Source organism: Cygnus atratus, chromosome 1 (genome assembly GCF_013377495.2).
Source record: "Cygnus atratus isolate AKBS03 ecotype Queensland, Australia chromosome 1, CAtr_DNAZoo_HiC_assembly, whole genome shotgun sequence".
NCBI lineage: Eukaryota > Metazoa > Chordata > Aves > Anseriformes > Anatidae > Cygnus > Cygnus atratus.
In genome coordinates, this window is record NC_066362.1 from 196,737,543 (window position 1) to 196,809,631 (window position 72,089).

Below are 72,089 nucleotides of genomic sequence, written 5' to 3' on the forward strand. Positions count from 1 at the left end.
GCAGCTAGGAAAGCAGAGCTTGGAGATAAAGAATAATTGCTTCTATTGCCTTGGAATTATTTTTGATGAATCCATTTTCCCTATACTCCATTGCTCAGAGCAAAGACTGATAGTCATGCAAATCTATTGCACCTCTGAAGAGGACTAAGAAAAGCTTTAGGACCTTCCATGTAGCATACACTTTGTAAGTGATCTTTTAACTGTATGCCTATCCCTTTGCAGGTGATGTGCACTCACAGAAAAATGAGAAATGAATTATCCTGACACTTGAAAAATGCAGTAATTGGGAGTAGATTTGACCACTGGACACAAAGAAAGAAGGTATATTTTCCCTTCTTATTTTGTACATGCACCCAGCAGACAGACACCAGCAAATTCACGGTCCCACTGAATCTCTAAGTATTTCTTCAGTCTGACTATGAGCTGTAATTCTGATCAAATTCAGTACAGAGTGGAACTGATTCACAATCAACCAGACCTACTATCCATATGCTTAAGCTCCAATTTCATGAAAGAGAAAGGCAAATGGATGCCTCACTTTTGTGCTAACAGAATAGAGTGAAACCAATTGAATGTATTGCCTTGTACTTCCATTTAAAATCCCTTTTCTATTAGACTCATACGAGCAGCAAAAATTCTTAACAGGTCTGAATCCATACATAAACACCATCCAGAATGACCAATTTCAGCACTTTACAAACCAACAAAATGGAAATGTGACCTTGACTCATGATTTTTTTTCTTCTTAGAAATTTCCAAGGCAATTGTAACACTTGTAATGACAAAATATAAAGTCTCTCAAGCAGATGTTGAAAATAAACCTCCTCTATTGCTTTTGTGTGCTTCATTCTAGTTTTTGACAGTGAAAGATAGGAAAGTGCAGTCAACTTCCTTTAGTGTTACAATGATTTAAACATTAAGCATATTCGTCTGAATAAAACAACTGACAATGACCTCAAACGATCTGATTCATTGGTTTACATAATAAGGCATTCTAAATATCTTTGACTTTGAAAGCAAAAAAAGAACATATTTTGCTCTGTAAAATTATTTTAATGCTCCATTAACTTGCAATCTTATATTTTCTGCTACTACTATTACTAAAAAAAAATGAAAAAACAAAAAGAGAGTACAATCCATAGGTATCAGTACCACAAGATTCCACTCTGTTTTGTGCTATATTAAGAGTTGTACATATGGTCCTACAGGACTTGGATGCCTCTGCCCATGTAGTTCACTGTGATACAGCGGGAAGCTTAAGCATGCTTACACATCCTTATCACTGATTTAAAAAAGAGATTAGGGACCTGCAGAGAAAGCTATCAGACAGAGTCAGAACATAGAAACAGCGGTACATAGCATATAAACCTTAAAATGCCCTCTTCCCTAGGGTTTGCAAAAGGGGTATTATTCTTGTTCGCATATTCTTGCACTGCCAGAGGATAAAACTTATGCAGGACCTGGGATGCTCCTCTGGGATAATCAAGGTCTTCAGTGTCCATCCAAAACCCTGCAAGACTCTGATTATTCCCTAATCCTCCCCAGGGTGAAATAAGACAAAAATCACAGGTACTAGAAAGTACCTGGCCTATGAGGTTTGCTAATATGTGCTGACAGCCTTTAGCACAGGGTTTAGCAAAATTTTTCACACAGTCTTTTTTCCCCTATTCTTTCTTAAGAAAAAAAAAAAAAAAAGTCTGATTTTGTTGTAGAGTAGAAAAAAGCCAACTTTGAATATTTTAATGGTGAGGGACAAAGGAAAATATGGGAGCAGTGTTCTTTTCTCAATTTTTAAAAATTTGAAGCAGTTTTTCTCTCATTTCCAAATGAACTAATATCATAACTATCCCAAACTGAAGTCCTCTGGTATTTAAGCATATATCAGTAGAATGTGGCATCACTGAGAAAAGGTTTTGCTCAGTTTCATGCCAGTAAAAATGTTTCATTTACGGAACACCTATCTTTCCTATAAACTACTGTAAATATTGTTAACTTTCCAAGTTCCAGTTGTGGAAATTAATGTAATGGGGATGCCTTAACATGAAATCTTGTAATGAATGTATGCTAACACAGTCAGTGTCACTGAGGACAATTTTTTTGATTAGTCATGAATATTTAATGAAAATAACTTATTTCTGTCCACAAGTTGCAGTATGTACACACCGAGTGTACGCTTTTTCATGGGCTAGTGAACAAAATCAAATTTAATGATAAAAGACAGGGTATTCATTATTGTTCAAAACAGCTAATCCTGTATCAGCACTAGATGATACCCACAGCTAAGCTTCAGGACCTTTTGAATCGAAGTTGAGGAAGCATAATTTCTAATTCATCTCTGCTCCGTGGGCTGCAAATAGAAGGAATAAAAAATATTCTTTTTTTCACTACAATATATTAAAAAAAAAATCTGAAGACTTCTTTTGCCACAGAAAATAAAACACTAGGTCATTTTTATTGTTTCCTGCTTCAAAAATAGCAGGTGGCTGATAGAAAACTACAAGGAGTTCCGATTCTGCTCATCCATCTGCAGCTCAGTCTATTGTACAGCTCTTATTTATTGGCATTGTATGTCAATGTCAAATATGTTTGCAGGCTATTTAAGCTTTTATTATACTATGCTTCTATAGGATTAAAAAACAATCTTTGTTTTAACAATGTCTGTATGATTAGTTGATGTGCCAGCAGTAACACTGAGCAGCTTCACTGTATGTCCCTAGGCTGTAACAGATGTTTTTGTCTTCTGGTTTCTTTTAGTGTTTATCTAGCAAAAATTGAATATTACAAATATTGAAGTGTCACTGTTCATGTCTGCATTGTAACAATAAGCGTCTCAGCATTTCAACATCAGACCTTCAGTTGTTCTTAAAAAAAATGTTAAATTTAGATTGTTTTGCATTTAGATAATAAACTGAAAAGAAAAGCTAGATTACGAAAATATGTATATTCTTTAAATCCACTTTCTCCATTGTATATACACACACAGCTACTACTGTACAGACTTCTAACTGCAAACAATATATATAGGTAGTGGGTTAAAGCTTTCAGAGAAAAAAAGGTTTAGCTCTGTCTATCCATTTCATTTAAGGACCAAGTCAGTGAAGCACCTGTTTACGTCCAAAGCAACAGCAAAAGGAAAGTTTCTAAGGAATGCGCAAACTTTGTTTAGTATTGTTTTGGACACAGAAGAGAGAAAATGAAGTTCTGTCCCACGTAGTTTCTCTCTGTATTGTCTTTATGCTTAGATTCAGTTCTTGAGGTCAGCTGTATTTAATGAGTTCAAGTCCACAAAATACACATTCACATGCCTGTGAATAAATACCACACATACAAGCATGATTATCTGCCTTGAGTTTAAAGACACAAATACATATTTCAACATCCAAATGAATTCTGCAAAACAGCATCAGTTATTATTCAAGATATTGATTTTAATGAGAGCCAAAAGTCTCAGAATCTCTGAAAATCAGGACACTTATTTAGGTCATATGGATATTAGCCAACATTTTCAAAAATGGCTTTCTAAATATAGGAACATAAGTTCATATTTAAACATCAGCCTCAGCAGTTCATTTTTTTCAGAAGTATTAACCACTTACAACTGTTAGCAATTTTTTCTCTGTATCTTTAGGCCATTTTTTTTTTCAGAAAGGAAACTGAAATAGCCTGATTTGATTTTTGATGTCCATCTTCTAAAACATTTTCAAGAGCCAGATTTCCAAAGAACAAAACACAGCCATTGCTAATCAGGCATATCTCAGTTTTACTAGACTGGGCATGTAAAATCTTTCATCTTTTCTTAAAATCTTGTAACTTTGGGGGAAAAAAAAAAAAGGATTAACAGTTTTTTAAACATTGTGATATTACAGTTGTGATGTCGGGGATTGCTTGACAAGCCCTGAGACCAGACATAGAGTTGGATAGGTCCAACTGATACTGGGGATGGATGGGGTGGGGTTGGGACATGGCCAGGCACAGGCATGGCTGTGACATGGTGCAGGCAAGGGCAATGACTGGACCCCAGTATATTACCGTGCCAGGGCAGGCCTTGAGCACAGCCACCAACCCCTGGGGAGGGGAGAGAGGCTGTGGGACCCATCAGTGCCCTTGGACATCTGAGAGCAAATTCATCTCATTCGACTTCAGAAGCCTGCCTGGTAGGTATTTAAAATGAGAGATTTGGCCCAGATTTTGCACAGTCAATGGGAAGAAAAGGCAAACATGCAGCAATCTTGGTCCATTTTAGATGCTTGTCTTCAGAAAAGAGGAGTCATTTGATTTCTCTAGCCAGACAAATGATAATTTAGTATTGGTGTAACTTTTAGTATAACCTAACTCATGAGACATTAATCCCTTCCATACTGAATATATTTGCTTGGGAAGATCATAGAACAAAGACTCCTGGAAGAAATGTCAAAGCACATGCAAGACAAGGAGGTGATGTGACACAGCCAGCACAGCTTCACCAATGACAAATCGTGCCTGACCAATCTGCCAGCCTTCTGTGATGGAGTGACTGCATCAGTGGACAGGGGAAAACAATTGATGTCATCTACCTGGACTTCTGTAAGGCCTTTGACATGGTCCCACATGACATCCTTGCCTCTAAATTGGAGATATATGGATTTGAAGGCTGGAATATTCAGTGGTGTGGAGGTTTTACCCTTCTACACAGCTTAACTCCACCACAACCACTCTCTCACTCCCCCTCTTCAAAGGAAAAGGGGAGGAAATTGGACAGAAAGGACTCGAGGGTTGACATAAGTCCCTTTTGATTGGTCTCTTTTGGAGCTGACTGAAATTGCCTCTGACCTGACATGGGGCAGCTGCTGGACTCTTCTCACAAAGGCCACCTCTGCAGCCTCCCTGCTACCAGTTCCTTGACATGTAAACCCAGTACAGATGGATAAGGAATTGACTGAATGGCTGCAGCCGGACAGTTGCAGTCAACATCTCTTATGTCCAGGTGGAGGCCAGTGATGAGTGGTGTCCCTCAGGAGTCTGTCTCAGGGCCGGTTCTATCTTTATCAGTGACATAGACAGAGGGATCAAGTGCACCCTCAGCAAGTTTGTAGAAGGCACCAAGCTGAGTGGTGCAGTCGATCCAACAGAGGGAAGGGATGCCATCCAGAAGACCTGGACAAGCTTGAGAAGTGGGCCCACGTGAACCTCAGGAAGTTCAACAAGGCCAAGTGCAAGGTGCTGCACCTGGGTCAGGGCAATCCCAAACATCAGTACAGAGCAGGGGATGAATGGATTGAGAGCAGCCCTGTGGAGAAGGACTTGGGGGTACTGGTGGGTGAAAAGTTGGACATGAGCCAACAGTGAGTACTTTTAGCCCAGAAAGCCAACCATATCCTGGGCTGCATCAAAAGAAGCATGGCCAGTAGGTGGAGGGAGGTGATTGTGCTTGTGAGGCTCCACTTGGAGTCCTGCATCCAGGTCTAGGGCCCCCAGCACAAGAAAGATGTAAACCTGTTTGAGTAGATCCAGTGGAGGTCCACGAAGATGGTGCTGTGTCCTGGTTTTGGCTCGGACAGAGTTAATTTTACTTATAGTAGCAGATATGGTGCTGTTTTTTAGATTTAGGGTGAGAATAATGTTGATAATACACTGATGTTTTAATTGTTGCAGAGCAGTGCTTACACTAAGCCAAGGACTTTTGAGCTTATCACACTGCCTTGCCAGCGAGGAGGCTGGGGGTGCACAAGGAGCTGGGAGGGGACAGAACCAGGACAGCTGACCCAGACTGGCCAAAGGGGTATTCCATACAATGTGATGTCATGCTCAGCAATTAATAAGGGGTGGCTGGCTGGGGTGGGGTGGAAGGGGCTGCTGCTTGGGGACAGGCTGGGCATCGGTCAGCAGATGGTGAGCAATTGCATTGTGCACCACTTGCTTTGTATATATTATTAGTATTACTATTATCATTATTATTATTTACCTTCCTTTTCTGTCCAATTAAACTGTTTTTATCTCAACCCACAAACCCACATGCTTTTTTCTTTTTTTTTTTTTTTCTCCTGATTCTCCCTTCCATCCCACTGGAGGGGGCACACTGAGCAAATGGCTGTGTGGTGCTGAGCTGCCTGCCAGGTTAAACCACAACGTGCTAGAGCACATCTCCTACAGTGAAAGGCTGAGAGAGATGGGGATGTTCAGCCTGGAGAAGAGAAGGTTGTGGGGATATGTCATTGCAGCTTTTCAGTACGTAAAGGGGGCTTATAAAAAAGATGGAGAGTAACTTTTTATATGGGCAGATAATTAAAGGAAAATGGGTAATGGTTTTAAACTAAGAGAGGACAAAATTAGTTTAGATATAAGGAAGAAATTCTTTACTCAGAGGGTGGTGAGGCACTGGAACAGGTTGTCCAGAGAAGCTGTGGATGCCCCATCCCTGGAGGAGCTCAAGGCCAGGCTGGATGGGGCTTTGAGCAGCTTGATATAGTGAGAGGTATCCCTGCCCATGGTAGGCGGGTGGGAACTGGATAATCTTTAAGGTCCCTTCCAACTTAAACCATTCTTTGATTCTATGAAAAACCCATTGCATTCCCTCTGTCACTTAGCCACTGTCTTTTAAACTTGCCTTTCTCTGGGCCAGGGTTGCCTCCTCATCAAGATCAAAACCAATATCATCCAAGTCCCATTACACTCCCCTAAGCTTCCTTTGAATAGCAGAAGCACAACAAACCCTCAAAGCAACCTCACCTGTGCCAGCCTGTGCTTGCTAACATGCCCAAAAGTCTGGGCCACCACTTAAAGAGCAGCCCTAATCATACAACCAAAAACTCCCTATACACTTCTTGCTCCCCAGGAGTCAGTCCTCAACTGTTCTTCGTCCTCCAGCCTCTCCCAGGAAAAACTGCTGTCCAGAGTTTCCTACTAAGTCTCCTTTCTTTTCTGCGCTTAACCATCTATTCTGCTATTACAAGTGTGACAGGGTCAGGGCTCTGGCACTCATTGTATGGTTCTCAATATTTACATTGAAATTTCTTACATGTGTCCTAGAAAACAAAAGCTTTCTGATCATAAGAAACATTAAATCTTCATAATTCTTAATAATTTACATTATGTTCACAGATACTCAATATTTTAAAGCTCAGGCTGTTATAAATACCTTTCTTTGATTCAGAATTGTTGCTTAACATACTGACACAAGGTTCTTGTCTTTGAAACACATACATCTCCTGATAGTGCCATTCAGTTTGACTACCATGACAGTAGAGAGCTCTGAATGCCACTCTAACCCCGTACAGGTAAACTTGAACTCCTGAAACAATACAAGAAATGAAGAATCAGTTTGCATTAAATATTCCTATTACATATGAATGAATCTAGGCAGCAACTGACTAGATAATCTGTGTTAATGTACATCTGAAATAAGTTATCAAGGAGATAAACATGAAAAGCTGAGGTCTGCAATGACCCTTTGCAGTCTCTTCTTCTCCCTGCCCTTTAAAATCCATCACTGTTTCTTTTCACTGCCTTCATTAAATTAGTTCTTCATTAATTGTGAAGTTTCCTTCCTTATTGTTTGTTTTGGCCTTGTGGCTGCATTACCCATAGTACTTCTAGTTCTGACACAATTATCTAATAATAGAAATGCTGATCACTGTAATCACAGGTGTGCTGAAAAAGTCCCACAGGTCAAATTCACCTTTGGTGTAATGCTAGAGTAAGTTTCCCGGGGACGAGTTTGACACCTTGCACAGTAGTTCATCTAGTTATCAGCCCTGCACACTGAAAGGGAAATTTGATTGTTGATATCATAAATTACACAGAATAGTTACTTTAAGTTGCCTCTTCATGGAATCACAGAGTCACAGAGTAGTTGAGGCTGGAAGGGATCTCTGAAGATCATCTAGTCCAACCCTCCTCCCAAGGAGGGTCACCAAGAGCACGTTGTGCAGGATGGCATCCAGGCGGGTTTGGGATATCTCCGGAGAAGGAGACCCCACAACCTCTCTGGGCACCCTGTCCCAGTGCTCTGTCACCCTCACAGTAAAGAAGTGCCCCCTCATAATGAGCCAGAACCTCCTGTGCTTCAGTTTGTGCCCATTGCCTCTTGTCCAGTCACTGGGCACAACTAAATAGAGTCTGGCTCCATCCTCTTGACACCTTCCCTTCAGATATTTATACACATTGATAAGCTTCCCTCTCAGTCTTTTTCTCCAAGCTAAACAGGCCCAGGTCTCTCAGCCTGTCCTCATATGACAGATGCTGTCGTCCCCTAATCATCGCATTAGCCCTCTGCTGGACTCACTCCAGTAGTTCCATGTCTTCCTTGTACTGGGGAGCCCAGAACTGGACACAGTGCACCAGGTGTGGCCTCACCAGGGCTGAGTAGAGGGGCAGGATCACCTCCCTCGACCTGCTAGCAGCAGTCTTCCAAATGCAGCTCAGGATACCATTAGCCTTCTTGGCCACAAGGGCACATTGCTGTCCACCAGGACTGCCGGGTCCCTCTCTGCAGGGCTGCTTTCCAGCAGGTCACCCCCCAACCCATACTGGTGCATGAGGCTATTCCTCCCTAGGTGCAGGACCCTGCACTTGCCTTTGTTGAACTTCATGAGGTTCCTCTCCACCCAGCTCTCCAGCCTGTCATGGTCCCTCTGAATGGCAGCACAGCCCTCTGGGGTATCAGCCACTCCTCCCAGCTTTGTGTCATCAGCAAACTTGCTGAGGTTGCACTTTATTCCATCATCCAGGTCACCGAGTAAATTGAACAAGATGGACCCAGTACTGACCCCTGAGGGACACTGCTAGCTACAGGTCTTCAACTAGACTGCATCACTAACTCTTTGTTCTTGAGCTCCATGTTCACTGTCTCCCAACCAGTATGGCTGCTCTTCCCTTAAAATAAAAATAAAAATGAAAAATAATAAAAAAGGCAGCAGTAAGCAGTTTTTTACCATTCGTGCTGATACTGTTTTTACAAGCTGTATTTATCTGTCTTGGTGTCTCTCTGGGGCTTAGTTAGTGGACATGCCTGATAGTTTCAGGGTGAACCTTTGAGTGTCTAAGAGCTCATATCTGAAAAGGTTTACACAACCAAAATGGAACAGGAATTTTTTCATCTCTTTTCAAATTCTGACATAAAAAATTATCAAGTTTCAACTATATGCTGAATTATAACACTTCTTTCTCACACTGTATTTAGAAACTATATTTGATCTGAATTGTAGCTTGTCATTTTTGCCTATATTCACATAGTACCAATTTTTACTGTACTTTCATATGTTTTGCTAAAAGAAATTGTATGGATTAATAATCCAAATTTGGAGGCTAGGCACACCTTCTTCATAATGGACAAAAATATAATCTAAGTCAGTTTTGATAGAGAAATAACTGTCTTAAAAGATTTAAGAGAAGGTGTTGTTGCTATTATATATGGGTAATACTAAGAAAAATTCAATTAGCATATAGGTCTGATTAACCCCTTCTTCCACTAAATATCATAGAATCATAGAAAGGTTTGAGATGGAAAGGACCTTTAAAGGTTATCCAGTTCCCACCCTCCTGCCACAAGCAGGTATATCTCTCACTATATCATGTTGCCCAAAGCCCCATCCAACCTGGCCTTCAACACCTCCAGGGATGGGGCATCCACAGCTTCTCTGGGTAACCTGTTCCAGTGCCTCACCACCCTCTGAGTAAAGAATTTCCTCCTTATACCTAATCTAAATATACCTTTTTTTTTTTTTTTTTAGTTTAAAGCCACTACCCATTTTCCTATTCCTACATGCTCCTGTAAAAAGTCTATCTCCATCTTCTTTATAAGCCCCCTTGAAAGGCTGCAATAAGGTCTCCCCAGATGCTTCTCTTCTCATTCAGACTAAATAACCTAAGCTTTCTCAGCATTTCTTCATAGGAGAGGTGCTCCAGCCCTCTGATCATCTTCATGGACCTCCACTGCACCTGCTTGAACAGGTTTACATCTTTCTTGTGCTGGGGGCCCTAGACCTGGATGCAGGACTCCAAGTGGAGCCTCACAAGCACAATCACCTCCCTCCACCTACTGGCCATGCTTCTTTTGATGCAGCCCAGGGTATGATTTGCTTTCTGGGCTAAAAGCACTCACTGCTGGCTCATGTCCAATTTTTCACCCGCCGGTATCCCCAAGTCCTTCTCCACAGGGCTGCTCTCAATCCATTCATCCCCTGCTCTGTACTGATGTTTGGGATTGCCCTGACCCAGGTGCAGCACCTTGCACTTGGCCTTGTTGAACTTCCTGAGGTTCACGTGGGTCCACTTCTCAAGCTTGTCCAGGTCCCTTTGGATGGCATCCCTTCCCTCTGTTGTATCAGCTGCAACACTCAGCTTGGTGTCACCTGCAAAATTGCTGAGGGTGCACTCAATCCCTCTGTCCATGTCACTAATAAAGATATTAAGAAGCACTGGTCCCAGGACAGACTCCTGAGGGACACCACTCATCACTGACCTCCAGCTGAACATGAGACGTTGGCTGCAACTCTGGCTGTGGCCATCCAGTCAATCCTTATCCACCAAATGGTCTATCCTTTAAATCCATATATCTCCAATTTAGAGGCAAGAATGTCATGTGGGATTGTGTCAAAGGCCTTACAGAAATCCAGGTAGCTTGCATCAATTGCTTTTCCCTTCTCTATTGATGCAGTTACTCCATCACAGAAGGCTACCAGATTGGTCAGGGCCTTGGTGAAGCTTTGCTGGCTGTCTCAGGTCACCTCCTTAGGACACATGTCATCAGGCCCCATGGACTTATACTTGTTCAGTTTCATCTCAAAGAGCTGGTCTTGAACCTGCTCTTCACTTACAGTGGGAAGGACTTTGTTCCCCCTGCCCCTGCCCAGAGGCACTTAAGAGACATGGGAAGCCTGACTGGCAGTGAAGACTGAGGCAAAGAACTCAATGAGAACCTCAGCCTTCTGCATGTCTGTCATTACCAGTTCTCCTTTCTCTTTTATCAGAGGGGGCACACTCTTCTTGGCCTTTCTTTTCTGACCAATGTACTCATAAAATCTCTTCCATCTTCTCTTCCATTCTTTGCATCCCTTGCCAAGCTCAGTTCCATCTGTGCCTTGGCTTTCCCAATCCCATCCCTGCACATCCAGATGACACCCCTGTAATCTTCCCAGGCCAGATGTCCCTGCTTCCACTGCCTGTGCATTTCCTTCTTGCATCTCAGTTTGACCAACAGGTACTTGCTTAGCCATCCTGGTTTCCTGCCTTCCCTGGGTGATTTATTACACATAGGGATGGAGAGTTCTTGCACTCTAAGAAAAGTGTCCTTAAAGAGTTGCCAGCTCTGATCTGTTCCTCTGTCCCTAAGGACACCTCCAGGGAAAAGCTTTAGTTGTTTACTTTCACGTTCTTGTGTATTTGTTACCTACTGCTAACTAGTTTCATTAAAATAAGAGGAAGAGCAATATTAATCACTCCCTCATTGAAGAAGCTAGACTAATATAAGCTTCAAAAATAAACACTTCCTGTTCAAAGCACAGGTGAACAAGGATTACCTACCTAAATGTTATTCATACAGTGTCAGCAGTAACTTGTCCTGACAGGTTCTCTTGAGGTAAGGAGGGCTGAACTGGAGCAACATAGAGAACGAAGGTCCCTCTATGGAGTCTATGGGGTCATCAGACCATATCCACCTTGGCTGTGCCACCTCTTGTGCTGACACAGTACTTGCAAATGTTCCTACCACAGAGCTGCAAACCTGAAAGCAAAAAGGTGGGAGAACTAAAATGCTTGGATCAAATGAAAAGCCTGATATAACTGGCCTCTTAGACACACTGGATGAGGAAAACCAGAGGCATACCATGTTATCAGGTAACCAACCATATGGGAAGAATATGGTAGGAGCTAGGGGAGTGGCACAGTGTTTGATGGATAAGTATTGAGACAAAAAATAATAAATAACAAAGTCCTATAGACTCTGCTGAGGTGCAGCTCACTAACAGTAGCATGTACTGCCTGAACTGTATGACCAGCAGCCCAAACAGGATTACAGCAATGATCAGGAAATGTTAAGTGAGATCAGAGAAAGCGTAAATTTAGGAGAGGTAGTTATAGAAGATACCTATGAACTGTAGCCATACCTCACTGTGATGTAGAGGGAACTCTTTTGCATGCAACAAATGACTGCTTGTAGAACAGCTGGTCTTATAAAAGACAAGAAAAGATGCACTTCCTCTGGACTTGATCTTGAGTTGTGCCCAGTACCTAGCCAAAGGGGAGAAGTCACTCTGTTTAACACTGTAGCCAGAGAGGGCAGAAGAATAATGTGCTGCACATGGATATTAAGCTTTAAGAGACAAAACTATATAAAATAGGTCAAACCAGATAAGGGGTGAAGGACATAGCAGGGACAAAAAGCAGTCTAAAAAAGCAGAAAGACTATGAGAGTCCTGGAATGTATCAAACAGTACTGCATTAGAAATTGAGGTAAAATATGTGTTGTAATTCAAAAAGAAAAGCAGTCCAAGAAAATAACTTGCATAGCTCAATACGACAGCTAAGGAGACAATCAAATTTGTTGGTATTTAAGAAATAAGAAGTTGGTTAAATAAGGAGAACAGAAAAGACCATAAAACATGGCAGGTCAAATGTAAAGAGGAAATACTGAGAACTAAAAAAGAACTTGAACAGTGCTTTATTCTTCTTAAACTGCTGTACTCCTTCAAGTACATTAGAATTCAGAGTCAGGCCGGGGAACTGCTACAGCCGACTGATGGCAAAGGTCTAAAAGGGGCATGTGAGGACAATAAGAACAAAATAGAGAAGTGCTGCAATTTCTTTGCATTGTTTTTCACTGCTGCAGATGATGGGGAGCTTTTGAGACCTGAGACCTTCTTTGCGGCAGACTGGTCAGAAGAGTGAGATGAATTTGAAATGAATATACAGGAAGTCTCAGACCAAGCAGACGGATTAAATTTCAGCAAGTCATCGGGACCAGATGGTGTTCACCCACGAGTCTTGAAGGAGCTCAAACGCGAAATTGCAGAAGTGCTGGCCAAGAAGTGTAATGTGCCATCGCAAACAGCCACGTGCCAGAGGACTGGCAGCGCACCAGCTGCCATTGAGCCTTCTGGCTGGAGAGCGACTCTAGAGGGAGAAGGAACTACCGACCAGTGACTCACCTCCACACCGCGCAACGTGGTCGAGACCATCATGAGGAATAAGATCACTGAGCACACAAACAAGCACTATTTTGGGGAAAAGAGGGAAAGCCTGACATCACTGTTGGAGGCAGACACACAAGGGCAGTTCTCATGTCTACTATACTGATGCCCAAAGCATTTCCATCCTCTGCAGTGCCTTATATTTTACATGCTCCTAGGTCCATAGCCCTGCTATTCTTTTGCTTTTGGATCACAAACGTATCCACACAAAGCATCTCTGCTAAGATCTGTCCAATGCTCAGACAAAACTTTAGTTCTGTCCGCATTTACACTAACATGTCCTCTGTGGATGTGTCCTTGAATTTGCTTTGGCTAATAAAAGGGTTCTGTGGAGTACTCCATTCATAAGTATAACTGAGTAATGTAGCCCATAGCATTTAGATGTATATAGGCTGTCACCCTTTCCCTTGTCAACTTAGTTTTGTGCAAGGTCCTCTGGGATGTTGCTTTCTCCAGATAAGCTTGTAGGAATTAGAAAAAAACTGCCTCTGTAGATATACAGCAAATTCTCCCTTGCCCAAACCACTTACATGCAAGATCCAGCTTCCCAAGAGCCAGCCATTCTGTTTTACCTTGAACTTCACAGGAACTCATTAAACTCAAAAAAAAAATAATCCATTATGCTACCATGTCTCTTGGCTCTAAATGGAAAATAGACATTGACTAGCAATGCCCTATCACATTATTTCTTCATGATTGTTATGAGTGTTATGTACAGCTATGAATGTGCAAAAATATACTTAATGTCACTATAATATATTAAGGAAGTCATAATAATATATTACATAAAGTAATTGGATAGCACATATATAATGTTGACAAATTTATTTAAGCATATTAAGAATACTGCAGAAGAGTTATTTTCCAGCTATCTTGGGTTGAAATGATCACCGTTGGAAGTCTAATTTAAATTTTTATGATTAGATTATGATAACCATTGTGAACTCAGTATTAAAAGGATATAGTCTTAAAAGTTCATACAAGCACCAATTATTCTACCCTGAGATTCTCTGAGCAAGAAAGTATGTTTACCATGGAATATTTTATTAGTGTTTTATATTAAAAAAAAAAAAAAGTACTTCCCCAGAGGGCAGAGTTTTCCTTGCACTGGACTCTGAAGAATGCTGATGATGACACAGTCTCCTTACTAATTGGATTCACATGCTACAAAGAAACGAATCTTGGTTATTATCTGTCACTTAGTTATGGAGACCCACAAGTTCCAACCTGAAGAAGCTGTGGTCGTAGATCTGCCCCCTCTGTCTCCATCCAAATGACTAATTACCAGTAACTTCCTATTGAGAAGGGAAAAAATGCTGTTCTACTTTTATTTGCTAGCAATGCACCATATATTTAAGTAAATATTGATTTTCTAATCTCTAAGATAAAGTACCACAGAGTGGCAATTTTGAAACTGTGGTAGTATATATAGCACCACACGCTCCATCAAACTGTACCTACTCTCCTGCACCAAGGCTTCTCGTCAGCCTGGGTAGCCCAGCTCCTGAATATTTTACTTTTTATTTTTGTCTCCTTGAACTCCAATTCCCAAATACCTTTTCAAAGAATGCCTACCTACCTCTTTTCATTCTTTGATGCTGTATCAACCTTTCACCTCCTCTTCATATTGCCTTTTCTGAAATTAAATAGTAAACATGTTGGGCAGGAACAACATCTTGTCGTCATCCATATCAGCCTTGCTGTGCCAGTATAAGATACATTTGTGTTTTTTATTATGTGGATAGATTTATTTACAGATACACATACAACCTTTTAGGCAAGTTGTGCTGACAGAAATAAATAAATAAATAGCCTCTTGAAATATCAGAAATTCCCTTGAAAGCTAGCAAAAATGTTATAGCTTGAACATCCACTCAGAAATCAGTGAGTATCTAACATTTCCTCAGATTGGGATTTTACAGCAATAACTTCACTTCTGGATCACATCTGAGACAGGCCTATAGCTACCAATATCTGACAGAAAACAAAGAATAAAAAATAAAAATAAATAAATAAATAAATAAAAATATATTTGCATGTGTGTATATATATATATGAAGGCCATGAAAGAAAAACTGGACCACCCAATTCAGGGAGTGACCAGTGCACTCCATGGCCTCGGGACTCAGGTCACTTATTTAAGGGTGTACCTTTCAACTTAGCTGCCTGCTTATCACCAAATTATGTTATAAAAGGATGGGAACAGGTTACACATAGCAATGAGCTTTGTTTATGGGCAATTAAGTAGGACAGAAAACATCCATGGCTGGATAACACGGAAAGGAGGATACCTGAGATGGTTATTACCTCCTCTGAGACAAGTGGAGATGTGAATATAATGAGATGCAATTCCAACCACTAGGGAAATGAAGAAAAGGTGGGCATCCAAAGCTTGAAGTCAATCTGAAAGAGTATACATTTTTTTCACAAAATTAGTAGTGGTTATACACTGAACTAGTTATTGTTCAAATGAACACATTCACTAAATGCTTCTGCTCTGAATATCATCTGTCTTTTGCCAACAATGTCTACTTAGCCAACAGTGCTGTTATTTGATGTAGCTTTTGTACTTCACTATTTGGAATCCAGTAAGGTAAAGAAGGTAGTTCAAGTTCACACACTCATAGATAACTCCAGTAACCTATCCTGACTTCTGAACAAGTGCAAACTCGCTTCACCAGGGAAATTCATACAAGCAGTTGAGAATCAAGGTTCATATTATCATTCAGCCAGCACTAACAAGGACATGTAAGTATGATATTACTATGGCTTAATGCAGCTATGTATCAGCCAGGTGTCAGCTGCACTAAAACACACAAGAGGCTTATGCTTTAATGATGCCATTGATTTTTTTGTAGTAGCACAAGTAGTAGCAGTTGTAAAGGGACAGAAGGTCTTAGTTTTGATCAAGGTCAGGCCATGCCAGATATAAAACAATACAGGGAAGTCAAATCCTTGCCTGAAAGTGTTTTTAACTTAATTATAGAAGGAGAGAAAGAAAGAGGAATGCAACATGAATGCAAGCAAGCTGAGTCAGTGCAAGTTCTCTGTGCAGCAGGGCAGAAGCAGGAGGTGACAAGGACCAGCTAAGGCTTGCTGACATGATGGGTCCTCCACAGCTGCTGAATGCTACTGGCCATCTCCATTGTCCACGTGCAAGTCCAGCTCAGTCCCTCTGCAATAGGTACAGGCTATTGCACATTACTACACACTACTATGCATTACTACCTTTCAGCAAGAGTTAGGGAAGTGGCATGAGCTCTACAGGGTCTCATATAAGCACATATCTAAGCAAAACAGAGAACCCCTAGCTCCCACAATAAGCAATGTCAGCCAAACAGGAAAAGCATTATTGCACTAGTTTGCACAGACAAGGAAAAGATTGTAACTTTTATAGCACTAACGATTTTTAGATTAAAAATGAAATGATACAGCAAGCAGGAAAAAAATCCATGTGGAGACCATCTATTCAGAGGGCAGATAGACACCCGAATTCCTGGGAGTTTCAGTGATAAAGTTTGAATCTTGCAGGTACCATTGATCTCACTGTCACCGTGTTATTAAAGAGTCATAATGCAGTAATCATGTTACAGCAGCTAGGAGGTAAAGTGCCATCTCATGCGTATAAGGAGTTCCTGAATATACTTGATCATATAGAAGGCTCATAATCTGTTATATTCTCCACACCCCAGACTTACTCTTATTAAATTCTGTGGAAAAACATGGAGATGCTTGGTCAGGTGTGAGTTAGCAAAGACCTATCTAGTAACCAGGGATAGAAATAGCTAAGAAATTGTTGAGAGAAAGAATATCACGATGTGTATTGGAGGCATCTCATTTAGGTATTCAGATAGGTATGTGAAATGAAATGTCATTTCTTGTTTAGCTTGACAGCATGGGGCCCAGGGATTCATTTTTATTCTCTGCAGGAGGTCTCACACCTCTTCTGTCTTTCATGCCCAGGCCACCTAGCTGCATAATGCTGACAACAACTGGCCAGTTCTGAGCTATCCTGCAAGGAGTGTGCCCTGGGAAGCATCTTCTGGATGGTACTAGAACACAACCACTAAGCATATGCTTGGTATCATAGCAGATCATTAAGGTCACATCAGTTCAAACACTGCTATTCCTTCCCATAATGATTTTCAGATGCCTGCTAGAGGTTGTTTAATCCAAACTTCTCTATGTTGGCTCCAGTGAGTCCTGCTTCCTTATGCTCCTCCCCATCTTGAAAACCACATCACCTCTATAGAGTGCTCCCCATCACTGCCAGCTCTTTCTGCCCACATGAAGGATCTCCTCCTCTATGTCACAGAAGCTCTCCAGAGTCATGTAGGAAGCAAGGAGAAGTATTAAAAGGCCATAAGGGCACACCATGGTTTGTCATCCTAGCTCTTGACATTCTGTATTTATCTGGACCCTCAGGTAAAGACTTTCTATTATTTGGACATGGTTGCTTCTAAACAGTGAAGTGTAGAAGACCTGAAGCCAGTTGTGCTAGCTGGTTGATCACAGAGAAATGCGGGTTTCTGCACATTCAGTCAGTAAGTGCAGCATACATGCTAGCTCACATATGTATGACTTTTGCAAAGAATAGTTGTCATTAAATAGAACAAAATAGCTGCTATGTTTTAGTCTTATCCTCTGACTACTCCAGTCAACACCGCTATCTTAGCAAGCCCAAAACCTCTAGTAATCACAATTTGTGAAATTAATGTATGTTCTCATTCACTCTTATACAGATTAGCCTGAAAGTTGCAAGCTTCCTATCTGGGCTTTCTGATTAGGGATTTTTACTATAGACTGAGTGATAAATTATGTTTAATGTGTCATTAAGTACTTCTTCTAACAATGATAGATGGCAATATTTAAGAGGCAGAGGCAAAAAAGAAAAAAAATGCTTTGATACCAAGTCATTCAAATATAGAAGCTTGCATTTTCATCACAGCACAATTCTGAGAGGTCTCAGAGCTGAACTGTGGACATAGGGACTGCAGTTACCATGTATCCTAAATAAATCCATGTATCCTAAATAAATCCTATTTTTATCCTATAAACACTATTTGCTCATGGTGACACAAGCCTTTCAATGAGTGTTCCTTAACATCAGTAGTGTTTCATGCACTGAAGATGCTACAGAACTCTTTTATTACTTTGTTGCATCTGTGTATTCAGTCATTTCTCATCTGCTCACCTGTGCTTTGTCATATGTGAATTTCTCCCCCAAAGACTGAATTAACAACACTAGTTCGTGTTATCCATAGCAAAGTAATTGACTTATTCCTGGCAGATGTCAGGGAACACATTAAAGTATGCAACACGAAGGCAGATACTAATATATAAAATCACTAATAATTACTATATTATCATTACCATATCTAATACACAATACATTTATAGTATAAACTGAACAATATGAAAAGATGCAGTGAGAGAGTGTAGAGAGAAGGCAAGAAGGTCAGCCCCCCAAAACCAGCCCAAGAGGTTGCTCAGCCCACCGAATTTTCCAAGCTCCTTCATTTTATGGCAACTTACGCCCAAACTCTGCTCATGTCCCAAAATGTCAATGCAATGATAGTGAAGGTAAAAATAAATAAATAAATAAGTGAAAGCAATATTCCATGTCTCCCGAGATTGCTGGAGAATTTTTCTGCTAGAAACTTTTTCATTTTCAGTAGATCAGGCTTTTTCAGTTTAGAGAAATAATCTATACAGTTTTGCTTGACATTGACAGACTGAACTTAATTCCACTGAGACAGAGAGTTAAGTGTCAATAACTGAAAAGAGCTGCTTAGCACCATTCATTCTCTTCTAGGGGCTGTCAGCTGAGCTTAGAGTTTATGTTAGTACATCTACAATAAATGTGTCCCTGAAGAACGCAGAATAATTACAAGTAGAACACAAACCATGGAAAGGTTGAACATTTATATTTAAATAGAATTCTGATATCCACTAAGCAAATAAATAAATAAATACATAGTTCTTGAAAGATCATATGGGAACCCTAGGGAGAAAAAAAAATATGCTGGATCTAGATTAGGCACTAGTTAGCAGGGAACATGTGTTTTATTTTCCCATTAAAACACAACGCCAACAGGTGGCTTCTATCAGCGTAAGTTTAAGAAAAAATAATTTATTCGTTAGCTTACAGCAAGCATTACCTTGACCCTGTAGCAAGCAAAAAATACTATTAAATAAAGAATCCATTCCTGATACTAAAGTTCAATGTGAATGTTGCCATCCACTTCAAAGAGGAGCTCGGTCTCCTCCAGTACTCTGCTTACACAGACTCTCCCCTGACTCCCCTCACTAGACCATGTTTAAGCCAAGCTCTTGCCTGCCCACTTGTGCTGCCACTCTGGTCACAAACCCCCCTGACATAGTGCTCTGCAGTATCTTCCTTTGCACCTGCCTCTCCCTCCTGATGGCCTGATTCTCATCACCATGTTTTATGACCCCCTTCTCTACTGTGAGCCACCAGCACGATGTTTCGTGGAGGAAAACAGCAAATTCACGCCGCATCCTGGGATGACTCAGCTGGCACGTCTCTCTCTGCTACCTGCAACAGCTGGATGCTAAAAGGGCCCCCAACAAACATGCTGAAAAAGCAGATCTGCAAGTCACATTGGATGTGGGAAATAATGGAGGGTGGTGGCTTAGGGTCTCATAAATAACTCCTATACCACTGTCACCGCCACATTTTGGTGCCACAACCCAGAAACACATTAAAGATAAGTAATTATCACCACACCTCCCCAGGAAGCATTCTCCGCAAAATGGCCCTCAGATAGATTAATGCTTCCTTTTTCTGCAATAAAGTCTTGATTTTCAATTTTTGGTACAATTAAGGAGCACTGTAAAACATTTTTATTATCTTTCTGTTCAGACTGAGAGACAATTATTGCACTGTTTGTAGATGCAGGAACCTATTCAAGTATTAGTCATTTTCCTTGTTATTAGCTTCTGGTTTAAATTGCATGATAAAGAATTATGGACACATTTGCGATCCCACAGTGTTTGTTTTCATTTTTTATGGCATGGCAACACAAATGAAAGGAGACAGCTAATGGCCTGGGGAGGGGACTGCGTGGTCTCAGCGGGAAGGCTGCAGTGACAGGTATGAACACCCGTTAAAGAGGCAGGGTGAGAGGACACTGAATTTGCAAAGAAAACTACTTTTTCATCCTTCCAAAAATACCTTCCTGTAATTATCTGGTGCTGTGTTCATTCCATAAGTGTTAATTGGAACAAGTTTTCATTTGTACAAGAGGCAGCCCAGGATATCCTCTCACCCCGTAGCAGCAGCAAGCTACACAAAGAAGAGGACGTGCAGCACAGCACCTGCCCTTCCCAGGACTGAAGCTTCGGGTACCACCGGCCAGAGGCAGCTGAGCCACAGGCGAGGCTGTCACCGGGGTCCCAGTTTGCTAAGGACAGATTTGTCAACACAGCAGCCAGGGCCATGTCTGTTCTAGCAAATGAAATGGGCCAGGGACCATTCTCCAGCCTGGAGGCCAGCTGGCATAACGCAACTTTCATCCTTTTGGCTAACCTCTCTTATCTTCACAAACAGAGCTCCCATATTCAGGCGTTTTACTGGGAACTCTCCCTGGCTTGTGACATCTCCTAAGCCCTGTCTGAGTGTTTTCTTGGAAAGCACTCACTGCAGCAATCCAAAGCTCTGCTAGGACTGGGCGAGCAGCAGCGAGGCTGAGCACACACCCCTGCATGTGCCCGTGGCCTGACACTGTTTAGTTCACAGCTCTAGGCATATCCATGGAAACTACTCTGAATTTTTTGCAAAACTGGCTTGTGGATGAAGAATAAATCCAGCACTGCTTTGCAATGCGGAGTGCGCGCAGCAAGTTTTATAAGAATTTGATGGACTGTAGCTGTAAAGTGCTTCTTAACTGTGAAAATGAGTTATTTCAGTGCTATCCTATCATCAACTTAGCATCTAAGACTGCTTTTAGAAATTCTGTGTCCTTTTATATACTGGGTAAGGGCACATAATTTCTTAATGGTGCCTTTAAGAAATTAAAGCATCTCCCCAGTAATAATTAACCACAGTAGCCTTGCTTTTACCCTTTCCTTCGGTGAAAAGGACTGATAGATAGGAGGTCAACACAGTTGTCAAAATATTGTAATTGCCTTATTTCCAGTCAACCAGAACAAGCTTTCCCAAAACACCGTGCCTCCAACCTACTCAGAGCCACATCAGCTGTGTCCTCCCTTCCCTCCACTGGCACTGACAGCATGGCCAGAGGTATTACAGTGATGGCCTAACCCAAATTGGTGCATGCCAGGAGTCATAGGGCTTCCCTGCTCCAATTCCTGCAGTCCAAGCTGAACTAGGGCAAATGCCTACAAAACCAGCAGTCCTCACTGCAGCTCTCCAGTGATGGAGAACAGCTATGCACTCAGGTGCCAGCCTTGACACACTGCCTCTATTAACTAATCACAGATTGCTTAGATACTTTCTGCAGCTACTCACTAGTTTGATGTGATGTATACACAGGCATGCAATCTTTCTTAGAAAAAAAAATCTTGAGAAACTGCAAATCTAACCAGATCAGTTAGAGTACAGGTTTATTTTCTGATTTCTGTTGGTCTTTCTCTCTAACCAGGATTATCTTTGTCAGCATCTTCAGTACTTATCTTCACACACAAGATATATGTAATTAGATGCAAAATTGTCCTTGTCTATTTTAAGGATATATATAAATTTATGTACTCATTAAGATAGAGTTAAGTAAGCCCAAATAATCTTGTTACAGCATGAAGAGCCTATTATTACCAAGTTTGCTCATGTTTATATGTGTACTTGTTAATAACCAGAATTTGTGTTTCACAGTGAGGCATGTTTTTCTGGGTGTTTCTTTAATCCCCCCTTTTGAATCTTTGAATCCTCTTTTAGTTATACATTTTTATTTGAATAGTTACACCAGAACTATAATTCTAGAAGCAAGATGGCATCAAAATACCAGAGAATAGTTCAGGAGGGCTCTAGAGTAATCTGCACTAAAAGAAGGGTTTACACTGAATTCAGACTGGATTGCTCAGATCCTGCTGGGTCTTGAAAACCTCCAAAGACATCCTACAGGATATGCTAAGGACAATCTCTACAGACTGTCGACACGCTTAAAAAATAAATAAATTAATTTTAAAAAAATGGCAAGTCAGTCTCTCTCCATTCCAAATTTTTGCACATTGTTTGTCATCCTCCCACCCTTCACCACTGTGAAAAAACAAACTCCACCTCCTCAAAGACTTCCCTGTAGGCACTGGGGGATGCTGTTAGGTCCCCATTAAGCTATCTCTTAATGGCTTCTGGCTAAATCCAGCTCCTCCAGTTTCTCCTCACAGGTTAAGTGCTCCAGTCCCACCACCTCAGCAGTCTCCCCTCCAGTTTACTGATATCCTTCTGTACTGGGGATCCCCAAAATACACACAATATTCCAGATGTGATCTAGCAAATGCCAAGCAAAAGGAAATAAACGTTTCCCTGGATCTCCTGACCCTGCCCATGTTCCTATAGCCCAGGGTGATGGCCTCCTGGCAGGACACCCAGGACCTGCTTCTGCAGGAGCTTGTCCATCCCAGGGACAGGACTTGGCATTTCTTCTTGCAGAGTTTCAGGAGACTCTTGTCAGCCGTATTTCTAGCTTAAGTCCCTCTGAGCAGTGATATTGCCTGCAAACATTGACTGTTTTCCTCAGTTTGTTGTCATCCATAAAGCAGATGCAGGTGCCATTTGCCTCCTCTTCTAGCTCACTGACAAACATAATAAACTGGACAGGTCACAGGGTAGGCCCCCAAGGAAGTCCACATGTTACTGCCTCTGCGTTGAGTACAATCCATTAACTACTGAAACTCATGACCCAGACAGTTATTTTCACCAATTTCATAGTCTGCCCAGCCAGCCCCTAACATCCCAATTTGAATACATGCAATCTGTCACAGACAATGTCAAAAGCCTTGCTAAATTCAAGGTAGATATCATCATCTCTCTCTCATCAGCAGTTCTGGGCTTTTATCCTTCTAAGAATGAAAATATTCCCTTCAGCCACTGCATATTTAGCATCCCATATTCTGTTCAGAGTTCTGGCTCTGAGACTAGATTTCTCCCTTAGCTTGTAACCATGTCATTATTTGATCCTCAATATAACCTTAATAACTTAACTTTATCTTTGGCCATGCTTAAAATGTGCATTGCTGGCTGGAACCCAGCTCAACGAAATATCAAGACTGCTGTGTTTCCATGACCTACTCTCATATTATTGCTGGCATGTTATGTAGCATTCATTATGGAGCTGCCAATCAGACAAAGAAATGGACGTGTTCGCTTTTTTGTTATTGCTATCATCTGCTCTGGATAATGCATCTGTTACAAGAATCACCAGGAGCTACATTTTAATGAGGTTTTGCTTTAGTTTATCCAGAGGCACATCAGTAGCACCACCGAACCTGAAGACAACACAGACTGGAGACTTTCTACTAAACGTGTAGTTAATTCTTTGTGTTAACAGACTCTCTGCTGGCGGTAGCATCTATTCACATCTTTTTTTACCTTGTGCTCTCCCTAAAAGTTTTGATCTGTGTGATCCTGCTTCTCTCCTACTCCTACAGTTTCATCGGGTTTACAATTTCCAGTGTGAGACCAGAAAAGGAGGCACTTTCCTAGACTGCAAAAGCAGCAGAGAGACATTCTGCCTTAAAGAAATATTTAGGGGTGGGATGCTAATGCAGATTCCTCTCTTGGGTTCTTTGCCCCATTTCCAAGTTAACTCTACAATTTTATTTTATTTTTTAATGTTGTTGACATTGAGTAGTGATGGTAGTAACCTTTTTTTATTGCAAACAAAATTCCCAGTGAAACACATGAGCTGATAAAACAGAATTCATCACCCTCTAGACTTAAATCTTAGGTCAAGAAGTGTCACTTAATAATCTCTGACATCAAATCTAATGAGAAAGTCAAGGATCATGCCTTAAGGAAAAGTGTAATTTAAAGAGCAGAACCTGTACTTGTTCATCTGAATCACATTTATAATGTACAAGAAAAAAATATATCATCTGTTCCATTTCCCATGAATGTCTTTACCTTTGGCTTTATGAGACTTCTTTTCAGTGATTTCAATACTACATTCCAGTCTAGTGTTTTCTCAAAATCCCACTAAGGATGACTGTAAATGGAAAAAAATGACAATTGTTTTCTTTTCCACTATGATACTTTTGGGGCAGAGGAATGCCTCCTTTCTCTCTCACCAAAATAAAATAAAATAAAAGCAGAAAAAATGAGCACAGAACTGTTTCCAGTACAAAGATATGTCTGAACTTTCCCATTTTCAGATAAAATGACTGAGTGAATGGCTTCACTAATTTAATTCCCATTTGCTTTGCTGTAATATACCCTTTGTAAAGGTTAGAAGTCCATCTGCTTACTCTTCCATCAGAGACTCGGCACAGTCCCAGCTGCAGATGTGGCAGCTCCAGTGCAAAATGAGCAACAGCTTAAACAATCTCATTTCCAGCCTGAATGTGAAAACTGTTTCTCTTGAAAGAAAACATATATGTATATCCCAAATCAGTGATTTCTCAACAGGCCCATAAATATGAATACTACACAGGGTGGGCCCATCAGAAGTGGGCCAGAAGCGTGATTCCAGGAGCCTTGGTAGACAGATCTCCTGCTCTCGATAACTCCCAGAATCATATTTCTTCACCTCTCTTTACAGAGAATTTTTGAAGAACACAAAACAAAGGCTAAACTTCAGATGTGAAGGGTGACCCTAACATTGTGTGTCAGTAGGAGTTAGTTTTAGTTGTATTTTGTAGCACAAAGGAGCATCTCCCACCATCTCCATTCCACTGTACGAATCTAGAGTGTTGTATAAAGGCAGTCCTAGGAATATACAGGAAATATTAAGGAAATTAAGTTCACCTGAACTTAGACCTTTCCCTCCAGGCAGTATTCACAGTTCTCTGTTTCTCTCTTTGTGTTGTGTGCATTTGTTTCTGGTCTCCAACTATTAGTCCCTTTTGTGAATCTCTGCTTTCTTCCAAAACTACACTTAAAGTTGTGGTTTTTGTTGTTGTTGTTGGTTTGTTTTATTTTGTTTTTCAGACTAGCAACTAAGGCTTCTTATTGGCCTGCACTCTAGAAGAGAAAATGACAAGTAAGATATTTCCAAGGATAGTTTCTAAGATTATTCTGGTCTTTCACATCTACCCCTACTCCCTTCATTTCTCATTCATCTGGAAAGCATCAGCCCCCACTGCTAACTCTCTAGAGGTTTGGCCATGTTCTTAAAGCCAATCCTGAAGCACTATTCTTTATGCATAGCTTTCCCAGAAACCCCAATCTGCCCTTTTCTTTTCAAAATAGGCTACTTAAAAATAAAAGCTTTATACCTGTCCTCCTGAGCAGTACCTTTTTCTGTACGGAAACCACTCAGCTCCTCCACAGCAGGGACTGACCCAAAGGTCCTCTTTGCAGAGACTATCAGAGGCTTCAGCTCCATTAACTGGCTTTATTGGCCACTGAGGATTTTATATACCTTCAACACAGTATATTTTTTATGCTTTTATAGCCTGTTATAAATAAGACAATGGTCACTTTCTATTGTTTCTAGAATGAATTCCTGTCTTGGTAAAGGTCAGGGAACAAATGGGCTTGCACAACTTGTTGTGGCTTCTCAAGAAGTAAGGCATGGCAGGAATACCTGAGTGGAGACTGCCTGAGCTCTATCTTAAACAGAAAAGGGGCTTAAATTCTGGTAGAATACACAAGCATCACTTTCAAATATAAAAATCCTTCTATTAGATATTGAAAATTGAGCAAGGGCCAGCAGTGTTAAACGCAAGACAGCACTTGTTCTGCTATCAAAGAAGGGCTAATTTGGAAGAAGTGTAGTACAGTCCTGATAAATCTCCTTTAGTTCTGGAGGTGCAATGTGTCAGCAGCATAAGAGAAAGCAGGAGAAATGGGAGCTAAAAAAAGACAGTACAATATTGTGGTCAGGATCATGCAACTGAAGATCAGACATTCAATCTGAAAATGGTAATGGAGAAGAAAAGCAAGGGAGCACAGCAAGATGCTGTAGGCTATTGGAGATAAAAAAAAAAAAAGTCTTTTGGCAGAGCAGGGGGACTTATACAAACTCTAGATTAAAGCCCACCTTGCTGCACCAGAGAAATAGAGCTGGTTAACCTGATGTATGTTCCTGCTGTAACAAGCACTAGCACAACTGATAGGCTAGATGTCAAGAAGAGAATTCTATTGGGCAACAGCACTGAAATATTGCTGGAAATGGTGATCTATAATATGTATGCAGAAAAAAAAATATTTTCAGATCAGCTACACTAGTGATATTTTTCCTTGGAGACAATCCTTACCTACAAAGAAATAAACGGTTAACAACAGAAAGAGGAAAAAGGTATGCTTCTGGTTATGTATTTGATAAAAACCAAAGTTACGAGACAACAGAAAGAAAGAGAGCTCAGCAGAAATAATAATAATAATTAAAAAAAAAAAGTCACATGTTCTGTGAACTTTCTGGGGTCAAAATGAAAAAGAATAGAGGCTAGTGTAGAAAATAAATGGGCTTTGGGGGAGGTAAAGGTGCAAGGCAAGAAGTAACCTAATGTCAATGTAACATCAAGACGACCTTTGCTGCTTCAAGTTTTCAGATAGAAAAGACCAGACAGATACAGAGGCGTAGATCAACCCTGCGGATGTCAAAGCAAGAACAGCAACCTCAGTAGTAATAGAGCAGGTATGCATATGTGGCATCCACTCCAACAGCATGAAGAAACAATCTATTTCTGGGCCTTTGCAGGCACACGCTCCTGTCACATCAGGCTTTCTTAAGGCTTATGTTTTGTTTTTCCCAGAATGCAGCATCACCAGTAGATGAAGGAAGAAGGCAGAAGCAGAAGGACCCAATGGGTCCTGGTTTTCCATACATGCAGGTCCCTTCAATGAGTCCCAGGTAAGACTGCATCTTCTTTCCTTTGACTGTCATTTCACTATTTTATCATCACTTCCCTCTGTCTTCTCTCACATACAGGGCAATTTTGCAAGAGACAGAGCACGGAAACCTACTGTTTTTCTGGAGACTTTTTTCATGTTGCCTTATGTGCCAATCCACGTGTCATCATGTGTACAATTGCATCACTCCCCTTTGTACTTTATTCATCTCTTCAGAGTTTTCTAGACAGCCCTGAGAGACACTGACGGGCTGCCCTGTGCAAGGATCTTCATTTCCAGAATAAACCTCACCTTTACTGTGTCTTCTGTGACTTCAGAATACACTGTGAAACATGAAAGTTTGATAAACTCCATTTAGGAAAGTGGGAATTGGAGAGCACCAGCCTCGTTAGGCCTACAACAACCTTCAGGATTTTATGACCCACCAAAAATGCAAACAAACCCATGGTTTTGGATACGGATCTACTAGTCTTTCTCTGCTTACCTCAGAGGAAGTTTGTGCCAGAATACAAATTTGAGCTCATCTCTCCCCAAGGACAAACCCATCACAATAGATTACCCCCGTGAGTGACTTATCCTGTTCAAAACAAGGAGGAGGTTTGCATCTACATGGCTATTCCTTCCCCCAAACATTAACCCCAGATCTCTGTTCTGATAGATAAAAATGCAAAAATTAGCAGCAGACAGGGTATTAAACTAGATATGGCTGGGATTTATGCTAAAATACATCTTGTTAAACATCACTTTGAAATCCTAAATCTTTGATTGTTTGCTTGTTTTTGTGGGTGTGTTTTTTGTGGGTTTTGTAGTTGTTGTTGTTATAATTTCCAACAACTAAAAATCTGTCTTTTTTAAAATATGTAATTCATGCAACATGAATTCACTTTGGTTTAACTAAAGACCACACCCAGACTATTACATGATACACCAGGTTTTAGATAAATCCTGTTTAAAACTGTCAAGCTTAAAAATAATTCCTAACAAAAAGTGTCAGATTTGTTCATGATAATTTTTCTGTTATATTATTAAGGATACAGGTTAATAAAAACTGCATAAAAACAAAAGATGATAGGTAGGGTGATGCAACAGTTTTACATTACCTAAGTTTAGACTATTCTTAAGTGCAAATAATTTTATGGGGGAAAACTTCATTTTTAGGGCAGTTATAAATCTCTAGGTTTTCATTCAGAATGATTGTTAGGGACCATATCACAGTAAATACCTGAATAAATAAGCACAACTAGCACTGAAATATAAATATTATTCAGTCCAATTTCCTTTGATTTTGACATAACCAATTTTGAAAGTCACAAAGTAGATCACAGTGGTGCGTTACCTGATTGCATCTAATATAAATCTAGATAAAAGGTTGTATCATTTTTAATATATCAACTTACTTAGAATGCTTTTTGACTGCTGACACATCAGAGAGATAGCAGTGATCAATAAGAGAAAAAAAAATGCTGAGATATTAGAATCTTTACAATTCTCCTAGCCAGTTTTTCACACAGTACTTAGTACCCAAGTTTTATGTCTAAACTTGCCACGTTAAAAATGTAATTCGTATGATAATGAAATGTCAAATAAGTCTTGAGCTAGAGATCTGGATATTTAAAGTATCTGATTTCATTAGGAAGACACTTCTTAAAGATATGAGGAATGATCGGAGGTTCTACTTGTCTTCTGTCAACATTGGGAGCTGTCTTGGGCAGAGTGACCACGAAACGGTAGAGTTCTCTATTCTTGACGAAGTCAGGAAGGGGATCAGTAAAACCGCTGTCTTGGACTTCCGGAGGGCTGACTTTGAGCTGTTCAGGATACTGGTTGGCAGAGTCCCTTGGGAGGAGGTTCTGAAGGGCAGAGGAGTCCAGGAAGGCTGGGCACTCTCCAAAAAGGAAATCTTAATGGCTCAGGACCGGTCTGTCCCCATGTGCCCAAAGACGAGCCGGTGCGGAAGAAGACCGGCCTGGCTGAACAGAGAGTTGTGGCTCCAGCTTAGGAGAAAAAGGAGGGTTTATAATCTTTGGAAAAGAGGGCAGGCCACTCAGGAGGACTATAAGGGTGTTGCGAGGCTGTGCAGGGAGAAAATTAGAAAGGCCAAAGCTCATCTGGAGCTCAATCTAGCTACTGCCGTTAAAGATTTAAAAAATGTTTCTATAAATACATCAACACAAAAAGGAGGACTAAGGAGAATCTCCATCCTTTACTGGATGCGGGGGGAAACTTAGCTACAAGAGATGAGGAAAAGGCTGAGGTGCATAATGCCTTCTTTGCCTCAGTCTTTAGCGGCAAGACCAGTTGTTCTCTGGATACCCAGTACCCTGAGCTGGTGGAAGGGGATGGGGAGCAGAATGTGGCCCTCATAATCCATGAGGAAATGGTTGGCGACCTGCTACAGCACTTGGATGTACGCAAGTCGATGGGGCCGGATGGGATCCACCCCAGGGTACTGAGCAAACTGGCAGAGGAGCTGGCCAAGCCACTTTCCATCATTTATCGGCAGTCCTGGCTATCAGGGGAGGTCCCAGTCAACTGGCAGCTAGCAAACGTGACGCCCATCTACAAGAAGGGCCGGAGGGTAGACCCAGGGAACTATAGGCCTGTTAGTTTGACCTCAGTGCCAGGGAAGCTCATGGAGCAGATTATCCTGAGTGTCGTCACGTGGCACTTACAGGGCAACCAGGCGATCAGGCCCAGTCAGCATGGGTTTATGAAAGGCAGGTCCTGCTTGACGAACCTGATCTCCTTCTATGACAAAATGACACGCTTAGTGGATGAGGGAAAGGCTGTGGATGTGGTCTACCTTGATTTCAGTAAGGCTTTTGACACCATTTCCCAAAACATTCTCCTCAAGAAACTGGTTGCTCTTGTCTTGGACTGGCGTACGCTTCGTTGGGTTAAAAACTGGCTGGATAGCTGGGCCCAAAGAGTCATGGTGAATGGAGTTAAATCCAGGTGGAGGCCGGTCACTAGTGGCATCCCCCAGGGCTCAGTACTAGGGCCAGTCCTCTTTAATGTCTTTATCGATGATCTGGATGAGGAGATCGAGTGCACCCTCAGTAAGTTTGCAGACGACACCAAGTTAGGTGCATGTGTCGATCTACTCGAGGGTAGGAAGGCTCTGCAGGAGGATCTGGATAGGCTGGACCGATGGGCTGAGGCCAACTGGATGAAGTTCAACAAGGCCAAGTGCCGGGTCCTGCAGCTGGGGCGCAACAACCCCAAGCAGCGCTACAGGCTGGGACATGAGTGGTTGGAAAGCTGCCTGGCAGAGAAGGACCTGGGAATACTGGTTGATAGGCAGCTGAATATGAGCCAGCAATGTGCTCAGGTGGCCAAGAAGGCCAACAGCATCCTGGCTTGCATAAGAAACAGTGTGGCCAGCAGGACTAGGGAAGTGATTGTCCCCCTGTACTTGGCTCTGGTGAGGCCACACCTTGAGTACTGTGTTCAGTTTTGGGCCCCTCGCTACAAGAAGGACATGGAGGTGCTCGAAAGAGTCAAGAGAAGGGCAGCGAAGCTGGTGAGGGGTCTGGAGAACAAGTCTTACGAGGAGCGGCTGAGGGAGCTGGGATTGTTCAGCCTGGAAAAGAGGAGGCTCAGGGGCGACCTTATCGCACTCTGTAGGTACATTAAAGGAGGCTGTAGCGAGGTGGGGGTTGGTCTATTCTCCCACGTGCCTGGTGACAGGACGAGGGGGAATGGGCTAAAGTTGCGCCAGGGGAGGTTTAGGTCGGATATTAGGAAGAACTTCTTTACTGAAAGGGTTGTTAGGCATTGGAATAGGCTGCCCAGGGAAGTGGTTCAGGCACCATCCCTGGAGGTCTTTAAAAGACGTTTAGATGTTGAGCTTAGTGATATGGTTTAGTGGAGGACTTGTTAGTGTTAGGTCAGAGGTTGGACTAGGTGATCTTGGAGGTCTCTTCCAACCTAGACGATTCTGTGATTCTGTGATTCAAACAGAAGCATACTTGTTTTACTAGAATTTAGCTTCCTCCTAATAAATCACACTTCAAGAGCACTAGCATCTAATTACCAATTTACACTTATGGAGTATATTATGCTGTAATGAAGATGAAGCCTATTAGAACAGACAGTTCACTGCAAGTTCAGGTGCTGAAGGACAGCAATGCTGGGATGTCTGAAAGTAGGAAAAAGTCTTCATTTGTGGATATTAAGCTTGTTGATTTGGTGTCCTGCAAGAATGGGACCAATCTGTATCAAACAATTTCCCTAATACTCCTGTTTTCAGCCTGGAACCTGCCTGGAATGCAAACTATATTATAAATGTGACACATTGCCAGAGGGAGAAATGGGCCCTGTGTACATCAGGGTGGTAAATCAAATCAAAGACAGACAACTCTGCCTCACTGCTACAGGAAACAGTTCACAGAATTTTATTCCAACTTAGGCAGTTTAATTATATTATAATTGTTGCAGTTAATGAAAAAGAAAAAAAGAAAAAAAAAGAATGGTTCTGTTCAGAATAAAAAGGTGCTTGTACAGCAAGCAACCCCAAGATGCTTTCATTTCCAATTTCCAACAGACAATGCAGAAAAGATTTCACAACTATGCAGCAGCCATGAGAATTCAGCATTGTAGCAAATACTGCAACAAAAATGTAAATTCAGTGACAACTACAGCAAAGCAAAGAAACATTGGCATGAACATCAAATGCAGAAACTGTCTAATCAAGAAGCCAAAGGCTGATTATGAAACTGAAATAATAATTTAAAACTAAAATAACAATAAGCAAATAAAAATAATAAATAAATAAATAAATAAATAAATAAATAAATAAAACAGGCTATATAAGAACAAAACTTTCCAGGTTTGAGAACAATTGCAATAGCATGCAAAAATGACACACTTCTGGTATTAACAGTGACAATTTCCATAATAATGGGGAAAGAAAAATTGATCTCATGCAAGGAAATAAATATACTATATTAAAGAAGAAATGCCTGGAGTCACAGAAGAAGGAGATGGAATAACATAACGTGTAGCAAACATACTAGTAACCTATAGAGGTTGCATGCTTAATTCAAAGCACTTGCCTGACCAGGAGACAAGGCAGCACTGCTCCAAGCACAGCCAGTCCCCAAGCCAGTGGATAGCTGCTAGCCAATTCTCATCAAGAGCTTTTCTTTCAAAGAAATTCTTTATCTGTTTAAATGCTTTATGTAAGAGCTTTCTAGAAAGTAAACCTGAAAGGAGGTTGACTTGAAAGGAGGTTGTAGCAAGGTGGGTGTTGGTCTCTTCTCTCAGGTGACAGGACGCAAGGAAATGGGCATCAAGTTGTACCAGAGAAGGTTTATATTGGATATTAGGAAGAATTTCTTCATGGAAAGGGTGGTTCGGCATTGGAATAGGCTGCCCAGAGAAGTGGTGGAGTCTCCATCCCTGGAGATATTTAAGAAACTTGTGGATGTAGCACTTAGGGACAAGTGGTGGACTTGGTAGTGCTAGGTGGATATTTGGACTTTATGATCTTAAGGGTCTTTTCCAACATAAATGATTCACTGATTCTATGATCTTGTGATTCTATGATTCTATTCCATGGGATCTTGAGGTGCCTGATATTTTACCTCCTCCTGGTCTAAGTCTTGATTTCTGTGGAGGTTGTTTTGTCTACTGCCAGAAGAGGGACTGCTCATGAACCTGAACATCTCTTCCAGCGAACTGTAACCAGATAGTTGCAGCTTCATCTCTTCATAGTGATGATCATAACTTAATATTCTCAACCCAAGAAAACAAGGTAAGAGAAGTATGCCAGTGTGGAGAAAAATAAGACAAGAAAGCCAGTATGGGAACTTGCTTAGACTTCCATCATATTGCTGGATGGTGTAGGAATTACTGAAGTGACTTCGCATTGTTTTGCCTTCACACCTGAAGCTGAAACCAGGATAGAGCTGATGTGTCCTAAATGGAAGCACATTCAGAATATTCCTGGCAATTAAATGGACCTCTTGTAGCATCTCATCCAGTGGCTTCACCGGATGTTGTCCAATACACACTTCTTTGAATGCCTGCAAGTTGACATCAATTTCTTATAATCACAGAGTGCTTTGATGCCAAAGTCCTGAAACATTTCAGAGAAATACCTTGATGAGCAATTACAACGTCTGAGCTCAAGAGCTCTGCTGTAGGGCTATGTTTTGTCAGTCAGGTGCCGGTGCCTTCATGGGACAGTGCACTGAAAAGTTCAACACAGTGCATGAAAAAACATATGTCTTTCTACAAATCTAACTGAAACGTACACAAACCTGCCTGTGTCCTAAAGACAATTGAATTATGCATAGCATATTGCCTTTTCTTAAGCTAAACTATTTTCATTGCTATTATAGATTATAACTGCAATGCTGACCACATACAATATGTCATCTAATTTTAGCATCAAAGAACCAATGTAGGCACTATAGAATGAACTGACTACTCTTCCACTTCATTCATTATCTGTTTTTGCTGTCATGGCAGAGAAGAAGGTTCTTGCTTCTCATTTCAAAACAGGGGTTGCATTGCTGCTAGTGAGAAAAGTCATTCTTTCTCCTGTAAGGTAGTGTGACCAGATAACCACTAAAACACAAGAAATAGAAAGATCTGAAAAACTTGAAACCTAGAATAATTAGGATTTTTTCATTTAGAGAAGTCATTGTTTGCCCATAGCAAAAAAAAAAAAAAAAGGAATTATTAATCCTTAATTCACTTTTCAGCTAATCCGATATCATCATTCATCTTCTTAATAATATGATGCTCTTTCTTCTGGATTCATTGTATGTCCACCCTAAATAGCACTGGCATGGGAAAACACAGAAACAATCAACACTCCCACTAACAAATGTTCAGTGCAACTTGGTGGAAGGCAGGCATCTCCCTGTCAGGTGCAGCGAAATTTCCAGACCTCCTTCAAAGCTGCAAAATGTTTGGCATCGAGGAAACTGGCTCATGCTGTCCATCTCCTGTCGCCAATTCCCATCAGGGTTAATATCACAGAGACGAGAAAGAAAGAGAAAAAGAAAAAAAAAAAGAGCAAGTCTTGATTATTGCACCTTTTTCCAATTGTGTATGGATCAAAAGGGATAAACATGCAGGCTGTAACACCATTTGTTCACAAGCAGCATAAACACAACTGATACGGCACCGTCTGATCTGCTGCATCCCATCTGCCAGCTGCAAGAACGAAAAAGGGAGAGCAATTAAGAATATTAATCAGGGCTTGAAGTGCTGCATGATTCATGATACGTGAAGAAAGACCAAGATATATCAAAAGATAATGTGTTTACTTAAAATAAAATAGAAGCATGATTTCTTTAGTCCTTCACATTTAATCTAGTAGAATTTTTTCCCTGACTGCACTGAACTTTCTACCAAATCTCTTGCACTCACTTTGAATAGCCAAGCACTTAGCTCAGTCGATCTCAGTTTAATTCAAGCTTCTGATTAGTGATTATTTGGAAGCACTGAGTTAACATTAGAGTTTCAGCAGCTAGATTATTTCCCTTGTGATCTTCATTCTGGTATTTAATAATGCCATTTCTTCCATTCCAATTAGGCTTTTCATCTAAAAAAAGGCAAAACTTTCTTTTTGATTTCTGGGTAAACATACTGAGCTTCACATGGAATTTGATCCTTGCTATGAAATTATTTTTGCAGAATTAATAAAACTGCTCTACAGTTTCATGGGGAAAAATTCCTTTTCTGTATGGTTGAGGTATTTCTGTGGAGAATTTTTAGCTTCTCCTGAGGTGCAGTCTTCCTGTGTCTAAGTGAAAGACAATACCACAAAGACATTTAAAGGGCCTAAAGATGCAGATTTGTGCCTAGTGGGATTTCATATCTCCATAAGAGACCAGAACATGAGCAGAAATTGCAATTTAAAATCTAAAGAAACAAAACACCTATTTGGAGATCCATACCAGAAAACCTGCCTTTTGTGTGTACAAGGGTGGCACAAGCACTGGAATACCACACAGACATTCTTTTATACTGCCAGTCGCCCAGTTGTGTGGGTGTCTCATTGTGACAGGCACTGGGAACACAAAAGGAACTGCCAAAGCATGGCTTTTACACACTCATAAGCCATGTCTCCAAGATGACAAGAAATAAGTCCTGGCCACCAGCTTGTCTCCAGGCCAGCACAATCCCTTGTGCATGTCAGGAGATCAGAGGAGAAGCCTGCACTGTGGAAACCAGCCCCAGGACACCCAAACTCACCAACCAGAGCAGCGCAGGGGTCCCTTGGTTGGAAAACACCCTGTCCCCATGTGGGGACTGGTGAGCAGGATGAGGACATCAGAGGGCAGCCCTGTGCATAAACCTCAGATGTCAGCTCAGCTGTAAGGAAACCTGTGCTGTTATTTACTGCACCTCAGAAAGCTGTCTTTGTCAACAAAGGGTTGTACCCTAGCCATATCAGAAGGAGGGGGAATGAAAGGTAGCCCAAATTCACTGGACTATTTATTATACCTGGTCCATCAGTTGCAGGCACTTACAGGCTTCAAAATTAAAACCATGCTCCTGAGTTGAAGGTCTACAGTATTTTGACTTCAGTCTCTTCTCTAGACATAAGCAAGAGTCAAGATTGTCAAAACATCAGGTTTTTTTAAGATGTTGCAGCGTGGAGAAAAAAAAAAAAAGACAAATTATTGTATGCATTTGCAGAGTTTTATTTGTTCTCTTCTTTTTTTTTTTTTTTCCTGGATTTTTGGTCATGCAAGAATTTGCACCTGTCAAGACAAAGTAAGGCATTGTTGAATCCATATTTCACTTTAAAAAATGTATTTCCTACTTTGAAATAGGCAAAAAGACATATTTATGAAGCTAAAGAACCACAGAGAGGGGCCTTTTAAAGACACTGACCTGTCAGAAGAGGCTGATACACTACCAAGCCCTGCAGAAACCTCTGATAACCTCAGGTTGCCTTTGAAACCATCCAAACAGGGACTTTAGACAATTTGGTACCATTTAAAGAGTCTGCATGCTGTCTTTTGCAATAGAATAAGGACCCTGGCACTCAATGTCCCTTGTCATTACAGGCCAAAGAATAACATTAAGCAGGTTGGAAATAGATTGTGCACAAAGTCAAATTGAATGTCCAGGTGAAAAGAAAAAAAAAAAGAAAGAAAAAAAAAAAAGAAAAAAAGAGGGTATATCTGCGAAAAAGACAGAAATACAACTTTTTGTGTGCAGATAATACGCCAGAGGGAAAAGATACAGAGGACATGCATGAGCATGTGTGTTCTTTGCAAATGATCAAAGCTGTCTGTAAGAATGTCATCCTGAGGTTTAATCCTACAAGATGTAAGGGACAGGTTGGGTACACTGACTGCCTTATTCATTTCCCTCTTAGGAAGGGTTGAGCACCTGAATAGCTTGTTTTCTGCTTGGAGAAAGGAAACCTACATCAAAGAGATGCGTTTTTCTTTTTACTGAAATACACATATAAGGACCAACCCTTTTGGAGGGTTCAATAAAGGTCGAACAAGTAGCAAATTTAATGCTCAAATCCCTCTGTGCTGGGGCTCTCTGAAAACTAAGCCTCATTCTTAAACTCTCTGGTCTTATTTACTGCACTTCCCACCACTGCTCTTCTCATAGCCTCCAACCTAGGTGTGCATTAACCCCTTCTTCTAGCACAGTAAAAGATCTCAAATTTTAAACCAATGCATGAACTCAATGAGAAGCTGTGTCTGTCTGGATGTTGCTTTTTTTTCTGCTCTTCAACAGACAGAAACATCATTCCTCAGCACCAGTAGTATGCAGAAGACTACGACTTTAAAATGCAGGACTTATGACACTGAAGTAAAAAGCCTGATTGAGTAACTATTTAGAAGAAACTTTGACTCTGAAATACTTTGGGGTCACCTCAGAGACACTTCACTCCCTGACCACAGAGCGGTCATCTGGGATGAAGGTACAGTACTAAGGCTGAGGAGATGACTTCTGTCTGTGCTACATGAGACAAAGCATGTAATAAGGAGCAGCTTGTACTATGTGAAATCATGAGGAGGTTGTCTGCTGTATAAATTTAGACAGCAATTGCTCCAGTTCAGAAAGCACCACGTAACATGCCTTTCTGCGCTACCTCCCACAGTGAAATCTCCATTTCTGTATATATATATGTGCACACAGAGTAAATCTGGGATAACATGGCAACTGAAAGCAAAACCTGCCTTAATTGTCCAGCACAGAACAATGGCAGCCAACTCCCATTTAATCACAGTAGGTCCTTGTATTTCGAATGCCACTATTTTCTTTTATTTTCACTATGACTGTTTTGGTTTTACTCTCAAAAAGGTTGCAGCAGTACAAGAGGATACAGGTCTAACAAGCTTTGATTAGAGGAGAATGTCCTGACTTCTCTGCTGCAGACAGGCACCTTAATGGTAGTTTGAGATAGAAAGGATTTCTTATGCCATTATCGAGATCTTTTCCGGCAGCAGCTTTCATAGGGCTGTCAGATTAGAGTCTTCCTCATTAACTGTCAGCCACTTATCTGTTTTTCACTGGGAGAGAGAAGAAGGAGGGAATAATAATCCTCATATATACTGGATGGCCTCTAGGAGAGAAATGTCACTTAATGACATTTGTACAGCAGATAATACCAGGCAAAATAAAGGGCAGGAGGGGATTTTTATTTTTTTTTTTTCCCCAGAACTCCTAGAAGAAATGTTTGTTACCTTTCTCTCTCAAATTGGCTTTGCAACTGACTAGGAGGTTTTATGTCAGAAATTACTCATAGATCACTGGAGGGATAACAGACCACCTTTTACGGTCCTGAGCACGCTAGAGTATCTTCCTTTGCTTTTTGTGACTGACAGCAGCTTTCTTTCATCCTCAGGCGATGGACAAATTAAAAGACAATCCTGGTCCCTGTGTTTCCCCCCTGATTACTGTGCACAAGCTCAACTCTCAGCTGTGTCAGATTGTGCTATTACTGCACCTCAGCTACTTTTCTCCAGATGAAGGGGGGGAAGGGAATTTTGTAAAGATTTCTTTTTCAGAATACTTTTTCTTTTCCCTTTCTCTTGAGCCCTAGCTGGAAAACCTTTGAAATTAGTGAATCTTTTGTATACTTTTTGTATTAGTGTACCCAATCAGACAGAACAGAACTGATTTGGTGCGTCCTGCTTCTAGTTTTTATTTCCACCACAGAATTCTTGTGTTCCCCTGCCTCAGGAAACACCTAGAAATACCAATTTCAAATGCAAAGATAATGAGAAAAGTTCTGGAGCAAACTGAATAAGCACAGCATCTTTAAAACACCACAGAGACAACATTTATCCTTGATTGTGTCAATCATCTTATCTCTTAGGATGGCTGAAAAGACTTAGAGATGTCCACCTCCCCTTCCCATATATCCAATGCATGGACAGCTCAATTGTTCAGGTAAGGGGGATGCAAAGGCCACAGCCAACAATGTGGTTTCCTAAAATTACCTTTGATGATTTCACCCAGCCTTGCAAAAGAAGAAAAGAGGACAGCTGGGGAGGATAACAGTGGGAGTCCCAGTCTCAAGAGAAATCACTGCCTCCCTGAATCAGAGCTTAAGGAGGTTCCAACAAAAGATTCAACGAATAAGGAATAAAGTTAGACAAATGATCAGCTTTGGTGGCAATTTCTGTGCTGGATCTTGCTTCACAGTTCTTGTCAGCAAAGCAACTGGTAACAGGCCTCATACGGTCTGAAAAAGCTTTGTTATTTGCTACATGGAGTCCAGCTGTCATATGGATAGAAGCTTTTTGCTCTGTCTATATTCAAAGGCTTGCAGCAAGCTTTGCCAAAACACGTTGCTATATTTCTTGACAAGCCAGGCCTTAGCTATAAGCTCTTTTAGTCAACAGTCACAAGAAGATAGGAAATATTTTTCTCTTTTTTCTTTTCTTATCTTGGACATTATTTGTTCTTCTTTTTCCTCAGCAGTGTTGTCTGAAGCTTCTTGTTCAGTCCTTGTTTTAATCTCTGTATGAAATCTGCCCAAGACAGACACGTTCCCAAGTCAGCAGAAATCATCTGTGTCCTTGCAAGAGCAGAGAGAACAGCAGAGAGAACATGTGCCTCATTGTTGGCATTTCTTATCATCAGCTTCACACACCTCTATGACTACCCTTGTAGATGCATCCAAGTATAGGCTGTGCCACAGGAAGCATAAATAACCTGGCTACCTGCTGAATTAAGAGGTAAAAGCCTGTTGTGGCAATTTGCGAGTTTGGAGAGAAAAAAAAAAAATCTTGAATAGCTAGGAAATATACTCATAGTAAAGAAAGATATTAAAAAAAAAAAAAAGGCAAAAAAAAAGCAACAATGTCTTCAGTCTTAGATTACATGGGAAAATAGCCTAATGGACCTCAAACGAAAAGAAGAAAAAGGAAAGCAAAACACAGAGTAAGTCACCTGAGATGTTCACCTTGTAGCTCACTACCTTACAAGTTACCCATGTTACATTGCAGTGCACTCAAAGAGACAGCAATGCCCAGCAGACAGACATGAACCTTGGCTAAGAAGGCCATAAGCAATATTGGATGTGCTCAGGGATATTTCCAAGGCTGCTGGTTACTCTCCTGGCATTAGACCAACCTAAGCACCCTGGGAAAATAGCTGTGAACACAGGAATTAAAGATAGCTATGGACATGGCTCAGCCACAAAGAGACAAGCAAGCCCACCATGGTGGCTGGTCCCTGACAGGGAAGGCAGTCAAGAGCCTGTGGATTTTGCCAAAGGACTGGTATCGCACATCAAGTGCACGTGAGCAGTCTGGCAGCTTGTCAGCTGAAACAAAGTGAATCAACCTTGGTGTTAATTCAATATAAAAATAGCTATCATCATTGTTTTCAGCTAGTTCTGCATATCTGCTTCTAAACCTAATAACCCCACTGTTAAAACTGTCGTAATACATTCCTCCCGGGCTTGTACTTCCACTTTTCTCTATTGTTCAAAGCAATTGGCTGTTATCTGGCAAAACCACAAAGCACTACATTTCTCCTCCTGTCAGTCTTTGAAAACAGTCGTGTGCCTTTCTCTAAAACTCGGCATATAACAAATGTGGATACCCGAGAGGGAAGAGAACTTCTCCACCAAGCAGCATCAGCTGGGGTGGGTCACGCCAGGTGTCATTTAGAAAGAGATGTTTTCCATTGAGAAGTATTAGCCAGTGATGGGCAAAAGGGAAACAGCAGCTTTGTGGAGCCTAAAGGGCCTCCTGCGAGTGCTCCTCTGTAGTACTTGTCTGAATCATCATTTTTCTTCCCTTCAGCTGGAGGGAGTAAGTGATCTATTAATATACTACCCTTGAAGGTAGCAAGACCAAACACCGGTAATGCACACAGGCAGGAAGAGGCACTCACTTGCTTGGACAGCATTCATATACTACAGTGTGAGAAATGATGCTCTGGACCATAAAAAGACTCTTAGTTGCCATAAGTGCACAGCCTGAAGATACATGAGGGAAAATTCCTTGAACTCCCTCCAATCAAGACACTATAGTGGGTTCATTATAGGAAAACGAAATTCAGTCTTCATGCCTTGAGAAAATAGAAACTTGGCACCTTTGACCACTGACCATCTTTCCGGAAAAACCTGGAGACCCTAAGGAGTCTAAAATACATCAATCTTAGGAGCAATTCTGAGCATACCAGAAGATAGATTTATTTGTCAGAATAAGTTTTACCATCCTTAAAATTTAAACTGCATTTTTTAACTGTAGTTGTAAGATGAAAAACAAAGGCATGAGGGGCTCAAGAAGAGACTGTATCTTGGAAAAGAACCTCTATTCTTATTAAGAGTCAGCAATCGTGACTATCAAGTTAACCAAATCTAATTGTACAATTGTTACTTTAGCCTCCAAGAAGTGAGGGAGAGAGAAAGGGGGAGAAAGGGAGTTATTGTAGAAATGTTAACAGATAACAGCATCCACAAAAAGGAGTGCTTTAAATCAAATGACATACCATAAATCTAAGACACAATTTATGAAAGCCTTGCTGAAAATCAGTGTGTCATTCCCTTCAATCCAATGTCACCATTACCCTGCAAATATAGAACAGTTAGAGCTAATTTTTCTGCAAGAAATTAAAAAAAAAAAAGGGGGGGGGGGTTAGAACACTACTAAGAAAAATATGACAGATTGGATAGAATTAGGTTAAGGGAAAAAATAAACTCTGGAGGACAAAGACTATACAAAGCTTATAATGATAATAAAACGAAATAAAATAAAAATTGCACTGGGGCTGCACCCTCACTTCAGAACCTCAGTGCTGTTGCAACTGAATGCCATGCTTTTGAAATAGCTCAAAGCAGAGATTTGTCTCATTTTACACTACATTTTGGCTCACACAGAAAATAGCACAGCCCTTGTCTGAACCCCCTTTGGGAGTGTGGATTTCAAAGAAACCCAGACTGCATGCCACATGGGTGACGTATTCCTCATTGTGTGAACCCAAATGGTGTCCCACCACACTGCCCCTACACACCCACAGTCCCTTTTAGATCTCAACTTGCATATAGGTTTACTTATGTTGAAAGAGCGGCAGTTCTCTGATTGCTAAATCCTTCCGAACAAACATATAATGAGCAATTTTTTTTTTCACTAAACTTGCTACAATTCCTATGGCCATCTGAAAAATGATTTACAATATCACAGATTGGGAAACATAATCATGGTAGCTAAAGATAATGAATAATTATTGTTGCCATCTGGACGCTTTGAGAAGCATCCTTCTGAAGTTTGTGCTCCAGTTTCTACTGGAATAGAGCCGGTACAAAAGTAAAGAACAACAACAACAAGAAGTTAAATTTACATTAGCAGAAGAATAGCTGCTAATTTAGAATCTACAAGGGGGAAGCACTGAGATTAATTTAAATGCAATTTACACAGAAATATTCATGAAATTTTGTAGCTATTTTTTAGCTTGTCAAGTATATTGATGTAGTAGAATAGTTTCCTGATTATCCGTGCTTCTAGTTGCAACAGCACACATCACATCATCTGTGAGACAAAGGTTTGTTTTGATACCTTTTCCCTACCTCTGTGAACACAGTTATCCTTACAGCAGGCAGTTGCAGCATGTGTTTAGCACTTGGAGCACATTTCCCTGCATTGTTACACTTGCCGTGGTTTGCAGGATAGACTGATCATATCAGATGGAGTGTTTAAGCCACCTTTAGCACCGTGCTGCTCCCAGGCACGGCAGGGAAGAGTCCAGTCCTGCTCCGATATACAGCACTGAGCAGCACCCTGTTGCTATTAGACACACACTGCAGCACAGGTGGGCACCCATCAGTGCTAATGAATGACACACCTTTGGGAGAAGGGAGAGGTGGCCCTTGTGGTTTTTATTATTTTTTTTATTTTATTTTTTATTTGCTGTTTTGTAACTATCCCTGCAGGCAAGGAAGATGAGACCTTTGGCTCCCAAAATAGAGGTGCTTGGGGAGTACATGGCATTGAGGGCTGTGAGTAGAGACAAACGAAGTGCTCCACAGAGATGAAGCAGATGACTTGGGGCCATCAAGCAAGCAAAACAGGGAGCATGTTCGTCTGGGAAGCTAGAAGTCAAGGCCCTCCTCAGCGATGAGCCACAGCTGTAGAAAGGGACTACTTTACAGTCCAAATTTGAGGGAAACAGTTGGGGCAAATATGATATTTCTAGCCCTGTCAATGTGTTTTAAAAAGGTCACGAAAGAGAGATAAAATGTGCATGGCACTCACTCATTCCACTGAAACAGCAACCCAATTTCTGTCTCTGCACAATGATTTTATGATCATTGATGCAGTGTCAATTTGCCATAGGAGAGCTGATCAAAGACCTTAACTTCAGAAAACGTTTTAATGAAACAGGCTAATTCCTGTTATGGCTGCTTATCCTGTGGGGGTTCACTGAAACAGTGAGTCATCATTAGCCCTCCAATTTATTTCAATTACTCGATCCAATGCAGCATAAATAATCCAATTAGTATATTCCAATTCAAGTAGGCCTGCATAATGTTCTAAAAAAAAAAAAAAAAAAAAAGGGGAAAGAAAAGAAAAGAGAAGAGAAGAAGAAGCAGAAGAAGAGTGAGAGTTCTGCCTGGAAGTAGTACACTTTGAGTGAAGTGCTGTTTGGCTCTGATTTTGCAAGGATGACATTTGGATAGTTGTCAGCTTTTGCAAGTAGGGCATTGCAAATTTTGACTTCTATTAATGGTTTGATCATGTTAATCAGTTTCTTTTGTAAAAAGAAAGAGGCTCTCACTCCAGTTCTTATTTCATTCCCACACAGTTCATAGCAAAACACGAGCTGCAAACTGTGTCTAGACAGCAGCTGTCAAATTTAAATTGCAGGGCAAGGAAATGCAGCTTGAGAAAATCCAACAATTTGTAAAGTGCAGCATTGTCCCCTCCTGGGGCTGAACTGAAGTCAGTGAGAACCAGGGCCATGGAAAGAGGATTGAAGTCACCCTGCCTTGCACTTCTTCAGGCTCCGTCCCTGGGAGCCAAAAGCTCAGTGTCGGATGCAGGACAGGAGCAGACCCTCCTGCATCCCTTGGAAGAGGCTAACACCCTGCAGAGGCCTTGCACCTGTTTGCCTCATAGGATTGAGATGCCACAGGGTCCTCCAGACATCTCCCCACAGCCTCTAGATCACCTGGCAAGAGAGAGAGAAGAAAGCTACCAGGGCAAGCGGTGGAAATGCTGATCCAGGTACAGGCTGACCACTGCACCTGATGGAGAGGCAATGAATGAGGGATCTCCTGCAACAGCAGCTCCCAAGCCAGGGGTGTACAGCACTCCCTGGAACGTGTCACGTAGACATCATAGAGTGTTTGTCATGCACATTGTGCATGAAGGAGGTTGTCTCAAAAATGTGATTATGGTGTTGACTACCCCAGAAGAGGAAGGGGGGGGTCTACTACAGAAAAGAAACCGGGACCCAGCCTATTGCGCCGAAGAAGCCCTGCTAAGCAGGAAGTAGGGGTTGACCCCCTAGTGCACACTGAGAAGATTTTATTTCTTTGCTCCCAATTTCTGTGTGTGCAGATCAGCTCTTTGGCTTTCCCAAGGACTCTCCAGGACACCACATACTTCCCCTGCTTCCCCTACCCACACCAGCAGAATCCAGCCAGGCCACCCCAGGGGTGAAAAGGAATGGGAACAAATCAGCAACTCCTCACCCTTGCCAGCAAAGCTACCTGCTCCCTGATGGCTAGTGACAGAAGACCACAACACCCAACAGGTTTGTGTCCCATAATCACTTGTTAGATTTTTAAGTTATAGCTTTTCAGACAAGTTTGTCTACTCCATGCAGCTCACTTGGAGTCAGGATTTCTATCTGAGTCAATGAGGATATTTCTACTTAAATTAGAAGGCAGTGTTTCAGTCAGACTGTTGGTGTCTCTCTAAGGAATCTCAGCTAATTTATGTCAAAGACCTGTGCTGCATTTCCAAGAGGAAGAGAGAGCAGGAAGCCTACAGAGCTATTGGAGAGGGTTCCCTTTTAGTGTCCTTGATGTGGAGAGTAGGTCTACCAGAGCAAAGTAGTACCACAGGGAAGCACCTGAAATAACCACACATCGGAACAAATATACTCACAACCAGGGAGAGCTCTGCTTCAACTAATTAGCACTGCTGTGAAGCTGGGCTTATTAACCTGGGCAGAGTGCCACAAAAACGCGGCTATCCTGCTTCCAGCACTTCAGCGAACTCCTTAGTGCTGTCCTGGGCATTGTTGCCTGGATGTAAATTTGTGAATGAAGACCTTAAGAAGGGAAGCCATCTGATGGATGCTGCGGTCTTGCCTGGCTTGGATTAGAAGTAGCTCAAAAACCAGGAGGTGGAGAGAGGAAGGCAGGCCTTCATGGTCTGAGCCACAATCTATTCTCTTAAATTTTGTGAAACGGAGGGCATGTCACCCCCCATCTCCTCTAGCATGAACTGCCAGCACGATACTCCTGAAAATTATTTTCCACAACATGTAGATCCTGGTGCACACTCCTCATGCTTCCACATGAAGGCCTTAAAGACCAGCAGAGGTTTCCTGTCAGCAGAGGAAGAGGCGTCCTTCTGATAGCCCTCTTCGCCTTCCTAATGATGAACATTACCCGATAGCCACAGCCAACCTGAAAACAAAAGTAAAGAAATATCGTGTGTGCTCTCATTGTAGCTCCTGTAGTAGCTATGGTCCCATTTCATTGTAGGAATATGTAGGTGATAATAACCTTGCCAAAATGAAATGAAATGGTGCTGTCACTAATTCCATTTAATTCTCTAACAGCATTAAAATTAGATGTGCTTATTAGTTCATAACATTGCTGGTTATAACTTTTAATCTCAGATAAATCTCCCCACAATGAGGAACTAAAATAATGAGCTGATAAGAAAACAACACACTTCGTAAATAAATATTCTTAATAAAAATCATGTGTGGGCCATGGTAGTAAACTGCCCAATATTCTTGCACTTTTGTGACTTCCTCCTAGTTATCTGTGTTATGCCTTATATTTCTCTATCAATATCATGCCGTAACACTTTTACTATATTTTAAAGAGATTTCAGGGGAAATAAAGTTCTTTTAACATATTGCACCATCTCTTAAAGATTGTTGAGATGTTCTGAAATTTCAGCAAGCTGTTATTTCAGACATCATTCAGAGATGAATAAGAGGGTGAAAAAATCAGCCATATATGAAAATTAATCTTTGCAGTAAAGCAGTGCTGTCAACAAAATTAACAGCTTTCTGTCACACTTTCATTTGTATGAGTTGACTCTGAATTTTGGGAAAAACAGAAAAACATGATTCCACAGAAAAAATGTTTTGCTTTTCCCAATGTTTTTTGTCTAAGGGAAAAGAGCATATTTTGAAATAGAGAGTCATCCTTCTATAGTAACAGTCCATTGCGCATAAATGCAAAAAATTACCCTACAGAATAGTGGGAATGTTAATTGTATTGACAAATATCAATAGTACTACATTGAAATGACTTTAAGAAAAGGTCTTTACTACTCCCAGTGCTAACAAAAAGATACAGAGAGCAAAACACATGCTTTGACAACAATGCTAAACAAACTGGAATTATTCGGGACCACAAAAGGATAGAAACTCTTAAAATCAAAAATTAAGAGGCTACTTCCAAGGAAGAATAATTCAAACTCTTTGATTTCACTACCCAGAAATGTAACTCTTGATGATGAATACATATATATATATATATATATTATCATTCTGATTTTCATTGAACTCAAAATATATCATCTTTTTCATGTTTTCAACTGAGGCAGACGGTTCCACAGATAACATTCAGAAAGTCACCAGGAGATCAGGACTTGAAAAAAATGATGTTGACTGTAGCTAGCTTCAGGAAGCCTGAGAAATGAGATCCATGTCTAAAACTTTGTTTGAAAGAGTTCAGAGATACATAGTAAGAGGCTTGTGTTCTGATTCTTCATGTCTGGTGGCTACATCTGTATCTAAAACTTGTACCTAGCCTGCATCTGTACCTAAAACTTATTCAGATGAATGATAGTGCTGTATCTGTAAATGAATGATATAAGGATTTCTAAGGATTAAAATGAGTTAAAGTTTGTAGGATTCTTTTAGTAGACCTATTAAAAGACTGGGAACAATAAAGCAAGCTTTCAGTCACACAGGCTTATTTCAGGTCAGTTGTTGCCATGTTTCTGGACCTGTATTTAGCTTTGAAAACTGCACCTTACATTTTGGATTGAAGAAAGACTTGTGTCATTTTTCAGACTTTAACAGCTGATCTCACCCCAGACTTTGATTTTTTATTTTATTTTTTTTACTTTTAGAAGTAGGAAACTTTGTCCTTTCCCCTAAGCCATGGTTTTGAGCATAATGACCCCTTGGTCCCTCATGTCCAAATCAGAGGACTGTATTTGAAACTGATGACAAGTCTCATATTCCATCTCTGCAGGAAACACCTACCACCTTTCTCAATGCATGTTGTCATGACAATGACATCAATGACTTTAGGTTCGGATCATTTCAGTGTTTCTTATATCAATATCAGATCAGTAAGGGCAAATGCAGACCTGGGAATCACCGGATTTATGTCCAGCTCTAGGCAATGCAGACCACAAAGCACAAAACAAGGTGCAAAACAGCTGGGAACAGACAATTTTCGGTTGTAAGGATTAAAACACAAGACATCATGGATTAACAACATACAAGTGCTCTGAAAGCCAGCAGACAAGATAATGGAAGAACAATTCAGCAAGGGCTATTAAAGATAATTATGTTGCTTATGTTTCCGAACCACCAGTGGCTGTACTGCTGCAGGCTTCTTAACTGCTCCTGTCATCGTTAGTGGCCATTGTCAAATAGGGGATGAGCAGCCAGATTCAACTCTAATGTGGCACAGTACAGCCACCTGTATGTTTGAAACTTAAAAGGAAAATGACACAAATCCAGAGTGTGACTCCTTGCTGGAAAGCCACAAGGTCTCTCTTCCTTGCAGCCTTTCCAGGTAAGAGTGACATTGACAGCTCCATCCACCTCCCCAGTCCTCTCCAGCCCCATATGTCTGTGTAGCCACACTGCTTCCTTTCACTTGAGGTGCTTCCCACAACTTGTATGAACTGCAAAGCAAGTCATCAACAAACTAGTTTTTAATGATGTCAGTAATTTAAAACAAAACAAACTAAACCACCAACACACACACACAAAAAACAAAAAACAAAACACACGCATACTCACTAAAAAACCCAACCAGACAAATAAAAGGGACAAGAAAGATAAAGCTTCTGTGAAATCCCCCAGCATCTTCAGTTCATCTCAGACTCTGTGTTGAAGTACGGCAGGATAATATCCCTGGGTAGGTTTTGAATTGCTCGTGACAAAGGTACAAAGTCTACCGGTTGCTGCTGTTATCCTTGTCACTTATCTTGTCTCCCTGTTGTCTCCATGCAACAAATGATGCCACTCACACGTCTGCTGCTTTCACAGCTTTCTGTATCTTCTTTCAGACCACGCAAAGGGGTTCCTAAACAACTTTCTGAACATCTTTGCATGATTTTCTGCAGTTTGCTGAGAAGACTCTATGAATGAAGATGTTTTTTCACTCCCTATGTACCAGTCTATCAGGACACGGTTATTCTTCTGTCAAGCCTTATAGTTAGGCTCGAAGATGGGAAGGGAGAAAAAAAAAAAAAAAAGAGAAAGAATAGATATATACATTTGTCATTAAAAATATGCTTTTGTTCCTTGTATTTAACCTTTTTTTTCTGTCTTTATAGCTCATAAGCAATTCAGTGAAAACTGAACTGCCCCATCTATCTAAAAAGCACCTAGCTTAGTGAGCCATCACCTCTGAAGGTGGCTTCCATGTCTTTAGAGCACATTTTTACCACTGAAGACCTGATTACATAAAAAGATATAATTTTGTCAACATCTACATCCGTCTTACTTTCAAAATACTCCCACTCTGTTATCCACGTAATTCAGTAAAAAAAAAAAAAAAAAAATCTCCATTATAGCCCATTTTTCCTGTAGAAATGAAGTAAGGCATTTAGTCTGTGTGTTTGTCTGCATGTCTTTCTCAACATCTTTAGAAACTACTGGTTGATTTTAATACAGTTTGCTATCAGTCTGAAAGATAATTAGGTTTCTACAAATTTCATGAAAATAAATGGATTGCCAGAGGAAGAGAAAGGACCTTACTCATGCCCCAGGGAAAAGGAAGTCTAGGAGCTTACAGACATAAAAGGGTATAGACCTTGAATTGAGCCAAGAGGAAGAAGGTTCAGATGAAGTTCTTTTTTTCTCATTTTATAAATCTCCTTTCTCTTGATCAGTCAAAAGATACAAATCCAAAGAACACCAGACCTCAATATTTCCAATGCTTATAAAAAATACTCCTCTGCCTTCTTCGTTTGTGCTGCTTTTACCACGTACACAATCCAGCATTTACCACCCAGCAATAGGAGAAAGGGGTGGAATATACTTTGGCTCATGTTCCTATGTGTGTATATATATATATAATATTAAAGCCTAGGGATGATCTGTGAATGAGTCCAGTGCAGTTACTTACATCATGTACTTGTCTGCTGTTTGTGGAAGTGGATATCAGTTGCTCCCAAACCTCTAGGTGTCTTGTAGTGTGAATAGTGAATTGATGGAGATTACAATTACACATGAAGTTTCAAAAACCTGTTTACAGACTAAGCTGCTAGTATTGACAAATCACCTTTCTTCTTGTAAGGATGTGAAAGCAATATGAGTGGCAGGCACTGCCCTTTAGCAAGCTCCAACCAGAGATTCCCAGTTTGATTTACTTTGGTATTAAAGTTTTAGGTTTACATTTATGAAAACTAAAAATGAAAATCCTGCAAGCCATTGTTCATATGAATATCCCTCATTTTTCTTAACCATTATTTGAATGACTCACAGGCAGTTAGTAATCTGTGCCAGAACAAGGATTTCTATATGGCCAGATTGTGCATTATTAATTTATGTAGAGTACCATTTACTCACATAACTAGTCGTGCTGATTTCAGCAGGACTACTCACAGGAGTAAAAGCTGGTCTGCTTATGAAGTCCTAAATTCCTATCCCAGGAGTATCACGTTTCTGGAAGAAGCTGTTAGTCTTCATTTTTTTTCCTTGCTTTAGGCAGAAAACTCAACTGACAGTGTAAGCTATCTTAATTAAATCTGATCTGAAGCTTTGCTTTTCTAGTTAGCTCATGCATTCTGATATGTAAGTTACACCCTAATCACTCCTCAACATAGTCTTCTGTGCGATGGTATCTAAATATAAGAATTAGTCAGAGGGAGGGAAAAAAATGAGTTCAAACTAGACAATATAAGAAAAAGATAAACTCCAGGTGGCACGGTTATTTTTTTAAAGCCAAAAAACAAATTCCTCTCTGGGAGGAAGTGCTCATAAATTAGAATTCTATTTATAATGTGTCAGTGACATTTTCATATCTATTTATTTTAATGCCTACCAGCATTTAAAAATTAGTTGAGGTTGTGTTGCTATTACAAAGGTTAAATGAAGAGATTATGAGTTGCACAGATGTTTATGGTTTGGGTTGATAGCTCTGGGACATCCCATTCCGGAGGCATTGTGTTCCAGTTCATTTTAACAGTAATTAGAAGTACCCCCGTAACGAGGTGCTTGCTGCTGAAAACAACTTCATTAGTTTGGGTGATTTTATTGGTTTCCTTTAGGGTGAAGAACTAGTGTTAATAGTTGTAATTTAATAGGAAAATTACTGAAGCAAGGAAGATTCCACTGAATCTTAAATGAGGCATTAGACAGACGTTCCTTTTCCAAATAATGAAATATAAGGGAAGAGCAGCAACCTTAAGAATTATCATATGAATGTATTTAACCTAGAACAAATGAGATATTTTGCTTAAATATTTTAAATATCACTAGAAGTTGTTAGGAGCCTATAGAGAAAATATCTATTAGCTTAACAAATTCTAAATATGTTTGGCTGCACGCTTGGGCATTTGCATACATCACGGCTTGGAAACAAAAGCCAGTTGGTCAAGCAACGAGTTAGAAAGGTTGTGATCTCTTTCAGAGAGTGAGAAGGATTGTATCTCCTGGAAATGTGATATTGCACAGCCCAGAGCATCTTTGTTAAGACACCACTGGCTCCCACCAGGCAGATTTGCCCCTGATATGCTGGACCCTATGCCTTTAGGGGGTGATGGATTGGTGGCAAACTTGCTGAGCTGCGTGAGTTGAGCTGTGCAAAGTCACATCCATGCTAGAGAATTCCCTACTATGGAAAAAGTGTTACCTAGTTTGGCCTAGGGAACATTTGGCCTGTCTTCCCTGGGTGGACATGCATTATAAATAATGGCTGACCCTAATATCTGCCCTCATCTCCTATTGAAAATCAGTATGATCTCCAATAGCTTTCTTTTCCACCTTCCCTCCCTCCTCACGGGTCTCCCTCTTCCATAGTTCCTCTGGGATCTCTGAAGTCCTCTCTGACAGGATGATGTCTCATCAGTGAAAGGTAAATGACACAATGCGGCTCTGTGAAGATGGTGCTCTCATGCTTCTGAGACTGTGCCAGCAGGGAGTCTGCCCTGTGGAGCAGTTAGCTCAGACCTCCGGCCAGAGAAAAACATCTTCCTTGATAAAGTAATCCAAAGTCATAAAAGCAAAAACTCCCTCTGAAGAGATTATCCACTAGATCACAGCCAAGGTCAGGACAAAAGATGAGCACAAGCCCAGCAGGTATTTGGCTCATGTCACAGGCAATGAAAGCAACAAACTCTTGGCTTAAACAAGAGAGAGCGACTGCTTGGGTTTCACTCTGCCTCTCCTTCTGCCTTCCTGCACAGGTCCCTGGTAGAGCAGCAAAATATTTCCTTTACTAGAAAACATAGACCCTTATATGCTAAATGAAGCAAACTTGGTCAGTCTTTCTGACCTTGAGAAATTAAAAATGTTCTGGAAGGAGGATGGGAAGCATTGGAGGAAAAATGCTATTAAAATCTCCATCAGTTAAAAGACTTGGAAAAGGTTTAAAGACCACTTGCACACTAACACAAACGAGAGGAGAGGAGAGGAGAGGAGAGGAGAGGAGAGGAGAGGAGAGGAGAGGTTTTATTTCTGTCAATAGCTGATTGTGAAATGTGATGCTCTCAAGACTTTTCCAGCAACAGCTGATGTGACTAACTGAAATTATATTAAAGAAGAGACTGTGGACAAACTTTGACAAAACATTTAAAGACACTTGGAATAACTAATATATGATGCAGTAGAATTTGGAAAGCCCCTGTATGTACAGGAACACATGAAGGGACAAGAGTTTCCTGAGACTACAGATATTAGAAATAATTCAAAATTCAATTAAAAAAATAAAGAGAGAGAGAGAGAGAGAGAGAGAGAGAGAGAGAGACTGCTCAACTCAGAGCCTGCCCCTCTGTAAAACAGTCAAGGTCCAGCCCTGGAAAGGGAGGAGTATTGCAGTGGTGGCAATACTTTTCAAGAGTTCATACATGCCAGAAGATGCCCATAACATGAAGAAAGAGGATGGCAACCTGTAAAACTATATTAATTATACAACATTTTTCCGACAAATTTAAACTGGTCAGAAGTATGAAAGAAAAAGACAAAGCCAAGAACTACCACATTTTGTCATGGACCAGCTAAGCAGGGGGGAAAAGTAGTTATCTTGATGGATACAATTAGAAGAGTCAGTTGAAAAGACAGCTAAATTTACTGGCAAAATCTCCGCCCACAGCCTTTGCTGATATCTGTTCATTGTAACAGATATAACAAGTAACATAAAGCTAGAAAACAAATGAATAGTAAAATATTTCTACTTCTAGCATTCAACATTCTTCAAAAATCATAACAAAGCCATGTTCAGCTGTACTCATCAACTATTCTGTTTAACACAAAGGAAAGCCATCTAGTAAATACTTTTATGAACTGGGAGTGATCTAGCTGTATGTAATCACGTTTGAAGTGAAAGTCTCTTATTGTGAAGATTGTACTCCGATGGTGCTGCTTATTCTGACAACGTTATTAAATACTGGTATAGTTAATATCTCCTAACTCCTAATTCATTAAACAAAGGGTTTCAGAACCCTTTATATGTGAAAGCAGGAAGAAGAAAAAAAATCAACTCAAACTTCAACACTGAGAAATTACTTAACGAAAGGAAACACAAGAAGTGGTGTCAAAATAACCTTAATTAAAGATTCCATAAAGAAGGTTTTTGCCACCTATGAATAACACAGCTCGGAAGGATGAAGTATGCAAATGTTATCTTTGATCTTTGCTGAAGTCAAGGAAGTAAAACCAAATGTGTGCATTACTCTCCTCAGAAAATCCTTCTAGCCTAGGCAGGTACAAGATAAACTCAATAATTCATGTCCAGATTCAGAAAGGGAAAATAAATTATTCTTCTAATATTGAAAGGTACACCAGCTTAATAAGCAAAGAACAAGATTATATGAGATGGACTCCTCCACCACCCAGTGCAAGTGACCTTTGGAAGTTCTAAAGGGCCTGAAGAGGCCAGAGAAGGAGACTACATTCAGCTGAAGATAAAGCTTGAAGAACAAAAACAGCTGGTGAGGTTGTCAGGTGTGTGAAAATTAGAGCTTTCAATGCCACACCGCTCCTTGGTGGAAAGGAAATAAGCTGTCACCATCATTTTTCCCCTCCTTCTCCCCAAGTGCAGAATTTGGGCTGAGCTGCAAAGCTCTTGGAGATACAGAAAACCAACTCAAACTGGGACCAGAAGAAGGTGGTTGTCATATGTCACCCTCAGAACTGAGAAATCATGAAACTGCAAGCCCACCTTACATCACACATGCTTTGCACCCAGGGAACAAGCTCATAATCTCTGTGTTTTGGATTTACTGAAGGCAGAAGAAAGATTCCCACCAAATCCCCAGCACAGCTCAAAAAAAAATAATTTAAATTGCTGAATTCATGACTTCTTCATGTTCTACAACCAGCCACTTCATATATACAACCCTCCTCTATATTTCCCCTCCAAGCACTACTGAAATCTTCCCAGCTCCTGACTTCTGAACTCTCATAGCTGGAGATTTCCCATCTTGGGCAGCTTACAACTTTTTTGAATAGCCACCTAAAAGGCCACTTTCTACAAATTCTTTTATTCTACTATGTAAACAGGAATATGTTTCTTATAGATCATTTTTAAATGACTAATTACAGTAGCAAAAAAAAAAAATTCTCATTTGTGGTTAGAGAGAAAAGACAGAAAAGAGTCTACAAAAGCTGCAGGCTTCTCTTACCCATCAGATACTGGTTTTATTTGTGTTTTTCTGTGCAAGGCAGTAGGAGATGACTCCATTAGGTATCTACAGAGTAAAAGTGCCATCTAGGGTAGCAACCCAACTATCCCACTCTAGTCAATGAAAAGCAATAGGCACTTTCAGCATATGACTCATCTGATCTATTTTAGAGATCTGCTTCAGACTGATATGAGCTTAAAATGAACTATTTCTCTCTACCGATTGTAAGGGAAGATGAGAAAAGTTCATATGCAGACTTTTTTATCTAATCATGTGGCTCGTCTTTCAGGTTTCCAAAACATAAACTGACTTAATTTGAGGAGACTTTCTGCAAGGAGATACAGTTTGTGCCAGCTTGCAGACCATGGGCAGACAGACTGATGTTCTGGTGTCTCTTCCAAACTTCACAGCCTCCTACAAGCTGTCATCCGCCCTCCACATTTCATGGGGAAACAGACAACTGGGTGTTCAGATGCTCTCCAGGAATCCTGCTTGGTCTTTTCAACCAAATATGGGTTACTAGGTATAGAACTGGAGAGTTTATTAATACTGTGTTTTTGTGCATCAAGTATCTTCAGTGGACTTAAAAACCAAAAACTGCCTTCTCTGAGGGTGGTACTGATAATTTCAAGGTACTGACTCTACTCTAACTCAATGGCCTTGAGCAAAAAGGGAGTTTACTAGACATTTTACCCAGCAAATTTACATGACCTTTTACACATAATCACCTAGATTGGGAAATAAAATAAAATAAAATTGTTGCTCAGAGAGGATGTGCTGTCTTCTCTCTTTGAAGGCTGTGAAGACACAACTGGCTAAAGCCCTGAACAACCTGCTCTGGTCTCATAGCTGACCCAGCTTTGGGCAGAAATTCTGACTAGAGACTTCCTGAGGTTTCTCATAAATTAAATTGTGCTATGATACCGTGTTTTTACACAGGTCCAAAAAAATGGCAAAACCAAAAATATATATTCAAGGCCTTTGAATTCAAGATTTTACTCCATACATTCCAAAATGCTGGAAGTTTGGGCTTATACTAGTATTCCTATATTCTTGCCCTGTTCTTACCCTTTTCCCTGAGCATTTGTGATTTGTTACAGTTAGAGACAAGGCACTGGATAGATAGACCTTTGCTCTGACATAGTAGGGCTCTTCTGATGACTGACATAAGGGAAAATGAGGGATTGCATATCTGTCATGCCTGACAGTAATATGTTGTCGGAGGTTTCCATGGAAGCAGCACAGCATAGTTCAGCATCAACTGCTGCATAAATAATGCCTTCAGAATGCTCAAGCTGCAAATTATTAGAAAGACAGAGGAAAGTTCAGATCGCAAATCATACTCCATGGCAGGGAGGTAACCAGAAGACAAAGTGCTGCACCACAGCAAAAAAACTGCAGGATTTTGAAGTTTTAAATTTAAGTTGATGGCTACAACTAAATTCCCCTCCTGCATGCAAAAGAACAAAACCAGAAAATATCCTCCAAAAATGCTGCTTCAGCTTAGTGTTTTACTCTGGGTTGGAAGTGCCCTTTGGAAGCCATCAGCTTCACCTTCCAGCCTCAGATTGCAGCTGGACTCCTCATTGATGAAGCAAAGTGGGGAGCTGCACCTGCTGCAGTCCAGCCACAGGTGAGCATTGTGATCCAAGGATGGTCTAGCCTTACATCTCCAAAATGCATACAGCGTTAACATCAGGACCTCAGCAACAAGTCCACAGATCCACTCTAACTGCTGCATGCTGCTGCTCTACATTATTGCTGATATCAACATAGCCAGAGATGCTGAACAAAGCCAGTGAGGAGAGAGGTCCCTGAACATAGATTCAGGGATTAGTCCCTCTGGGGTAAACAGATGAGTGTCAAAAATTTGGGGGACTCTGGGGATACTCTTTCAGGATGCTTGCTGCTTACCAGTAGTTTGGGAGTTACTCAATTGATGCACATCCCTGTTTGGGGACCATTGACACAGCTTCCCTCAAGCAGGAGCCATCTCTGCCAGTAGTCTGCAGCCACCTTCTGTTTGCAAGGGGGGTGCACATGATTCAGAGAACATCCCCAAAAGCCACCCTATAATTGTCTTTCATTGTCTTTCTCATACATATCTCTAAGTGCACCATTTGAGGGTGAATGAAGTGAGTAAGAGAAAGAGTTGTGATTAATATTAATGCAATCATTGTGAGTTTCAGTCAAATCAGTAAACTGCAGGTGCTGAATGTTTGGGAAATTCCTCACCTTTGAATCTCAAATCAGTTCTTCACCTGACTGTGTATTTATCACACTCCACAAAACAAAGAACAACAGATCTTGTAAATTCTGATGCCACTGGCGGTCTGAAGGAGGAAAGTGGGGAGGGAGGAATTGGGACATGGAAGTCAAAACAACTCATACGTTTCTGGAAGCATTCACACATGGTGCTGGGGGACACCCTGGTGTATGCCAAAGAGGACCAAAGTGAGCACAGGCCCTGCAACATGGCAGTCCAGCAGAAAGTCTCTTCCAGCTCTGCCTGAGACTGCCAACAAAATGGAGCAAGACTAATCAGCAGAGGATTAGATGAACCGTTTAAGCCAACTGACTTTAACATTTAGGATCAACTCAAAGGTCCTCCTTCAGTGTTTATCAAGACAGCAGTAGTTGGGGATGCTTAGCACACCTGACATTTCAGCCACTTCCTCCCTAAATTGAAGTTTAATTTGCAAAATGTTAATCTTCAAATGTTTTGAGCAAATACTTGGAGGTCAACTGTTTCATTTGATCCAGATTTTACCATGAGGCTTTTTGCTCACTTGTAATAACATCACCTGAATAGTGTACCTGCTTAGCTTGGAGCAAGGTGATAGCTATAAGACATGATTTAGCATATAAACTTCCTTTTCTTTTCTCTCTCTCTTTTTTTTTTCCTTTTTTTTAATTTAAGGAGTAAAGGTAAATGCAAAAACAATTAGTTTCAGTAGATTGCATTTTATTTTTTGTTCTTTCATAATATCTGCACAACAGATACTGTGATATATATCTGTTGTGCAGATATATAACCACATCTTCATATAAAGTAGAATAACAAAATGTCCTGGAAAAATACTAGCCAAAGCTGGATCTGGGCTGTTTTATATTATGACAGCAATATAAAGTACTGTAATATGTTACTGTAAGTACCGGTCTGAATGGTGACATGTCTTGTGACAAACCTCAGTATGGATGAAAAAAAAAATGCTTGGAAAACAAAATATCTTGCTAGAATGATCATTTTTTGACACAAATATAATGGGTATGTTTCCATACCAAGAACATATAATCACATCAGAAAAGTTAATACTTTTCCCTGAAATGCAAAAGATGAAAGTACAAATACTGAATCACAACGGAGACAAGTCTGAATCTGTTCACCCATAACTGAATTCTCAAATGATTAAACTAGCAAGTACCCTCAGCTGATCTTCTCTAATGTGTTTGGGTTTTCAGAGATAATTGTGAAGCATCTTCATTTCATTCTGCAAGGAAAGAACTGCCCCAAACCCCTTACTATTTCTAAAGAACTGGAAATGTCTAACAGCCAGTTTCCTTTTTCCCAAATAAATATTGGTGAAGCCTTGCTTTAAAGAGAGCTCTGCAGGATCAAGGATTCAACTGGAGAACTTTAAGAGAAATATCATTGGTAGTGCGGAACTCTTTTTTATGCTGTCGTAAAGCCAGGAGAAGTCAATTAGGTCTAGTACTTCATTAATGATGTTCACAAATCAAATTTATGGCAAGTTTCATATCTAGTGCTCTCTTAGAATATGCCATTTGGAAAGCCTACATTTGACACCCTTACATGATGGCACTGCAGCTACTACTGGGGTAATTAATTTTTACTTGTGCTCTGGAGAAACCAAGCAAAACTTTCGAAGACATTTGGCCAATTACAGACTCTTTAGGGCAATGAAGCCTTTGCGGAAAGCTTGGCTTTATATTACCACTATGATCAAAGCTTTAATGAAATTGCTTCATGACAGAAGCCACTGGACTATTGAGAAAAAGCTACAAAAATAAATTAATGCACAATTCTGAATCTGCAGAAAGACATATCTTCCAGGTTTCTGATTTTTTATTAATGTGCTCCACCAAACAGCCTCCCCTGTGTACAGTTTTAACAGGTATTACAAGAACACCTTTTCCTTTTGATAAATGATAAAGGCCATCCATGGGATCCTCACAATGGGAGCTTTGTATTCCCTTTGTTTTATTACATTATTTCCAGAGGAAAGGCGTTACTCTGTTCTCATGGGGCAAACTTGGAAGGGCTGGAGTTCTTTTATAGGTACACAGGCATGAAAAACTACAGAGGAACCTGGGGAATTGCAGGCTGTTTTGCAGCTCTGATACAGTACATCCCCGCTAATATATCTGTCAGAGAATTGTAAAAAAAATTGGCAGTGAAGTTTAAAGACAGCACTGAAAACTGTAGTTTAGGAAGAGACAAAACCTTGAAGTTTCTTCCTGGCTGCACATCTCCATTGCACCCATAGCCCTGCCCCGGTGTGATGTTCCCACAGATGCGCTCAGCTCAGGTGCACACAGTAAGGTGCTGAGCTTGCACTGTTTCTTGGCTGCAGATTCATCTACGAAGTGTTTCTGAGTCACGGAGGATGTTAATGACTTTTTTGAAATGCAAGTATAGACAATAAGGCACCTGCAAGCACAAAGACAGTGCTGTAAAGTGACCTGCAGCCCAGCTGAGCATCCTGATATTCCCTGGAGAGCGGTGAGCGAGCTCATGTGCCTCCCAGATGAAGAACTGTCCCAGCACAATATCAGGTTACTGAGTCTTACGGTAATTTGCACCTCCCTGGTCAGGACCATACGTGAGCCCAACTGGTGAGCTGTGCTGAACTACACGCTGCCAGGTCAGGCAGTGCAAACCAGAAGCACCAAAGGCCAGGGGACACATAAAAAGGCTGAGAAAAGGGAGATCGGGGCAGGATGGAGGCAGGCTGGGAGGACAAAACTGCCAGGGAGGATAGAAAACACAGTTGCTCTTGCTTTTAAACCTGCTTTTCCTAAACTCACCGTACAAAATGGATTTTGAGATTCTCAAAGATAAAACATGATTACAAAATATTTGTGAAAACCTTTCCACCAGCAGTGCAGAGATGAACCAGGTTCCAGTGCAAAGCCTTTGCCAAGATTACATCTCTTGAATCTGTGCTATGCTGCATGGTTATCTATGAAGGTATTGAGGTGCAAGATAACTCAGGAGATGCACCACTGTCCATGCAAACAGCCCAGAGGAACATTTACCCCTTGTCTGGCTTTTCTGAGGTGCTCTCCTGGCAAGGCAAGATACCAACACTGGATATGCAAGTTGCTGGTCTGGATCTTGATGCAGATCTGCATTTTGGTCACAGCAAAAGCTGCCCTTCCTGACCATCAGCACCGATAAGGAGTGGAGGAATTAATCATCTTGCTGGCTCTCACCCCATACTAGTTACATACTGCTACAAAAATAAATCACAGCTCTTGGTCAATGCAGGCTCTCTAACAGTGTAGAAACTTCAATTTTTTGGTATTTCACATGGGATCCAAAATACCCATACTCTTTTAGGATTGTGTCCTTCTTACATTTGAGTGGTTTGCCTTTACCAGGAAGGCTCTAGAAAGGTATATGTGAAAACATACATATATTTCACATATTTGAAATATAAATGGATTGCCTCATTTACGTTTCTTTTATTGCAATTTACTTAAAGAATGAATCACACATAACTTCATATTTACCTGTTCCTGTTATGCTTTTGATTTTCAGGACAGGAGAGAACTGCAAGGTGACAGTGGGGACACAGGACAATGCAGAGCTGGTCAGTGTCAGATGCTGAGGATGTAGCAAGAGTGTCTTACCAGGGTGAAAAGGTTTGTTGTAAAGGAACAACAAGGAGTTAGAAATGCAGTCCTCAGGAAGAATTGTGTTACAAGATAAAAGGGTTGATTTCTGCTCAGCTCAGAGACACAATGGCTCAGGGGTGAGAGAAGAGCTTTTGAAGTCTAGACAGGAGCTCTCATCCCTGCTCCACCACTCTTGGGTGACCCTAGTGAAGTGTCAGTTTGCTAATCTTCAGCCAGGGGGGTTTACTCCAGTATTTACTGACAAAAACCTGCAGGCAAGATACAGCCAAAGAACACAACATAGTAATAAGTGGGAAATCAAATCCTGCAGAGTTCACAGGGGTTCATCTTTCAGTTCTGCACAGACTTTCAGAGCGGTGTCCATCCCACACCAGAGGAGAAATGGAACAGAGAATTATAGAATCACGGAGTCATTTAGGTTGGAAAAGATGCTTAAGAGCATCAAGTCCAACCATCCACCTAACACTACCAAATCCACCACTAAGCTATGTCCCTTAGTTCCACATCCACACATCTCTTAAATACCTACAGGGATGGCAACTCCACTGCTTCCCCAGGCAGCCTGTTTTAATGCTTAACCACCCTTTCCATGAAGAAATTCTTCCTGACAGCCAGTTTAAATCTCCCCTGGTGCAACTTGAGGCTGTTTCCTCATGAGGCTGTTTCCTCATGTCCTACCACTTGTCACCTAAGAAAAGAGACTGACGCCCTGCTCGCTATAAGCTCCTTTATGGTACTTATAGAGAGAGATGAGGTCTCCCCTGAGCCTTCTCCAGACCAAACAACCCCACTTCCCTCAGCCGCTCCTCACAGGACTTGTGCTCCAGGCCCTTCACCAGCTTCGTAGCCCTTCTCTGGACACACTCCAGGGCCTCGGTGTCCTTCTTGTAGTGAGGGGCCCAAAGCTCTCGAGGTGTGGCCTCACCAGTGCTGCGTACAGGGGGACGATCACCTCCCTGGCCCTGCTGGCTACACTATTCCTGATACAAGCCAGGATGCTGTTGGCCTTCTGGCCACCTGGGCACACCCCTGGCTCATATTCAGCCAGCTGTCGACCAGCACCCCCAGGCCCTTTTCTGCCAGGCAACTTTCCAGCCACACAGCACCACACAGCAGCACGCAGCAGAGCCTGAGGGTGTTCATCCTATTAGCCAAGAGCTTTAGCTAAATGAGCTCCGCTTTCACAAAGCACATCTGCTGGAAGAGCATAAGCTGCTGTGATAACAAAGCAGGCTCACACTTCGTGAGCTTCCCCCACTGCAGGGAAGCTACTGCAGTATCTGAGCTTCCCGGAATACTCATAAAAACTACCAGGCAGTTACAGAAAATAATAATGTTTAATGTAGCAAAAGATGATTAGTGGCCCTCAGTGTGCAGTTTATAGGGAGGATGGCTTGTTGCAGGCCAGAGAGGCACTTCTGAGGGTGGGCCTCCAAGGCATGGTGCAGGAGGGATCCTCTGCTCCCATTTTTTCAGTCAGTCACCACCACAGAGGTCACTTCAGGCCCACTGGCTCCACTACACCTCCTGCCACTGCGAGGGTAAGAAATCCCTTCTTTTTCTGTGCCTGAATCCTCTCCTAATGCTAATGAACTACTCAGAAAGAAAGCATTTACTTAGACAAACATCATCATCTGTCAAAGCCATGCAAATAATAAAACCTCTGTTGCCAGAATTCACTTACGCTGAGTGATGGGTGGGTGGATTCAACAGCCATGAACTCTTAACTAAATGCATTTTTCCTATGAATTCCCCCGGTACATTAAGTTCTACTGATAGCAAATAGCTGCCCCATCTCTAAGGAAACCTGTATTAATCTTACAAACCTGCAGGACAAAAGAAAAATAGGCAACGGTTACTGACTCAGACACATGCCATGGCTCTGCTTCTCCAGAGCTTTGCAGCCCTTGTAGATATTTCTACAAAATGCCCCCATGCAGACAGCTTCCCACTCCACGTGGGTGTAGATGCTCATCTAAACAGAGCCCTGGAGTATAGTAGACGAGCAAGCCCAGGCACTAACTTCAACAGGTCTGAATCAGGTTGTCAGTTGAATGGGGTTTTGAAGCAGGCTTATTGGCAGCAGTTTAAATGACAAGATCCTCAATTATTTTCAATGAGGACTGTTAAAACAAGAAGGAAAGAAGAAAGAAGAAAGAAGAAAGAAGAAAGAAGAAAGAAGAAAGAAGAAAGAAGAAAGAAGAAAGAAGAAAAGAAAGAAGAAAGAAGAAAGAAGAAAGAAGAAGAAAGAAGAAAGAAGAAAAGAAAAGAAAAAGAAGAAAAGAAAAAGAAGAGAAGAGAAGAAAAGAAAAAAGAAGAAAGAAGAAAGAGAAGAAGAAAGAGGAAAGAGGAAAGAAGAAAAGAAAGAAGAAAAGAGAAGAAAGAGAGGTAGAAAGATCAAGAGAATGAGAAAGCTAGCAAGCAAGCAAGCAAAAAGAAAGAGAGAAAGAAAGAAAAAGAGAGAAAAGGAAAGGAAAGAAGGAAGGAAGGAAGAAAAAGAAAGAAAGAAAGAAAGAAAAAGAAAGAAAGAGAAAAAGAAAAAAAAAAGAAAAAGAAAAAAAAGAAAAGAAAGAAAAAGAAAAAGAAAAAGAAAGGGAAAGAATTGTAGCCAATGCATTTATTGTTCTTTACAAGAGACCAGGCAACCACCTCTCCCCTTGCCAGCAGAAGCACTCTGCTGTGGGAGATGGGTCCCATCGGTGCCATCCCCTCGCTGCACAGAGCAGCAAGCAATGTGGCTGCATTGCCCAGGATAACCTCCCTGGCTCAGAGGCTGGGTAAGTGCTGTGCTGTGCCACAGGAAAACCAACACCTCATCTGCCACTTGCTCAGGATCAGTGACGCTGCGTGGCTATGACCACTGGTGTCCTGTGGGGTGACAGCAGGGCAAATAAATGTGCTGTCTTCTCAGGAAGACACTGAGGACCTTTTCCAGAAGGAAAAGAATTGCAGTCTGTCCCCTTTCAATTCTCTTCTAACCAATTGAATTTGCAACATTAAAGGCCAAGCTTTCTCTGCTCATGGATCATCTCAGCAATGCAGCCCAGAGCCAAAAGTACGGGGAGGACTTATGAGAAGTCCTGCCCACAAGCTGGCCTCATTTGTCCAGTTTCTTTTTTGCCCACTAGACATCATCATGCCAGCTTACGTGTAGCTGGTGTTGGAAGGCAGGGAAACAAGCTCTTGGATCAGCTCACACGACGGAGAGCCACAGCATGCCTTCTCCTCCTGGAGCAGCCAGAATAGCTAGGCAGACCAGGAGGAGAACGAGGAGACGCCTCTCACCCTGGTGTCTCAGAGCAGGATGCAGGCTCTGCCATGGCTGCCTTTAAGCAGGGAAGAGACCTGGCTACCAGCTCCTCTTTGGCATGCTTGAACTGATGGGTAGACATCAAGAAGCAGCATAATTATCCTCTTAACCCTGCTCACCACTCAGTGTAAGTCTGTGGGAAACCATCAGCCGGCCTGGAAGGCCTGGAGACAAAAATATGTTAAAAAAAGACCATCTAGGAGGTGAAGTTAAAAGGTCTGGAGACTTTACTTTTAAATTTATATTTTACCACAGTTGCAAGTAATTTCCTGGGGAAAAGGAACAGTATTTTTTGCAGCCGGCCCTGCAGAATTAATGAAAACCTTCAACTTCCCAGGACCCTGTGATCCCCTGGGGCCAATCGTCCCAATTAACATTTTCTTGATTGCTTGTCATTAGGCCTTCAGAGTGTGAAAAAGTGCTACAGAGAAATCACAGTTCAGCCACGCAGCTAATCCAGTGGAACATTTTTATTGTTACATCTGAGTGAGGAAGCTATAAAACTGAGAGAGAGAAACTGTGCTGAATCTTTCCAGCTCTTTGAGCAAGTACCCCCCAAAGATTTAGCACGATTTCCCCTCTCCCAGCTGTAATTTAAACAGCCCCAAACCTACGGCTTGTGTAGGAGTTTGTTATATGCTTTATTCACTCATAACTTACATTTGAGGCCTGGTGGTGCAGAAAGTGTTCGTGAATTTAAGGCTCAAGGCACACCAGGGAAGCTCCTCCAACAATCCCAGGGTGAATCAAGAGCTGAACAAAAGTATTAATGGAGATGATAATTATGAAGATGAGGCACAATCCCCCTGCCTTTGTTTCCTCTGCCTGCAGAACACAAACATGCAGACCTTTGTCTCTGCCCAAGGGCTGCCTTGGATATTTGTTAGTGTGGATGTGATTGTCAAATGGGCTTAAAGGCATTTGCAGCTTGATGTACCCATAAAAAATCAGTGGAATTTATAATCTTAAAATACATGAGCCTTTTTGAAAGTCCTGTCCAGTGAGCACTGGCCCAGCCTCAGGTGTGATGAGCTGAGGTAGACCATGGGTGACAGGCAGCAAAGGAGCCACCTGAGGAATGGAGCTGTAGGGTAAAGCTGCTGGTCTTGGAGAGAATAGCTAGATAATGTTCTGAGTTGCTGGGAAAGGGCTGATCTACAGTCTGAATGTGGAATGACCCTTCCATGGATGAGGGACACAGAACTAACTCCCACTAGCGATCTGCTTGTGCCATACCAAAGTGCAAGGACACTTAAGTCCCATACTGTAGCTTGTCAAGCACCTCCACCATACCCCACACACATCTGCTCCATCCACATCCAAACCAGAGCAGCTAACCCCAAACATGGCAAGACTTATGGCTTGCTCCTTCTGGCACTTGCCATAGTTTTCCTGCATCCACAGTCATGCAGTCATGGAATAATATAGTCTGGAAGGGACCTCTTGGGGTCACCTGGTGCAGTCCCTGCTCCAACCAGCAACAACTGGTTCCTGGTTTCTTGTTACCAGGTTTCTGAGGAGACCCAGACTGGACACAGTGTTCCAGGTGCCACTCAGATCCCAAATAGAGAAAAAGATATGCTGCCTAAGATCTTAATAATGCAGCCCAGGATGTGGTTCTGCACCCTTCTTTTCTGCAAAGGTATTTTGCTGGTTCTCATTCCACCTGTTGCCCGCTCTCCGATCCTTGTACAAACAAAGCTGTTTGTCTCCCATCCAGCCCACAGTCATCCCACATTGCTTCATAGGGTTATGCTGACCCAAGTTCAGGACATTACACTTGCCATTACCATATTAGATAAAGGTACAAAAGCAGCACTGCTTGATATATATATCCACTGAAACAATAAAAGCACAATGGAAAGCATGCTCCAAGATTGAGGCTAACAAGGCTGCTTGAGGATACACACCGGAGGGAACACTAATGGCTATATGGGCCCTCCTTGGAGATATTTAAAAGTCATCTGGAAATGGTCCTGCACAACCTCCTCTAGATGGCCTTGCGTGAGCAGGAGGTCATACCGGATGTCCTCCAGAGGTCCCTTCCAACCTCAGTCACTCTGCGAGCAGGGACTTTCCACGTGCTGCTCCAGCTGTGGGACTCTCATATATTCCCAATGGACAGAAGTGGTCAGGAAAACCAGCCTTCCAGCTGTCACTGGGGCACTGTGAGAAGATTGAATGGAAACAGCTATTTGCTCTAGAGGGACTAATCCTGGAGCACTGTGAGGCTGGCCACAGCAGGTTCCTATTGCTTGTACCTTACAAGGCCCATTCTCGTGACTGGAAGAAAGCCAGAAAAGGAGCCAGAGGATTAATTATTTCTGTTTTTCTCTCAGTAATTACTAAACATCCATATTGCATAACGTCTGTCCCTAATATTTCTAAGAATAAATAACTTGCAGTTGTGCTTATAAGGCAAAATTAAAAATCTGACTTCAAGCATCCTGAGTCTTTCACGTGGATACCTCAGGAAGGGAATAGACTTCAAACAAGAATGCCTGTGTTTCCTTTCCAGTTACTGGGTTGAAGAGAAAGAAAATAGAAGCAACCAAGAAACCCAGATATGCTCCCTGTTACACCCACCTCACTCTGAGTGCAGGCAGGATCACTGCTGTTTGTACTGCTGTTGCCCAAGCTGTGCAACAACTCACTAGCCCCATCCAGGAAGACAAGGAATTTTCTGTGCAGTGTGGAGCAAGGACAAAGCACATCCTTGCTTCTCCTTTCTTCGGGTCTTAAACAAACACCATAAGATGAAGGAAAGGGCTTCTGCTCTTTACCTATTTTCAACTATTTTATATGGGCTAGGCAAGGACTATCTAGAATGATCCTAAAGGCTACTAAACAGTTAAACACTTCTGATTCTTTTCTTTGAGTTTTGCTTCCATTTTTACTCAGTATTTAATAAGCTTGATGCCCCACAATCCCTGATGACCCATAATTACTCACTTGGACACAATGCACACACCTTTTCCCACAACTAAACCTCAGAGTGCCACAATTATACTCATTTGTACCTTCAAATATGTCCTCAACATCATATATGTAGGAGTGTTCAATTACAGTGTGACCATTAGCATTCAGCTAGAGCCATTAGAGTAAAAGTCATATAATTATTCACCATAGAACCCCAAACCCTACCAGACTGTGCACTAAGTTCATCAGGTACACAATTCGTCTACCAGCAAGTGAAGGAGACTTGTTCCAAAACCACAAGGGACTCTCAAAATGCAGTTAAACCCATACAAGATGTGAACCAAGAAGCAGTGTCTGTACTGAGGCCAACAGGCAAGGCACGGATCAGGTGCAGACAACTCAGTTATCTAACAGCTGATACAGGGTGACCACGGGAAATGGATCCTGAGGTCTAACAAACACCAGGCCATGCCCAAGCCTTATCATGCTAATAGACAAGGCCAGAATCATTCCAGGGTTTAAACTAATAATTTATCAGTGTACTCAACTAGGTTTCAATGTTCAAGCAAAGCTAGTTTTGTTTTACTAACATAAACACAGCCTCAGAACTCCATGACACAACATTCCAAATCTAGCATCTGCTTTTACAATTGCACCTGAGACACAATAACCCTATACAGCAATGCAGGCATGGTGCAGACTGGCTGGAAGCCTTGCAGAAAAGTGCCTGGAAATCCTGGTGGACAGTAACATGAACCAGCAATGTGCCCTTGCAGAAAAAAAAAAAAAAAAGGCCAAAAGCCTCCTTGATCATATTAGGAAGAGTGTTACCAGCAGATCGAGGAAAATAATCCTTCCTTTCTACTCAGCACTAGATCATTTCTGAAGCATTATGTCCAAAAATTGTTCAAGAAAACATGAGCGAGTCCATTGAAGGGCTACAAGTATGGTCAAGTGGCTGGAGCACTTGTCCTGTGAGGGAACTGTAGTTGTTGTCTGGGTTGGAGAAGATAAGGTTCAGAGGGGACATTATTATGCTTCAAAGAAACACCTAATAGGAGGGCATGGAGAAGGGAGAGACACTTCTCAGAGGCTGACAGCAAAAGGACAAAGGATAACAGTGATAAGCTGCAAGAGAGAAAATTCCAGTTAGATATTAGGAAAATATTTTGATCATGACGGTGATAATTTATCAGAGCAGACTGCCCAGGGATGTTGTGAAATCTGTATATTTGAGATCATCAGAGCTTGGCTGGGGGAGGTCCCAGCCCCGCTGTGAGCAGGGGCTTGGTCTAAAGGAAATGCCTCCCAGCCTATATGGTTCCATTACGCTACGATTTTTCATGAGCAAATGTTCCTAAAACCACCATGAAGGAGACTGCTTTTAATCTAATTATAGCTGCTTTTAGTGTAAAAATAGCTAAATCATCTTTGATTAAGACTTTACTGAGCTGGAGACGTATCTGATTTTTTCATTCTTTCAAGATTCCTTACTCCATTTCATCTAGGAAGAAGTGGTCTAAATTTATACACTCTTTTCCTTGATGTATAGCTGCAAAAAAAAAAAAATCTTCACTTTACAGCTGGCTTACGAACAGCAGACTGTGGAATCACACCTTCAGTTCAGACTTCAGGAGTTTTTTATTCATTTTGGCTCTATTGCCCTGCTTCCCACAGGCAGTATGCAATTACTTTAAGAAAAATAAAAGATATTACCCAGCAGTGGTGCATGACACTATCTAGTTGCTTCTTCTGCTGGGAAGCACAGTACTGCAGTAAAGCACCCATTAGTAGGGGGAAAGTCCCATGAATGGAGCATCCACTACATTTTTGTTTCTGCAAAGGTAAAGTGAAGAGACTCAACCTGACAAAACAGCAATACGCAGCCAGCTCTTCTGATTCCGACTTCCCAGGCACATCCCAAACTCCTGAAACTCCCAGGATGGTTGTGTGTGTCTTTCCCCATGCTGTGAAGGTCCTGGCTGGAAGATTTTAAAAGGCTCATCTGAACATGATGGCTAGTAAGATGCAAAACCATCAACATTTCATAACAGAGTTTACTCACATATAGAGAATTTATGTGACAGTACAGGAAAGGGAGAAATTTTAAGGGGTCATTGGCTCCTCCAGCTTTCAGACAAGCTCAGCCAGCCTCAGACTCTCTCTGACAGTCTAGATCTTTCTAGAAAACTGACAATGCTTGGGACTGCCCAGAGTCCCGAGGCAATCTATTCTAGTGCTTAACTATCTTTACAGTCAGAAAGTTTCTCCTGGTATCTAACCTACATCTCCCCTGCTACAAATTAAGCTGATTACTTCTCATCCTACCCTCTGTGGACATGGAGATCAATTGATCACCAACCTCCTTAAACTTCGACATGCTTAAAGACTCCAGTCATGTTCTCATTTTTTCTTCTCTTTTCTTGACAACACAATTCCTCCAGCTTTCCTCATAGCTCACGTTCCTCCCCATTCAGCCCCTTTCAAGTTAGTCTGCATCTTTTTTAAATGTGAAATCCAAAACATTAGTCCAACATGGATTTTATAAATGTGAAGTAAAAGAAATCAGTTAACTTCATGCCTTACCTAGGACATGGCTTTCAATGCATTTAGCATGTTTTATGCCAACATTACACTGCTGTTGACCAGTCTTCAGCCCACAATCCAATGCCACCTCCAGATCTTTTTGCCCAGCACTGCTGAGTAACCTCTTCCTCCACTGTATATTTTCTTTCCTAAAGCATTGTCTTTAGATTGGTCTTTATTAAATTCCATTTTGGTGATTTTAAACTGCCTATCTGATTTTAGCAAGATTAAGCCCATCCTTCAAAATGCTTGAAAGCCCTCCAGATTGTTTTTCTAATAGATATGATACTTTTATTTTTTATTTTTTGCTCCTTGCTATCTGTATTGTATTTCATGGTGTTCTCTGATTTTGACCTTACAGCCTTGCAGTGTTCCCTACATTTATCACCAGAAACATTTGTTGTGAATTTTTATATCATTCTTTGGCTCTTTGGTCTTAAGGAAGTTCTATTGCAGTCACAAGTTTCTGGTTATGCTTCCTCTTTTCTCCACCTCTGCAAAGTTGATTTTCAGACTGCTTCTTTCTCTTCTTTCTTCCCTCAAGATTATCAGTCATAATTTTGGGGTTCCTCCAGATCCCTTCTGACTTTGTCTCCCCTCACTTCAGCTAGAAACACCTAAAAATAGCTACGTGCTATATTAGTGATGCTGTCGGCTTTAAACAAAATAAATGCATAAAAAACTGGTCTCAACAGATTTCTATATCCATAACTGAGTAGTGTGTGTCCATCCAGACTGCTTTTTCTGGCAGTCTATTACTTACTGACTTTCACCAACACCAGTCTTGCTCTTTGAGTGCTTCTCCACACCGGTAAACACACTTCACATACTTGCCCGCTTGCTCCAATCATTTCTTGTAAAGCTGTTTGTGAGGCACCCTTATATTTTTTCTTATTACTCCCTTCATCCAGATATTCTCAAAAATCCTGTCATTGCTTTCTGCGTTCAAGTAAGCACAGACTTGCCTGATAGTACAAAACCTCCTTTTTCTCTTGCTTGTATAATTGTGATATAAAACGTAATTTTTAGACGCTGCACCTCATGCATGTGTGTTCATACATATATATAGGTAAGCACTCCAATATAGAAAGGGGTGTGATTCCACCTCACTTAGCAGAACCAGCTATCAAAATCACCAGCAGATGCAGAAACAGTTCTTAAATAACATTTCCAGCAAGCTGCACGCTCTTCATTGCCGGCCTTCCACTGCCTTCTCCATCTCTGTCTCCTTCTCCTCCTCTAGCCAAGATCCTCACTGAGGGCATAATTGTTATTCTGGCTGCAGAGCTCTCTATAACACACAGCTCAGCTGCATTCCTCATATATAGTTTACATGCAGTTTGCAGTTTCAAGTGGAACACATAACATAATTCATATACAGGCATGGACTCAGGTTTCAATTAAATTTATTTTATACTTTCGTGCTTTTTTTTGCAGTATCATTGTTCTAAATATGTATTAATCACGGGTAACACGGGAGGAGGAAGTGCTAGCTCAGGGTTAGTTTGTGCCCATGCTGCCCAAGTATGTCCTGTCAGCTTTGCTGGACTTTCTGGTGAAATCGGTCACTCCTGTGTGAGAACATGGTACCACAGCCTCTCTGGGCAGCAAGGATAACCGGCATGTACAGAGCTTTTATCCAACGTATATCAGATTGGTTTCCCAGTGTTAATGAACCTCCACAGTGTTCCTATGTGTTACACTGCTCTTGTTGTTCACAAACACAACAAACTTCGCTATTTTACCACCGAGCTGACTGAAGGAATTAACCCAAAATGCACAACAGTTCTTATTCTAAGCTTTTAAAAAGATCAAGATAGCCACACATTTACAGACTCCTTTCTAGCTAAGAAAGACCCAAGACGTCCCCTGCATACCACAGAGGGAGCAGGCCAGGGCTGTAACCTTGCACACTCAACCGCAGAGCACGAACACGCTGCCCTTGCCGTGATGCACAGCTCAGGGAGGTGGGGCACACCAGCTCTGCTGCAGGAGCTGCCATCCGTGCTGCTACGTCTTTCCCAAAAGCACCATGAGCAACACCCACGCTGGCAATGACAACCCAAAAAACAGGGGTCTTGGGGGTGTCCCAGCTCCCAGCCCAGTTAACCCAGTTAACCCAGTTATCCCAGTTAACCAAGCAAAACGTGAGGCTACTTGAAACTCCAGCGGTCCAGAGGTGCCCATCCAGCCATGCTGAAACACAAGTCCTAGCTAAATCACTAACGGGGTTTTTGTTTACCTAGAAGCATAAATTATGAGCCCCCAAGGAAGCTTGTCTATACGACCAAAGATATGTAATAACTGCTGGCAGTCTCACATGATGTATAGCTTTATTTTGACATCTAAAGGATTATTTTCAATTATTTCTTCCTGGACAATTATGCTTATTCTAGCCCCATAATGCATTGTGTCAGTCATCTCTGGACGTAAAACACTTTAATAGTGTTCAGTAAGCTCTTTCCTTCCACACAAAATATCTTTGGACCTATAATTACATTTCATAAAACCTCAGTACCATAATTTAGCAGTCTCTTTCATAATGTTAGGTCTGCATTTGTACAAAATACAAAAAGCTGTATAGATGCTTTATCTCTAAAGCTTTAATTTATTTCTTGTCTGTACAAACTGTCAAAAGTTTGCTCAAAGTGGTGTATTTTATAAGGCAATTCAACTGGCATAACACCTTGACAAGACCGTTCCACAATATAGGATTAGACTTGGATTTAAATTAGTTGACTTTACCACTTTGCTAATAGTGGATCAATAATCTCCTTGCCATTTATCACCCCACTTGATTCCATCCCCAAACTATTTCACAGCATTTTAGAGGAGGACAACCCACTGGCTAGGGGATGTGTCAGAGTCTTCTGCTCTGCTGCAGACGCCCTTTATAAACTTCAGTAAATCAGCAGGTGCCTCCAGGACTAGGATAACAACATGATTTTGTAAAAGCAGCTAAGGCAAGGACTGCAGCAGGCTCAGGTACCGTAGAAGGATTCCTATATGCCAGGCAAAATAGGAAAACTGAAGGCAAAACCACATAGTTGGGATAGTAGATTTTTATTTCCAAAGACAGATTTCCCTCGCTCATGTCTATTCTCCAAAATTTATCTCACTAATTATTCTGTGCTTACAAGCACTGAGATGTGTGTGTCCAAGTGCCCTGTCCAGGATCACTGGTGAAGGACAGCTGCTAACGAGTCCTCCTCCTGGATTCGTCCTAAGAAATGATGACAACAGATGATCTTTGTAGTCCTCACAGTCTCCTTTGCCAAAGGAGGCTCAGGTCCTGAATTCATGAATCATGAATTGTTTTGCACCAGTGTGGTTCCGCATCTGTAACGAGCTCAGTCATCAATGCGCCTACTTCTTGCCCTTGCTTTAATTAATATCTTCTTACATTTCATCTTGTTTTTCTCAGTCTTTTGACTCACAGTGTATCCACCATCATTTGAAATCCTACCTTGCCATTTATTCCAGTGCCTTTACACATG